A 72,089-nucleotide genomic window follows, 5' to 3' on the forward strand; every position below is an offset into this window, starting at 1 on the left:
TGTTACATATTTTATTTTTGGTTGCCCGGATACTTAATTTTGCAGGCGGCACGGTGTCGCGTACGTTACGCTTCTGCCTTAAAGTTGATTCTTTCTGGGCTCATGTCGACGTAACACATTTTCTTCTGGCGTGCATCAAGAATTTAACCGAAAAGTTTGCCGTTCCTTTTCCACACATCGTGTACAGTACGAACATATCGGGTGTTTCTTAATAAAGGACGTAGACTGAGCAATTCACCAAATTCCGCATACCAAATGCCCGGATGATTCCTTTGAGAAAGATATGAGCAGCTATTTCTTCTCCGTGTTTCACAATCCCAAGCTCGAGCACCATCTACGATGTCCTGGTAGTTGACGGGATGTTAAACGTCAATCTTCCTTCTTTCCGTCAGAGCCCAAAATGGCAGTGCTGCCGCCAGAAGATCCATAAAGCTTGCAATAAAGCTCCATATGGGTCATAATCTTCCACCGATCACGGTGCTGTATGATGTGTGAGGCACAACGTCGCTCCTTCTCTGAAATGAAAGTGTAAGCCATCATCCAAAGTGCTAGTAGGCGGTGATGAAAGAACTGCTCAACAGTACCAACAAAAGGGCCCTCCATCATTAGAATTGTTGCTAGTAACAGCATTCGGTTGGAAAATGAACGTCCTGGCCAACGTACTATCCGTGAATGGACGTACGATGAACGTGTCCGATTTTTCTCTCCTCGTAGCGGCCAGTGGACTAGATCGTGCCTGTGTATGCCACTGTATTTCCAAAGCATCGGAATTCATGGCGCAAATGTAAGGCAGTATAGTTACTAAATGGTCATATCATGGAGCCGAAATGAACGCAAACGTTAGTTATTGATAATAAAGGTGTGTTCGAGGTATACCGAGGGATAGAGGTGTTTACAGCAGTCAATACCACTACAGTAGCGTTTAGCAGTATATATAATTTTAAAAGTGCCAATGGGGAAACTTTCGCAGAGGAACAGAATAAAGACATAGCAAAACCTCGCCTCAAACCCAGAGAACTGCCAAGCATTTGTGCGAATGCTACTGTGAATCTCCAGACATCTTATGCCACGCGGCTGCCGACAGCAGTATACTCCATGTCTCACACATTACTTCATGCTTCTCCTAGCCAGGTACGAGGAATTATACGAAAAGGAACTATTTAATCAAGATACAATAGCATGTGGTACGGCTTTGATGGAAATGTTAAGTAAAGCTCGGCAAAATAGATGGATGGAGACGCTGGAGAGGATGGATATGACACATAGCAGAAAAATAGCCTTGAATCTTATTAAAAAACTTGACGGAGACCCAAATGGTCCCAAACAGTCTGCCGCGGTAACACCTAATGAAGTGGCTCAACTGCGCCTGAATAGATAGACTAGTACAAAACAACAGCAAGTACAAATTAACAGGAGTTTAGAATCAGAAAGTAATAGGTTTTAACACCCTTTACAACGAAGAAATTCAACAAGGGTCTCAGCAATATGAAAAGCGGCAAAGCAGTTGGGGTGGATGTACGGAGCAGATGAAACGCTTTGGACCGGGCACAATGAACTGGATCCTCCGACTTTTCAATCAATGTTACGAAACATGCAGATCCCCCACATCTGGAGGAAGGCAAGGACAGTGGCACTCTTGAAACCCAGGAAGGCACCTGATTCACCAAAGAACTATCGCCCAATATCTCTCCTATGTCATCTTTACAAACTGTGTGAGAGACTAACTTTATAACGTATGAAAGACACTATTGAGATGAAACTTATTCCTCAACTAGCTGTTTTTAGACCTGGAAAATCATGTGCTATCCATATTCTGTGCTTAACAGAATACATAGAGAAAGGATACGAAAGTTAAAGATATCTGGTCGAACTTAGCTCTGCATATGATACAATTAACCACAAGCTGCTGCTCCAGAAGCTCTATCATGAACCAAGAGACTATCAATTTGTTAAGATTATGTATTCCCTATTACGAAATAGACAGTTCTATGTTGTCCTCAATGGGAAAAAGAGCAAATGGTCTGGCCCAAACAAGCGTTTTGGGGCCCTCCAAATTAAATCTGGACACCAACGGCCAACCGATGCCTAAGCACACAAAACATTTTCTGTATGCGGATGACCAGGCAATTGCAGCACAGGGGAGGACCTTTGAGGATGTAGAACAGAAGCTGGCGAAAGCTCTTAGAGAAATGTCACAGTATTATAAAAACAACTTTCTTAAGCCAAACCCTTCCAAACCACAAGTCAGCGCCTTCCACCTTCGATCCTGACAAGCTAACCGTAAACTTATCGTCTCTTGGAATAATACCACACTGGAACATACCGATAAACCATCTTACCTAGGCGTGGTGCCCGATAGATCTCTGACATACAGGTACCATTACGAACAGACGCGCCAGACGCTGTGGCCGAGCGGATCTAGGTGCTTCAGTCTGGAACCGCGCAACCGCTACGGTCACCACTTAGAATCCTGCCTCGGGCATGGATGTGTGTGATGTCCTTAGGTTAGTTAGGTTTAAGTAGTTCTGAGTTATAGGGAAATGATGACCTCAGAAGTTAAGTCCCATAGTGTTCAGAGCCATTTGAACCATTTTGAACGAAAAGACGCGACAAAAGGTAACTTCCCGAAAAAATATTCTGCGGAAGCTAGCTAACAGCAAATGGAGTGCTAAGCCTTCCATATTAAGAACCACCGCTCAAGCCCTATGCTTCTCTACAGCCATGTCCCGGCTGGGGCAGTGGTTAACGCACCTGCCTAGTAAAAAGAACCGTTTTTTTCTCTACAGCCGAATATGCCCGTCCAATATGGTCCAGATCAACCCAACCAAAGAAGGTCGACATAAGTCTTAATGAAACACGTCGATTAACAACGGGGTGCATGAAACCTACTTCCCTACAAAAACTATATAGAGCTGCCAGGTTTGCGAATCTCAAATTTCGGAGAACATCACATGAATTCACAGAGAGGCGCAGACAGACTATTGACGATATTCATCCCCTTTTCGGCGGTGAGTGTAAACCCCGGGAGATTGAAAACGCATAAAAGGTTTTTAGCCACGATAGTAGAAGAACCACCAGCTGATTACCTACCTGCACAGGAAGTGCCTAGCGGATTCAGCACAAACTGGAAGACATTGAGGACACTGAACCGAATAAGGACAGGGGTGGCCCCAGTGAAGACAATATGAATAGGTGGGGTCCTGGAACCACGGACTGTGCAGGATATGAAGCATCTGCTCGCCTGCTGAAACTGCCCTTATAGGTGCAACCCCAACGATTTATGGCTGGACAAGAAAAAAGCCTTAGACGTGGCCCTACACTGGGGTGAAATATAGTGACCTGGCTTCCGGACACGAAAAACTAAGTAACTAATAATGGAATGCAATAATTATGAATGTGAATGTACATCTAGATAACTGCACGTTGTAGATGATAGAAATTTCACTAAGTCTTACTATGTTAGAAGTCTTACTTAGTTTTATTTTATCCACTTGCAACAGAGAGGTAAAAGCCTCAAACGACGTACAGTGCTTTTTAATTTATTTCAGGGTGTCACCAATGCTCGTCATTAGTATTCAGCCACCACTTAAATTTCCCTAGCTGATACCTTAAGTATCAGGGGTACAAGAGTTTTCAGTTTGAAAAAATATGTTAATAAATCAAAGGCAATCTACAATATGCGTTTTTATCGAAGAAATTTCAGTGACAGGATTACGATATTAAAAAAAAAAAATAACTGGCAGCATCATGAAATACACTGACAGAAAGAAAACCGTAAGAACAAAAAGTAATTAATGAAGAGTAATGAAATTTCAGGATTACATTTCTATAGGTAAAATATTTAAGGGATAACATTGTAAGAGGCCGTGCAGTTCTAGGCGCTACAGTCTGAAACCGGGCGACCGCTACGGTCGCAGGTTCGAATCCTGCCTCGGGCATGGATGTATGTGATGTCCTTAGGTTAGTTAGATTTAATTAGTTCTGAGTTATGGGCGACTGATGGCCTCAGAAGTTAAGTCGCATAGTGCTCAGAGCCATTTGAACCATTTGAACATAGTAAGATAACAGGTTAATGTTCAAAACTTAGAACTAATTAAACCTAACTAACCTAAGGACATCAAACACATCCATGCCCGAGGCAGGATTAGAACCCGCGACCGTAGCTGTCGCTCGGCTCCAGACCGTAGTGCCTAGAACTGCACGGCCACTGCGGCCGGCCAGGTTAATGTAAGCGAGAGATAAGCCATTGCAAAGTGAAATGCTAGTACATTAATACCCTGTATAACCGTCAGAACGTCGTATGCAAGCACGGAAACGTGCATGCATTGCGTTGTACAGGTGCCGGATGTCAGTATGTAGCGCGGAGTTCCACACAGTGTGCGATTTGCAGGGGGGGATGGGGGGGATTTCCCCCTCGTCTGCATCAGACCATCCCCTCCTCTGGCTTTACTTTATGCATCCCAACTTGGGATGTTTATTTCCCACGCACTGGAGTAAAACTTTACATATCATTTAAAATTGTGAAGCCGAACACTGAAAGTTTTTAATACAGTCTTACTGTTAATATGTTTGCTTATTAAATTTGAAAAAGTGTTATGTAATAGTTAAGCATTTCAAAACATCGTTCTCATGTTGTCATTCTTGCTTTCGTCTAAGGTGCGTCATCCGTTTACTTTCGAGCTTGCGAGGGAAGTAGTGTGGCAGTCATACCGCAGCAGTCGTACCGCAGAGTTGGGTGAACCGGGGGCTGAAATTCCCACCCCGGGCCCTGACACAGGGTGGTGACCGACCCGGTACCTGTGGGAACATTTATCGTTAGGTTACCTTTTGGCAACGGTATGGCGCGGACTAACACGCTTGGGAGTAAAGGACACATTACTAAATAACGCACCATCGTCTGCTTCTAGTTCCTTGGATACTATTTCGTGGACCTTCTTTAAATACTCTTCTCTTCAACCATCGTTTTCTTTTCCTTTGGTTTTCATTTCCGTTGTTAGCTGCATGTGCAAGTACCAAGTAGGCCGCCGCTGCGATACTCTATCTTCCTTTATACTGTAAGACCGACACACGTGTGGCACACGTGTGGTATAAATTAACCTGCCGTATGCAACATACGCCGCAAGGTGTTGCCTGTTGTAGCATGCTACAAGACGACGCACGCCACATTTCCGCAGCATGCCACAATGTTGCAAGACGTCGCCCCAGCGTAAACGAGGCTTTAGAGTCAGGTCTGTATTGTATGGTGGATGTGATGTGTTGCGTACGAAACTAAAACCTGCAATCAGATCCAAACGTCGTGGAAAACTGTGAAGAGGTGTCATCCTGCAGCAAGATAACGCTCGCCCATATTCTGCCAAACGGACCGCCGACGCAATAAAGGAGTTGAGATTCGAGGTGCTGCAACGTCCACCATACAGTCCAGACCTGGCTCCAAGCGATTTTTACATATTTGGACCCTTAACGGAAGCACTACAGGGAAGAAGATTTGAAAGTGATGAAGACGTCATTGTTGCGGTAGCAAAATTGGTTACAGGTGCGACCGAAAAACGTATTTTCTGATGAAATTAAAAAAACTCGTAAAATGTCGGGAAAACTGCATTGAAGTCCAGGGAGATTACGTAGAAAATTAACGCGTGTTTCAGTTTTCTATCATCAGAATAAGTGCAGCTTTTCACAAATATGCCTTTTACTATTTGAATTCCCGTCGTATTCCTGTATGTACATGATTTTGTAAATAAGTTTTACCTATAATGTACTTTTAAAGATATAACAAGGGATGGCTTTTTTGATAGTGCATACGCGTGAATAGTGAGTTTCGGCATTAGCATCTATTTATAAATAAATGTTTAACCATGGGTAACGCCACGGTCCAAGCTAGTAATTATTATACTAACCCCCTAAGACATCCCCCCCCCCCCCCCTACTGTTAAAAGCACAATTCGCGCACTGGTTCCACATGTGTTGCACTTGGGCGGTCAATAAAGGTGCGTTTAATGCTGTTCGTGGATGGTGCTCGAGTTGTCTTCTTATGGTGTCCCATATTGGCTAGATTGGAGACAGATCTGGTTATCGAGCAGGCCAAGGCAGCATGTTGACACTCTAGAACATGTTGGGTTACAGCGGCGGTATGTGGGCAAGCGTTACCCTATTGGAAAACGTCTCAGTAATGCTGTTAATGAATGGCACGATAACAAATCGAATCACCATATCGACATACAGATTTGCAGCCAGGGTGCGTGGACTAACCACGAGAGTGATCTCCATACCGTAACTCCGAGAGTTCGCTGTATTTATTTTGTTTATTTATTTATTTATTGTTCCGGGGGACCAAATTAAGGAGAAGTCTCCATGGTCATGGAACGAGTCAATACATGAAATTATAACACGCTATTAGAAACAGATAAAATGAAATATAAAAAAACATATTCAGGTGACAAGTCGTATGTTTAAATGAAGAAAATCAACAATGTAACACTGGAATTTGCTTAATTTTTTAGCTCTTCCAGGAGCTCCTCGATAGAATAGAAGGAGTGAGCCATGAGGAAACTCTTCAGTTTAGACTTAAAAGAGTTTGGGCTACTGCTATTGAAAATGGATGCAGCAGAATACTGCACTCCTTTCTGCACAAGAGTCAAGGAAGTGCATTCTACATGCAGATTTGATTTCTGCCTAGTATTAACTGAGTGAAAGCTGCTAACTCTTGGGATTAGGCTAATATTGCTAACAACAAACGACATTAAAGAAAATATATACTGTGAGGGCAATGTCAGAATTCCCAGATTTTTGAATAGGGGTCGACAAGAGGTTCTCGAACTTACACCACATATAGCTCGAACAGCCCGTTTTTGAGCCAAGAATACCCTTTTTGAATCCGAAGAACTACCCCAAAAAATAATACCATACGACATAAGCGTATGAAAATATGCGAAGTAGACTACTTTTCGTGTTGAAGTGTCACTTATTTCAGATACTGTTCTAATGGTAAATAAAGCAGCATTTAGCTTCTGAACAAGATCCTGGACATGGGCTTTCCACAACAGCTTACTATCTATCCGAATGCCTAGGAACTTGAACTGTTCCGTCTCGCTTATAATATGCCTATTCAGTCTGATCAAAATATCGGTTCTTGTTGAATTGTGAGTTAGAAACTGTAAAAACTGAGTCTTACTGTGATTTAGCATCAAAATTTTCCACAAGCCACGAACTTATTTCATGAACTACATTATTAGTTACTGTTTCACTATCAAGCTGGTGTCATCAGCAAACAGAAATATTTTTGAATCACCTGTAATACTAGAAGGCATAACATTCATATAAATAAGAAACAGCAGTGGCCCCAGCACCGACCCTTGGGGAACGCCCACTTAACAGTGCCCCATTGGGACTGAACATCACTACCACTCTCAATATTGCGCAGAATTACCCTTCGCTTTCTGTTCTTAAAGTAAGAGGCGAACCAATTGTAAGCTACTCCCCTGACTCCATAATGGTCCAACTTCTGCAGTAATATTTTGTGGTCAACACAGTCAAAAGCCTTCGTTAAATCGAAGAAAACACCTAGCGTTCGGAACCTTCTATTTAATCCGTCCAAAACCTCACAGAGAAAAGAGAATATAGCATTTTCAGTTATTAAACCATTTCTAAAACCAAACTGAACATTTGACAGCAAATTATATGAATTTAAATGCTCCAGTAACCTTGTATATACAACCTTCTCGATAACTTTAGCAAACACCGATGACATAGAAATAGGTATAAAATTGTCAACATTATCAATGTCTCCCTTTTTATAAAGTGGCTTCACTACCGAGTACTTTAATCGGTCAGGAAACCGACCACTCCTAAAGGAAAAGTTACAGATATGGCTGAGAACTGGGCTAACATACATAGAACAATACTTCAGTATTCTGCTAGATACCCCGTCATATCCATGAGAGTTCTTGGTCTTTAGTGATCTAATTATTAACTCAATCTCCCTCTTGTCAGTATCATGGAGGAGAATTTCAGGTAACAGTCTCGGAAAACTTTTTTCTAAGAGCGCTATATGATTCCCTGTTGGGACTAGGTTTCTATTTAGTTCACCTGCTATATTCAGAAAGTGATTATTAAATACTGTACATATATGCGACTTATCAGTAACACGGACATTCCCACTACGCACTGATTCTATATCCTCGACCTGTCTCTGCAGACCAGCAACTTCCTTTACGACTGACCATATGGTTTTAATTTTATCCTGCATACCACATACTTTTTGCCTTCCTAATAACATTTTTAAGCACCTTACAATACTGCTTGTTATGGGCTGCTGCATTTATATTTTGACTGTTTCTAACGTTTTCATATAATTGCCACTTGGTTGTACAAGATATTCTTATCCCTCTTGTCAGCCACCCAGGCTGCCTGTTTGTGCTAGTACCCTGTTTTAAACGTTCTAATGGGAAGCAACTTTCAAAGAGCATGAGAAATGTCTTGAGAAAAGCATTATATTTGTGGTCTACTGTATCAGCGCTATAAACATCTTGCCACTCTTGTTCCTTTATAAGGTTTACAAAGGTCTGTACAGCAACTGGATCAGCTTTCCTGAACAGCTGATGACTATATTTAACATGTGTTGCAGCACAAAAATCTTTTAAAGTTAAAATTTGTGCATCATGATCTGAAAGGCCATTCACCTTTTTGCTAAGAGAATGCCCTTCTAGTAATGAGGAATGAACAAAAATGTTGTCTATGGTTGTTCTACTGTTCCCTTGCACTCTCGTTGGAAAGAATACGGTTTGCATAAGATTATATGAATTGAAGAGGTCTACCAGCATCCGCTTCCTTGCACAATCACTTATACAATTAATATTGAAGTCACCACATATAACTAACTTTTTGTATTTCCTATAAAGTGAACCATGAACCTCCTCTAGCTTTAGCAAAAATGTTGTGAAATCGGAGTCTGGGGATCTATAAATAACAACAGTTAGAGGTTTAGCTCCGTTAAATTTAACCACACCTGCACAACATTCAAACACCTTTTCAGTGCAGTACTTTGAACCATCAATTGACTCAAATGGGATGCCGTTTTTCACATACATGGCTACTCCCCCACACCGCAAAGAGCTCCTCGAAAAGCTGGCAGCCAACCTGTATCCTCGTAAAGGAAGCCTCTGAATTATCTCCTTATTTAAGAAGTTTCAGATATACCAATAATTTCAGAGTCAACATCTATAAGCAGTTCACTAACTTTATCTCTAATACCTTGTATATTTTGGTGAAATATACTAATTCCCTCATTACTCGGATACCTAAGTTTTGTCAAAAGTGATTCCCTTGTTAGAGAGACTTCCCTTAAGCAGGAATACCTATGAGCTGACTTCAATCTAAAAAAGGTGCAGCTACTGCAGGAATTTTCCCATGAGTGATCCCACCAACCCCACCTATGCTGTCACCTATTAGCTTTGCCAACCTCCCCTTCCCGAACCTGTTGAGGTGCAGGCCATGTCTAGTGAAACCCGTCCTGCTGATAGACTCCACCGACACCACTGAAATGTGACCCATGCCTTCTGTCATCAGCGCACCCCCAACTCTCATGTTATTACGCCTGACGGCTGTATTAAAATGAGGCCGATCGTGACGCTGAAACAATTCCACGAATTGCACATTCGTGTTGCCAGTCTGAGTGGCTATCTGATTCCCAGTTGTATCTAGTATGCAGAAAAGTCGTTGCATTCCCTCAACTGGCTTCGTTCTAATAAGGCCATCACTGGCACCGAGACCGGCCACATTTCATCAGAAGCCACAACAGTACTTCTACCCCGCCCTGCAGCGAGCTCTCGCTTGACCCCATGTAAGTCGCAGATGGCTAGTAGCTGTTCTTGAAGCCATCTATTTGTAACAGTTCGTTGAGCCAATGTGGCGCCAATAGCCGCTAAAAATTCTGCTGCAGATGCATTACGATGCTCCAGAGCCATTCTCGAATACAATGGTCTTCCATCTCGGTAGTGCCACATGGCCATCTGGAGCCCGGTTTTCTTGCGACCGAACATTCTCTTGACCATCACTGCAGGTAGTCATGTACTCCTGCCAAATCCTTCTGCAATACCACACAAGGAACATTCAGTTTCTCGTAGTCCTATTACACGAGCTCTATCAAACACAGTGAGATGCTGATAATGGCGTATTTGTCGCCTTAAAGGAATTATTGACTAACATCAACTCACCACATCCAATCTCGAAGGTAACTAACGCTCGGCACCATAACAGCGTATATTTAAAACAAACCTGATTTTCATCGTCATAGTGACGCTGCTAGCTCCACTCTTACGCGACTGGCGTGGACTTTCAATAGACATCATTTTCAGATGTAGAAACACGCCTATCAGCTTTCGTATACCTCGCACAACGCCTTCTTGATGTTGGGATTACTTTTGCCGTCAGTGGATATACAGCTATGTACAACAGGTCTTACTATTCCACACACACAGACAATAAATGTGTTCATTTATTCAGTGAACGGGTTGAATATGGTAGGGCTTCAAAACCACAAACTATCGGTTTATCGTCATAACGCGACAGTCTGATTCCCAGCTGCGATAATTATGCATCACATGCTCTCGAGATTCGAAATTCACTTGGCGTAACTTATGCGGAAGAGCATCATCATCACCATTGTCATAATACACTTCATATAATCGACGACCGTGATTTTTTTTTTGTGACTGCGCGACCTACATCCTTATCCTGTCTGAACGTTGAACCTGTGTCCGTATGGTATTTTTACGTTGTTGAATTGAGAGCAACAAACTCTTCCATATGTGTGTCATTCGTTTCGTCTTTCATGAGACCGATTACCTTATTCTTTATCGATACTTACGTCATTATCAGTGTCGTGCCAAGATGTGCCTAATTCGTTGAGACTGCACGTTGTCACTTCATATGGATCACAAACTTTGATCCAATAAATGAAACGCGGTATGCACATAAAGTAACTTAGAGTGTTTAAAATAAGGTTTGCAAAATTGTAATGAATCTGTACAAGTGAAGCTCAGACAGGACTAATATACACATACCGACGTGCATGAGTTTCTCGAACTCTACCAAAACCTTCCCCAGAGCATCATGGTCTTTATTGAAAATATCCCGTTTAAAATTTGATCTTAGCAACCTACTGTCTTCCCCCACGACGTCCATCCCATTTACTAACCAGATAAGTATCACGATGTTTTCGAAGATTTTCTATCGTTTACCTGAACACTGAATTATTCATAAATGTGTAACGATATTTTTCAAATGAACTGTTTTCAGAAGCTCTCTTTTTAGTACTTAAATCGACATATTTCTTCAACCAAGCATACTGATCAAATTTAACAACGCGATGGATTTTATCCAGTTTCATTTCTAGCTCTATGCACTACTGATGATTTGTATAGTAAATAACGTATATTGTTTTTCCATCTAAATTTGCCATCAGCTTGAGTTGAGAAACTTTCCATGGAACTCTATGCTCTGGACGCAATCCAGTGGTGAATCACTGTACGCAACATGTAAGCTAGTAGGACATTAGATGCTATCTGCAAGACAAATCCTACCTTAGGATTAGCTGCCACAGATGAGATATTTGGCTTTAATTCGTGAACAACCAGCCAAACCCACCTTCCATCCTTCTCCCTTTCCCCTCCCCCCCCTCCCCACCCCCCAAGTAGGCAGAAACTGTTGCATGGCGTATCTGTATAAACTGTTAAGACATACATATAAGTTATAATGTGAAGCAAGGGATGTTTTACTACTAACTGACGGGTTATTTGTCATTGCATGCCTATGTATTCACTGACGTAATCCACCACGAATCCCACAGTCGTAAAATAATAGCATATCAACATCTGTTAATAATGTGATTTCAATCTTTTTTAACATCGTCTCCCCTACTGGAGTATAGTAAGACGCAGGACCCGACTTGCACATTTCCATGCATGCATTCCGGAATAGTTGAAAGATATCTGCAAGTAGACGTACATCTGTATCCATGTGAAGATTTGCATTCGACTCTAAAATATTCATTTCAACGCGAAGCACGTGCTCGAATTCCACATTCGTTATATAACTCCCACTAAGTTTACTGTAGAATGCGTCTTTGTCTAGCAGCACAGCTTCACGGAGTCTTTCCTCTGAACCCAAATATTCATAGGGGAAGGTTCATATTTATCACCTCAGATGTAACATTTAATTGCATTCTTGTACAATGTTTGAAATGTGTAGTCCCTTTATTCAAGGTCAACACTTAATTTGTGACAATACACAGTCAAGTCACCAACAAGTGACACATCTTCACAACAACCATGTCCTTCACACCGAAAACATACAGCCTCATCATCGTCTACCTTCCTGCGGCCACAAGTACGTATAAACAAAGCTTGCGTAGGAACTAAATAAGAACTGGTGCCAGCCACTACTTCACTAAAATGAAATGTACGATAATAAATTACATTTCTACGGGCAAAACTCTCAAGGCCACAGTACTCACTTATGCCCCGACTTCTAGCAAACGCAACAGTTAACCAACCATTACGGTTACCAGGCGGAGTAACACCAGCCTACAGCAAGTCAGTATTCTGTTATTGATGCATGGTGTGTGTTTTTAGGTTGTAGATTTGATGTGTTTGCTCAAGTGACGCTACCGCTTAAAGAAGCTATGAAGGTAGTTGGCTGACAGGTTCTGGTCAGCGGTCTCTAGTATTACTTAGACCGCTCACGGAGAAAAATTCGTTTCTGGTTGCTCCACGGCAGGAAGTGGCGGTTAGATAAGGCTGTTGCTGGGCTATAAATAGCACTTTAGTTCTCGAAACAATGGAGTTATACAGCCCGTCAACTCCCTCAGCAAGATTTTCAAGCTCAGAGAGATATCATCTCGCCGGATTCTTAACAGTAAGTGATCCGAAATGATTAAGACATGTATCATACGAACACTCGACTTGATATGCGACTGCAAATGGTACATGTTGTCCTGTAATAATGCTGTGTGAACTAGAAGGATTACCCTCATAATGCGCTAGAGGTTTGATCAGAACACGAAGTCGATGTACTGCAAATGGTGCTCGTTACCCGCAGAAGAAATTTTGGAAATTCTTAAGAATTTATTATCATCTGTGGATATTTGTATACGTCCTGGTGCTTTTGTAAAACAGCTGAGTTGAAGTTCTGTTATTTGGCCGTTTGAATAGTATGTGTTCAAGCATCTACGACAAATATGTTGTGCATGACAATGTTTAGTTCCCTGGGACGAAATAAGGGGAGACATATTATTTACCTAACATTAACGCTGCTTATCGTCTTCAATGAAGAGCAATAAATCTACATGCTTCAGTCTCAGACCAGAAAATCTGAAGAAGACTTGCAATTATACGTGATGTCTTACTATCACAAGTCTTGTACGGAGCCAGGCTGTATATATGAGTATACACAATATGTGGATTCTGCTTCTGAAAACTACCGCCTGAACTTTGATGCGATAATCTATTACTTCACATATATAATGTGTGACAACATCATACAACTCATAGCTACCATGACGTTCCGGATTGTACTTGAAATTATTCTCGTTCTGTAGAACAAACTGGCGACGCCAGACTGTTTTCTGAACGTTAGTAGCAGTATGTTTCAATGGTATATCTGTCGGCAGTTTTATGTGTGAAAGCCTGCCATTATACAAGTCACAGAGACATGTGAAGATGTTTAAGTGTAACGCTTCACTTAACGCTTTACCGGACTTTCCCTCCTCGAACTCTGATAACTTGCAGAATGAGATTTTCGTTGTGCAGCAGAGTGTGAAACTTCCTGGCAGATTAAAACTGTGTGCCGGACAGAGTCGCGAACTCGGGACCTTTGCCTTTCACGTCTGAGCTACCCAAGCACGACTCACTCACCGTCCTCACAGCTTTACTTCTGCCAGTACCTCGGCTCCTGCCTTCCGAACTTCACAGATGAACTGGCAGCTTGGTTTGTAATCGGTTATACATGTATGTTAGTACTAATCGCTGAGCGAAGTGCTTTGAGATGTTATGCTGTTTCTTCTTAGTAAACACGTGATAGATATTTCAATAGTGTCATGTGGTTTTAGAAATCCAAACTCACAGCCAAAATATAACGAACAGAGCAATACTTACTTTGAAATTTTCACTGTACTAGAGTGGACATGGAGTGAGATACAACGCACACAGACACTGCAGTAGTCTGGAATAGCGTTAAACATATCAAAGAAACAGGCTGTGGAGATATTATGTCTGGCCATCGCGAGCAACCCTACTGCGGGAGCTGCGACCACCCGAACACAGCTAAGAACACAATTATACATTTCTTAAAAAAAGATGGTTAATTTATTTAAAGTTATTCTCTTGTTTCCGATAGTCGGTTACATGCAAGCAGCATGTATAGCGAATACTCTGAATATGACAGGTTTTCAATTGATAATTAACTGATAACAGTTATTACAACACACAATAGAAACATCGAGTAGAATTAAAGCGACACCATTCTTGTTCTAAATTGACGTGCTCATTATAGTAAAACCGCTCGAGAAATGGGAAAACGTACATTTATTGCAAACAGCAATCGCCTCTTCATTATCTAGAAAAATTACATTACATTGAATTTCAGTTTACTTACGGATAGAGGTACAGAAGAATATTAGTTAGGTCTGCGCTTCCGATGTAAATGAAATGTTTTATTTATACAGTGTCGTCAATGGAAAAAACGATACAGTTAATACATCTGTACTCATTATAGGCAGTTTTACTGTAATTATCACCTAATTTTAGAACAAGAATCGAGCTCCGTTAAAAAAAAAGCAAAATCCGCTGGAACTTGCAGCCTATCTCTTACCATCCCTGTCTTTCTTCCTCTGTGATAATGAACACTATTCGTTGATTTTCTTGTTCCCTTCCTACCTCCCGATGACAAGGCACCCCCCTTCCCCAGTGAGCTAAGGAGGCCTTGGCCTTGCCTCTGCACCAGCCACGTTCTCTACTCCTACATTGAGTCTAGTCTTTTGTGTAGTTTCGTTTCCACTTTTATTGTATATTTCCTCCCTCTTGTTGTCCTCGTTGTGTCATGATCATGGTGGGATGTCGGAGTGGGTGCTGGTCGGTGGCAGTGCTGGTGTCTGGAGTATCTGTACTCTTCCTGTTTCCCTCAAACCCCTCCTGTTCTTTCCTCTTTCGGCATCCCTGACGTTTATTTTACCTCTTTGCTTACGAGTTTTCCCTTCTCCTTGACTGGACTGTGCCGTATGTGTTGTTCGTCCCTTGATTTCTGACACCTTTGTTCATGGACTCGATAACCTCACTTTTTGATTCATTCCCCGACGCTCTCAACCTCCCCCCCCCCCCCCCCCACCCTACAACCACCCAATCAACCAACCGACAACTGATATTTTCAAAAGATTATTCAGAAATTTAGCGGCAGTGTCTTCAGTGTTTACACGGAACGGGTCAGTTAATCTGGAAAATTCTGCAGTATATGCAGCAATGTCTTTCCTCGCTGTATAAAACTGTGTAATGATAAATTATTCACATGCAGAAAGATACTTCTTAAAATCTGCTGTAGTCATGCCATTAATAAAGCTACATACTTTAAAGCTAAATGCCGGCCAAATTCAAATAACACATACGATAAGTTATCGTCAAATATAACAAAACCTGTACGTCGTGAGTTTCAACCTAGTGAAAATTCTATGTCTAAACATTATGATTCATATATGACGTCCTGCAAGAGCCGTACATACGAGGCACAGGAAATGTATTAAATCTCCCTAATTAATTGTAGTGGACTAGGTCCAGGACTTAATTGATTAAAATTTACTGCTTTCAAGAATGTATGAAAGACCTTGAAGAAAACAAAAATAATAGTTAACCATCTATTTTGCAAACAGTCGATGTGATTTTGCATGAAACGCAATATCAAGTGGAAATAAGCAGCGGAAATGCTAACAGCTGTCTGTTTGAGCTTTCAACGTCCTGTGGAAATCTGTCCACGGTGAAAATGAAAGTATATGTCCTCACACCCTGTTTACGACTGTGAAACTTTCGGCTCTCTCAGGTAACGGCGGTAAATGCAAAATTACCAGATGTCTGGTGTAGAGGCAAGTGTTTCAATAACATAATTGCGATGTGGTATACTTGCTGATAACCAGTTTCATAGCCGAAGATGACATAGTAAAATGTTTTTACGTCAATCAAGCCTGTAGTCTATGAATCTAACAAAATATATTACTTGCATTAGCCACAATAATATCAAGGCCTGCTGCCACCAGAACTTATTTTTTCTTCGCCTATGAGGAAAGGACATACAGTTTCCTATTCCGTTCAGCTATTTGTATCCCTCCTCCATTAGAACTTAAATCTCTGGGTACCAGGGTGGTCCTGTCATATGACGTACATTTCTTTTTCTTCTCTTCCGTGCGTTGAGGAGTGCAGGGCATGGAGGGAGTGCAGGCTTTTCCAAGATCTGGAATGAAAAGACAGCTGGTGACCTTTAGGCACACAGAATGTGTCTCGTGTGGCCGAACGATGGTAGTAGGCCTCTGGCCTGAGATGTGCTGGGTGGGAAGGATCCCAGGAGAGAGACCCATCACTGGCGGGGGAGACGGAGCTAGACCAGGAGGGGAGGGCATGGGAACTGCAGGGGAGGTGGAGAAGAAAGAGGGATGGGGCGTGTAAGGAGGAAGGAGGAGGGGGAATGACGTGACAGAGGCAAAGGTAGAAGTCATCGACAAAGGGTTAGTCAACTGTATTTTTTATGAGCCTCAGTGTATTGTAAACAACCAAGGGACTTCCATATTTCCTTTTCTATCTTGTAAGCTGGGCGATCTTGTGAGTATGGAGAGTGATGGTCGTGGGATTTAACACACGCAGTGGCAGAACACAGGGGTTTCCCTCATGGAGCTATTGTCCACACTCACTGCCTAAGGGATTCATTGTACAGCAGGAAGACATGTGCCTGAAACACAAACACCGACAGAACCTCATGGTTGGCGGAACATATGGCTCCATGTCGCACTCACAACACATAACCTTGAACTTCTCCAGGAGAGTAGCTCCCTCAGATGCCAGAATAAAGGTCCTGGTGTTAGTGCGATTGTTCCTACGACCTTTCTGAACACATCACACAACATGAATGCCGTGTCGTTAAAGATTGGCTCTATCTGTTCGGAGGATGAGGTACCAATGAAAAATGACTCCCTGAATCATATTCAAAGACTGGTGGGGTGTAACGGACACCAGGACGTCACCAAGATGGTCACAAGCATGAGGGGCTGCAGCAGAAGGAGTTTTGATCAACTTTAAATCCGACCACATCTTGCAGAGAGATTCTACCTCGCCTAAGTAGTCTTCGATATTTTCCACAAAGAATAACGGCTTGGTGCCAGTGAATGTGTCCCCTTCCATCCTAGCGCAGAGGAAGTAGTGGTGCAAAGCCAGCTAGGCTGGCCCTCCTCCTAGGCTGTTGCCAGGGAAGGGAAGGCCACAGGATCACAAAAAGCAGCATTCAATGATCCGTAACCAACCAAGGAGACGACCATAGAAGAATGGCCAATATTTTTTAGCTTGTTAGTTTCATGCACAAAAAATCCGCCCTGATAACACCAAATCCGATCAGGTGCTCTCTCCTGGTCGCTGCCCAGCCACATAAAGGTCCATCTGTCCATTGCTGGGAGTTCCGATGCTCCAGAATGGCAAGCAATCGCTCCTAGGTATACATGGAGACGCAACAGCTCGATGGCAGACGTGTGATCTCTGTAATGTCAAGGGCGTCAGTCAGATGGGTACGTAACAGCGCCACCATAAGGACTGGCTACATATGCTGGTGACCTGGAGGACCTCAGGGGGGGGGGGGGATGGACTACGACAGGGAAGGCAGAGATCAGGGAAAGGGGGTGAGAAATCTACGCCGTAGTCGCTAAGGAGGGAGTTCTTCCCCAAAAGGGAGAGAAATGGAGAGAAAATTTAGAAATGGAGGTGAAATCCCAAAGAGGGACCAAAAACGCCAAAAAGTAAGGTGAGAGAACGAAAACGCAAGTAATACAGGAAACCAGATGAATAGCCAAGTCAATTATTCTTGAAGGCGGTAAATTTTAATTATTAAAGTCATGGACCTAGTCCACTACAATTAATTAGGGAGATTTAATAAGGAACAACAACAAGATTTGCTGCTGCTAAAAGAAAGCATCAGGCTGTCAAGTTGAGAACCCTAGACCGTTGAAAATAGCAAACAGGAAAGTGACAATTCTAGACACAGTAAGCTCAGGTCTACAGAACAGCGAACGAAGCCCTTAGCAACTCATTAGGCCAGTATGGCTGGTAACACTAGTCTGATTTAGTATACAGAAAATATTGAAATTGCTACTCCAGCTAATGCCTAGAGCCCACTTAGATTAACAATTGAAAAGAACTACTTTTTAAAGAAGCAATCATAGATCCATAGGAAGAGCACGTAAGTTAACCAATACAAAAAGCCTGTTTTAAAGGGTAACATCTAACCAAGATAATATTGAACGAAAGCCTTAACCTCGAAGGTAACCTCTACACCGTTTTTTGGTAGCAAAAAAAATGTTTTGAACAGTTGCTTGGACTAAGAGCACTAACCCACTAAAAATTACAAATTTAAATAACAAAATTTTTGAACAGTGATAGTAAAGTAGTTAGTGACGGACTTATTGCTGATCAGCTAGTCAGACAATCTTGAAGACAAAAATTTCTCGTGCTGAACAAATAGTTTCTAGCAAATAAACATTGCAACAACGATTTTCCGCACATACCGAGGATTCTTAAAGAGCTTAAAGAGGACCCTTCGTCTTATTACAACAAGTATACACAACTTACAGTGCACTGCGCCATCAATTACGTCATGTGGTGGAAATGATGAACGGCAGTCAGATAAACATTCTGCCATCGGCAGAGCCATGGGCGGCGGGAGTGCTTGTTCAAAAAGAATATGATAATGATACGCCAGCTGGAACGCCGCCACACACGTCCAAAACTAATCTCACACAGCACCTTCATCCATAGGTTTCTGTAACAAAATGAAGTAAGTTCATTAATACAGAAAAGTACAACAACGTCCAAACGTTCGGAAAACACGCTCCGAACAAAGTAATTGACAGACAACCAAATCAACCGGCGAGCACTAGTTCGCACACAAGGAGATGAAGTGGTACTACTCGGATCACGAAGCTGTTGCTAAACACTTCTCCTCATGGTAATAATAATGTCGTGTGACTTGTGCCTCCCGTCGGGTAGGCCGTTCACCTGGTGCAAGTCTTTCGATTTGACGCCAGTGAGGCGAGCTGTGTGTCGATGGGGATGAAATGATGAAGAGGACAACACAACATCCAGTCCCTGAGCGGATATGATGTCCGACCCAGCCGGGAATCGAACCCAGGCCCGTAGGATTGACATTCTGTCGCGCTTTCTCCATGTACTCCGTCAACGCTATCTGGTAAGAAACCCATACAGGAGTATTCTAAAAGGGCACGAGATAAATTTTAGCTACAGTGCGACGAGAGGAAATTATGCCTGTAACAGTTATCTATTCGACATATGAAAAAATAAAGAAAACGATGATAAATATTAATTATTTATATAATATTCTATTCCTTTTATGATCTTTGTTTTTACCTTTTGTTGGTTGGCTTTTGTAGGTTGCGGACGCATATCAAACTGAGGTCTGTTAAGAAATTGTAATTATTTGTTAATTATTACTTGAAAATAGAGTTCATTATTATTATAAATATGACTGAATAATTATTTGTAACTTTAATTCCTCTCTCAGTAAGCATTATCTGTGTTAATTATTTCTTCTCGCTGCAACGAGCGCAGCCATTGATGATAGCGATTTGTATCGCGTTTTTGTCAGTGTTTTCCTTAGAAACAAATCAAATGTTTGCTTGATGAAGTCTAAATAGTGCACAATACGAAAGTAGAGTTTAATAAGCATTTCAAATACTTACTTATTTGCTCTAACAATAGAAAGTCTCTATCAATTGTCTGCCGCCATCTTAACAATTATCTCAGCGGCAAATTCAAATTACGCAACTCTGCAGACATAAATGCCGACCGTAATACAAATGTGTAAAAATAAATGTGCACCGGTGGTCCCGAACTCATTTTAATCAAAATGATTCGACTCAGATTGTTTCTTTGAAAACAGTGCTCATAGCACGATCCTTATAAGAAACTTTTCTAGCTGATGTATGGAGCCGAAATTAATTACGCACGAGTTGCGAAGAATATTGTTTCAGGTAACATACGTCAGTGTTGTGCGCGGCTGATATTCGGTGGTTTTAATGATCATTTTGCTGAAGGTAACTATTTCTATTATAATCAATAGTTGTATAGAATCTGTTGTATGAACTGTGATTTAGTGACACTTCACAACTTACAGACAACACTTTAACACGACGTTAACTTGGAGTTCTTTAGCAACTTGACCAAATCTTTAGCCGGGAGAAAAATGATTTAGTAATTACTCAATGTAATAAAATAAGATTATAATTTTCATTTACATATAAGTTAAATAGCAAACCACTGAATAACACAGCGAACGCCACAACGGACAAGCGTAGGTTAGCAGTCTCCATAGCAGATCTGTTACATTTTCTAAGTGTCCTGCCAATCAAAACGCAGACTTTGGTTAGCCTTCCACACAACATTTTCTATGTGTTCCTTCAACTTTATTTTGTTCGTAAGTGTAATTCCTAGATATTTAGTTGAATTTACTGCCTTTGGATTTGACTGACATATGGTGTAACCGAAGTTTAACCGATTCCTTTTAGCACTCACGTGGATGACCTCACACTATTCGTTAGTTATGGTCAATTGCCAGTTTTCGCATCATACAGATATCTCTTCTACATCGTTTCGCTATTTGTTTTGATCTTCCGATGACTTTACTAGTCGATAAACGACAGCGTCATCTGCAAACAACCCTAGACGGCTGCTCAGATTGTCTCCAAAATCGTTTGTATAGATAAGGAACAGCAAAGGGCCTATTAAACTACCTTGGGGAACGCCAGAAGTCACTCCTGTTTTAATTGGATGACTTTTCGTCAGTTACTATGAACTGTGACCTCTCTGACAGGTAATCACGAATCCAGTCACATAACGGAGACGAATTCAATAAGCACGCCATTTCACTACAAGCCGCTTGTGTGGTACAGTATCAAGAGCCTTCTAGAAATCAAGAAATACGGAATCCATTTCAAATCCCTTGTCGATAGCACTGAACACTTCATGTGAGTAAAGAGGACGTTGTGTTTCAGAAGAATCACGAGGCTTCAAAGCTTAGATGTTGGCCGGCCGCTGTGACCGAGCGGTTCTAGGCGCTTCAGTTGGGAACCGCGCTGCTGCTACGGTCGCAGGTTTGAATCCTGCCTCGGGTATGGATGTGTGTGATGTCCTTAGGTTAGTAGGTTTACTTAGTTCTAAGTCTAGAGGACTGATGACCTCAGACGTTAAGTCCCATAGTACTTGGAACCATTTTCTTTCTTTCTTTTTTTTTTTTTTTTTTGCATAGATGTTGTTGCGAAATAGCTTGTGCAGTCATATGCCCTTGAACACTTGCACTACTTGATTGCGCAGCACATGTTATGACAGTGGAGGCCAACTGCGGGAAGTGAAAGCAGGACGAGCGCCAGACGTGGGGGCCAGTTGCCTAAAAATGAAGGTAAGTCAAACGACTGTATGCCTAAACCGCTCTACACACACCGTCGTGTTAATCGACAACATCTATTTTGCGATACCCGTGTCCGACAGAATATTACATTTAACTGGCTGCGTTTTATTAATTGGCATTTTGATTATTTGGTTTGTGGACATACGTGGAGTGCTTAGTTGTGTCCGCACCTCGTGTTCTTCATTTCTTGTCTTGAGTGTTCCCACCGTGAATTTGATATTATTTGTCTGTTGATCAGCGTGTAGCTTCAGGACTGTTGTTTGTGGCTGGTTCTATGGAACAAGGTCGTTATTGCTTGTTGGTTGAAAATTTCATATACGTAGCCATGTTAATCATTTTGCGGTTACGTCCATATTTATTAAGCTGAGCGCTTCTGATGCGCAACCAACAGTGGAAGTTCGTTGTCACAGTGGTCTATTTTCCTCTGTGGCGGTATTGATCTTTCGTCTGAAAAGTCCTTCACCGGAAACTGCGCTAATTTCTTTATAGATGGAGTCACGAACGATGAAGGTCGAGTTTAGGGTTGTTCTGCTGATCTGCGTCATGCATTCTCCGACAGCTTATGAGCTTTCAGTAAAGCTCTCAGAGCTCTGGTGTGAGCTTCCTAGGCAATATCAGCTTTAAATATGATCACCGCGAGTTCTTTAGTGAATCTTCATACAATTTGTTGCCAGTTGTCACGAATCATGGTGGTGGTAAGCGAGAAATTATGTCTTTGTACAGTAGTATTCAAAGAACTGTGACTGACGCCCGAACAACTGGAAACTGGCATGCATCGAGACTAGAAAATAATGCTTTGCTAATGGCTAGGCAGTAGGCGAAATCTGGATTTTCGTAATAAAGCCTCCAAAAACAATTGGGGGGGGGGGACGACTGATTGTTGCGCTCTATAATTTATAAATTCTGTAGAAGCAATAGAGAGACATAATGTGCACCATACACGCTTTCATGAAGCGCAGAGCACATGCATGCGCGTATCGCAACTGTCGCTTGGAACCAGCAACAATGCAGTCCAAAATCACGTCTCGAACTGCCCGAAACAATAACGTTTGTGGATCAGACTATAGTCAAAAATTTGCCCAGATAATTGGTTACTATTAAGTCTACCGCTGTTTTCTGAGTTTTACTGATAGTGAATCTAGTGCTTGACTGACTATAAAGGCGTTAGCTCCCTGCTTTAAACTGAAAACTTACTTTAAGCTGCGACTAGTTCCTTCTAGTTCACTCATGAGCTTTATGTCACTTGTAACAACTTATGACAATAAGATCCTGCTGGCATAGTTACAAGTGACATAAAGCTCATTTAAGTTAACAAATTCTGAGCACTGTAGTTTAAGTAGCTTTGGGTGTAACTACTACTCTGTCTTCTAATGTGTAGTAACCTTTATTGTTAACTGCGCAGGTGTAGTTCGTGACTGACAGCGAATCCATGTCTATTAACAACTATGTATGGCCGCTGTCACGTTTAATATGTACTGAGACTAGAAGTTTTATTTAATGCATTTCTGATTAAGTTTCACGGCATTGCTCAACTGAATGTTTTGTTGTGATTTTAAATGTCGTTATCCAGTGTTGTTAGTAATAGTTCAGCTGGATCAGGTTCCCCGTCCGGCACCTGGCTCACTCCGAGGATGTCAGGCATTCCTAATTTTTGTCGCATCAGGAGACTCGTTGATGAAATTTGAGAGAAAAGAAAAAGAAAATAAGAGAAAAAATTGGAAGATAAAAGTGTGGTAGCTTAACTGGCCCTCAGTCGCAAACAACCCAGTGCTTCACTCCTCGCCCACGTTTACTGCCGTTTCAGATAAGTGGCAAGAACGATATGACAGCGCAGCGGAAACACGGCAGAGCCTCTGCGCCGCTAATTCTATAGCGTAGTTGCAATCATTAATCAGCACGGAAGATGGGCGTGACTCTGCAGCCAGTGACGCAGCGGCGAGACTATCGCTCGCAGATACAGCAGTGCCTTTATGGCGGCCACATCGATTTATATGCCCTCAGGCAGGCTTTCAGAATCGCTGGATCGGGATAAAAGTTTCCTCACCCCTAAAGCGGTAGCCTAGGTCTGGAAGCGGCCTGGGAGATCCTTTGGAAGTTTAACTGGTGACTCGGCTAGTAGTGTACCGAGACTTAAAACTGCCGGCTAAAGAGGGGAACTGTGAGCTTCGGGTACCGTGCTGGAGCCCAGTAGAATAGGCGACTTATTTATTTCAGCTCTCTCGGTTTCTGTTCTGCGTCATAGGTCCGCAGTACGTCTATGGGCAAACACGAGATTTCCCGCTGGTCAGAGCCATCATTTGGTCCTGCAGGTAGGCGAGACAGAGCCCGTGCGTTTTCATTTAGTGCTGTGGGAAGTACTTAGTGGTGTAATAGTAAGAGCCGATGAAAAGTGCCCAAAGCTGTAGCCAGTGTGCTGTCGATTTTGGAAGCGGGGAGGGCATCCTAAAGAGTTCTGTCATTGATTGACGGCCAATAATGAGTTTAAATCTGATCCCCAATTAGGTAAAAATGGATCTTCTTTCTTGCAAAACGAGTCCACAGAGCTTCTTTTCTTATCTACAAGAAGCATTTTTGAACAGGTGTCAGCGTTTTGACGCATAGGCAATTAATTATCTGGTACCGTCCTCATTCCTATGCACCAGCACTGAACCAGTGCCATATAACCATGACGCTTTGTGTCATGTCATCCACTGGGGTCTTCAAAGAAGCTTTGGCCAGGTCTTACAACGATGTAATCCGTGACTACCTTTGTGAGGCTACCCTCTGGAAACTTGTGGAATTCCAAGCCCAGAGGGTAGCCTCACAAAGGTAGTCACGGAATTCCACATGTTTCCATGCACTGATTGTCTTTCTAGTCTCCACAAAGCCGGAGGTTTTATTGACATCTACTTGTACTGATTTCAACAGCTGCAATTACCGCAACCGCGAGAACACGATCTAGTTCGTGCTTAGCGGCCCTCGATGGAGAAATGGGAATGGGTCGTGCCTGGCAGAAACGGTTACTTCATTTGGACGCACATAAATATGAGTGGTACGTTATTTCTGCTTTGAACTGCAATTTCCTTAACCTTTAATATAGAGGGAGCGGAAGGACTTGACCCATACGGTGACCATTTCATTTCAACATATTTATTTGCGTCATAGATAAATCATTAAGATAACTACAATCATAAATCAGATAATAATTTCTTTAAGAAACGCCATTCCGGCAAACTTTACAAACTGATTGTTACATAAAACCACAAATGAATTAATCTCTTTAAAAACATTTAAGAACCCGCCACTCAGTCCGATTTTACAAACTGCTTGTTATATGAAATCACAAGTGAATTAATCTCTTTGCAAACATTTAAAAAACCGCCACTCGGGCCAAGTATATCATTTTAAATAAACTTTACATCAAATAGCCAGGAAATCAATTATTATTTCCACATAGATTGAAAACCGCCCCTCCCGGGCGAGATATTACCAAACATCTTTACAATGTTATTGACATTTTGATCAATATTAACCCAGTTATTTCCCCACCAAAATTGACATACGCTACTAAGGCTGAATTGCACCGCAATGTTGGAAAACGGTTTCAGTTAAGACACATTGTTATAGAAACACCTCAAAATTCTTAAGACAAATATTTAAAATATTTAGCCCGGGCAACCTTGCAGAGCCATCACAAGTTTTAAATATCTGCAGCTTGTACAATAATTGAGGCCCGAGATTGTGAGGCCGCGACTTGGCCACGAACGGTGGAGGCGACTGAGTACTTATCTTCCAATTAAGGACTCCGTTTGTACTTTCACCCCGTTCAGAACACCGATATCGGAACCATACAGCACACGCGAGCTCATGCGAAGTCCACCGCCCTTACGCCCGCTAGTAATCTAAAAGGGGAGGCTTTGCACTTCGGTGGCCCACTGCTCCAGATCTCTGAAACATAAATCAGAAGCGACAACAGGGATCCAAACAACACTTCCTTCACCTTAATACTCATTCTTATACAGAAAACTAGTTCGATAAAATTGACAATAAGAAAATTGATTTAATTCCATTAAGTAGATCCACGTACACGAATGATGCAAACGTAACTGGCTCATTAAAACCCAAGCATCACATGGAGCACCTTAGGTGGGCCTGTAAGGTACCACACGGTAATCTTGAGACACGGAATATACGTCGTTCGGTAAGGCTGCGCACACGTATCAATGTTTTAGACACTTTCCAGCTGAAGTAAGAACAATACTACTAAGGAGCGAAGACCACACTTAATAAGAGGAATGAAACAGCACATCACGGTCCTTGCAACGCTTTGCTGCCTCAAGAGCTATCATCATTATACACTCCTGGAAATGGAAAAAAGAACACATTGACACCGGTGTGTCAGACCCACCATACTTGCTCCGGACACTGCGAGAGGGCTGTACAAGCAATGATCACACGCACGGCACAGCGGACACACCAGGAACCGCGGTGTTGGCCGTCGAATGGCGCTAGCTGCGCAGCATTTGTGCACCGCCGCCGTCAGTGTCAGCCAGTTTGCCGTGGCATACGGAGCTCCATCGCAGTCTTTAACACTGGTAGCATGCCGCGACAGCGTGGACGTGAACCGTATGTGCAGTTGACGGACTTTGAGCGAGGGCGTATAGTGGGCATGCGGGAGGCCGGGTGGACGTACCGCCGAATTGCTCAACACATGGGGCGTGAGGTCTCCACAGTACATCGATTTTGTCGCCAGTGGTCGGCGGAAGGTGCACGTGCCCGTCGACCTGGGACCGGACCGCAGCGACGCACGGATGCACGCCAAGACCGTAGGATCCTACGCAGTGCCGTAGTGGACCGCACCGCCACTTCCCAGCAAATTAGGGACACTGTTGCTCCTGGGGTATCGGCGAGGACCATTCGCAACCGTCTCCGCACACCGTTAGGCCGTCTTCCGCTCACGCCCCAACATCGTGCAGCCCGCCTCCAGTGGTGTGAATGGAGGGACGAATGGAGACGTGTCGTCTTCAGCGATGAGAGTCGCTTCTGCCTTGGTGCCAATGATGGTCGTATGCGTGTTTGGCGCCGTGCAGGTGAGCGCCACAATCAGGACTGCATACGACCGAGGCACACAGGGCCAACACCCGGCATCATGGTGTGGGGAGCGATCTCCTACACTGGCCGTTCACCACTGGTGATCGTCGAGGGGACACTGAATAGTGCACGGTACATCCAAACCGTTATCGAACCCATCGTTCTACCATTCCTAGACCGGCAAGGGAACTTGCTGTTCCAACAGGACAATGCACGTCCGCATGTATCCCGTGCCACTCAACGTGCTCTAGAAGGTGTAAGTCAACTACCCTGGCCAGCAAGATCTCCGGATCTGTCCCCCATTGAGCAAGTTTGGGACTGGATGAAGCGTCGTCTCACGCGGTCTGCACGTCCAGCACGATCGCTGGTCCAACTGAGGCGCCAGGTGGAAATGGAATGGCAAGCCGTTCCACAGGACTACATCCAGCATCTCTACGATCGTCACCATGGGAGAATAGCATCCTGCATTGCTGCGAAAGGTGGATATACACTGTACTAGTGCCGACATTGTGCATGCTCTGTTGCCTGTGTCTATGTGCCTGTGGTTCTGTCAGTGTGATCATGTGATGTATCTGACCCCAGGAATGTGTCAATAAAGTTTCCCCTTCCTGGGACAATGAATTCACGGTGTTCTTATTTCAATTTCCAGGAGTGTATATCACTAATCGTTGGCAGGACTTGAATTACTTAACTTGATGCCAGCTGCTGGATCGATGTGGCGAAGACATCAGACATTGCTTTGTCCGATAGTAACAGTGTGTTCGTTCACCGAAGCGAGTACGTTCACGAGGTTGCCAAGAAGCCACAGCGCCGGCCCGCTGTTGCTGACCCCAGTACGATCAGGCGCCAACTGCCGCCCGTACTCAGGCACGCCGTGCTCGCTATCCTCTCTTCAATGTCTCGCTTAAAAGAGCACTTCCGAGTGCCGTGCTCAACGTTGTTGTCCCCTTTTCACTACATCCTACCTGCTATATCCTGAGCCGGCCCAGGCACCAAAGACAAACATCTGCCAAAGGTAATGGATAGTGCCTAACCAAAGATAGCGCTGGCACCAGTCCCGTCACGGCTAAATGACCCTGGAAATCCTCAGGCTAGGTCCGAACATATGAGAAAATGTCGTCGAATTCCTGAAGGAGAGAGTGATGCAAGGTCCAACAACGAGAAGCGAGAAGTCGTCAGACTGAAAATTTTGGCAGTTGAGTGACTGTCGACAACAAACAGCGTCATTCACCTTGCGATCTTTTGTATGCAGCAGTGATCGTGAATTTTCCCGTGGGGAGGGGGGGGGTCATCACACACGACCAATATATGGGAGGATGGGCCAACTCAGGGGAATCCAAATGAGTACACTTTTGAAGGTTCACCAAGGAAATGATAGGTCCAGTATCCACCTGAAAACGGGCATCTTGATTTGTATGGTCAAATAATAACGTGGTAGCACAAGAAACGCCCTTGGGAAGAATTGCTTGATTTTCTTGTAACATCCCTTGACGCATGTCGGGAACGACTATTGTGGCAGACACTTGGAGGCGTCCATTTTTTCCACAGCAGGTGCAGTACGCCGAGCGATCTGGGTAGTCTTGTGGGTGTTTTGTGGAGCAGTCAGGACAAGATGGAAAAGCCCACTGCCCAAAATGGCAGCATGTGGCTGGTTGTTGAAATGCCACTGACACATTCAGAATCGATCAATCATGATGCCGCCATCGAAGGCTTATCAGTACTCCGCCATCCCCTCCCAACCTCCTCTCTCCCAGCCTCCTCCTACCAGGAAGCTGGAGGGCTGGACCGCAGCCACTTGTAGTCGAGTTATGAGCTGTACACTTTCTGCCTGAGCGATTTCGGAAGAGTGGCCAGGTTTGAAAATATCGTCCAAGTTAGGGTTGCCCAGCTTCAGGGCCACTGTGGGTACTTGCTAACTAGAAGCCAATTGGAACACTACCCCTTTAATCAAAGGATCCACATAGACAGTTTCCCAGGCTAAAATCACACATGTGAAATCTTAATGCCGACTCAGTCCTAGCTAATCAGTTAGTAGCGAACAATAACTCGAAAGCAACGACCACATCTCCTCGAAAGCGAGAGCTCCTGGATTTGGGAGAGGAGCCTCCTTCTTCAGCGAGAGTACGTCTCTTGCCAGACACCCGTAAGGCGGTGGAGTTCTGTTTTAACTGCTTTAAATATGTCTCCCAATCCTATTTGTTGTCATTAAAAGGTGCAAATGCGGGTAGGTGGCTATCCGCCTGGGACCTGACCACTGCCTTTGTTGGGTGGGTAATCTAATCCTACAGTTGACTTTTATGAAACAATATTTTTGACAGAGCAGTTTGCTGTAGTTTTCTGCTGCTGGTGCTCATGTAGTTGCTGAAAGCACTGTTGTAATTGATGTTTCAATTGCTGCTGGACGAGTAACTGCTGCGGTTGCTGTTCATAACGTTGTATGTGTCAGCCTTTAGTTATATTTATGAAGCCCTCAGGATGTGACGTGGAAATATGAATCACAACATATACTGATAGGCGTACGTTAATGCGATAATGAATGGGAATTTTCATTTCATTTTATGCGTGTAATACTTCCTGCCTTTAAAACCAAAGGATATGTTCAGAATGGGGCAATTAAAAGTGGCCCAGACGAGTGATTACGATTTTGAAACCATATGTGGCAACATTAACGGAGGAGAAAAAGACCTAGAGTTAGATCGAACACGATGGAGAATCTGCCCACGCAGCAGCCTGAACCTTGGACCACGTTTACACAGTCTTCATGCTTGACAGAGTTGTTAGCAGAGGTCAGTCTGGTCGCGGCCCTAGCTGGCTATCTAGGTCATCCAACCGGCCAATGTGCCATTACTTTGTGTGGGGAGCTTAAAAGTCTAAGGTGTATCGCAACAACCCTCGAATTCTTCAAGGACTGCATGGGAGAATTTCGAGTAAGTCTGCAGCAATTGCAGCAGTCCAGCTTCTATCTGCTTTCGCCAAGTGGCTGACCTGAGCCCTGAAGTGTCAAGAGATAATAGGTCATCGCTCTCAACATCTGCTGTATTCAAATTAGCACTGGATTTCCTTCCATTTACTGTGTTTCTTTGTTCCCAAGAACCTTGTTCTCCACTCGACTTTTATTTGCCCCAACCTGTACTTGACCAGAGACTTTACAGACGATCCAAGGTTTCTGAAACGACGAATGTGTGTGCAAAAGTTTGGACTCGTAAAAACACGCGAAAAGGATTACTTCACTTTGTCTAGCCATATTAAGGCGCCCTTTTGTTCTCTAGTTGTCTTGATGTAAGTGTACATGTTTCATGTACTCTCCTCGTTTATGTAGGGGGTGTTGTTATAACTGCATATGTATGAGTTTATAATATGAACCTGATAAACTCCCATGTTAATAACCACAGTTTTTAAGAGTCTTTGGAATTTTTTCCGAGATCGTTAGGAAAGTGTAGAGACAGGTTGTTCGAAGGTATTACTGACCGAACACAGCTCGTGTTCTTCCAGTATTCATGTTGTATGCAGAACCTTCCTGAGATCGATTTGGTAATCATTTCTTTCAGCTCTTACCGTATATTTTCACTGAAGAATTTTTCTCACTTTTATCGTATAATTACCGCCGAAGAATGGCGTTGGCTGTCGCCTCATTGATTTTATGGAAAGAGCTGCAAAACAGAAGATGTCGAAGTGAAGAATTACTTTAAATTTGTAGCCAACTGATGCTATCAGCTATTATTATTTATTTATCTAAACTTTTTGGTCAGTTTCATCGTTGTTGGAGGTTCCTCAAATGCGACGCGGTATTATATTAAAATTAGTTTTCTAATAATATTACAATACTGCTGTGACTTTCTGAGAAAAGTTTCATTTCAAATGTCACAGCTTAAATCTAAAATTACAGAGAGGAACGCTTTATTTTCCAAGAGCTGCGGAAGTTTCGTGCGTATGGTAAGCTGTTAACCGTCTACCTTGTTACCAGTTATAATGACTTTAATTTGAGAAGACCTGGAACGACTGAGAAATTCACAGAAACTTGTCAGCTACCTAACGACCCTCAATAGCAGGTTATTGAGTGTGAATAGGAGGACAAGAGGAAGACGGGAAATGGAGACCACGCTGCCCAATAACTGCAAACGAGTAATCCCTGAGTGAATAGTCAAAGCGTAGTCCGGTGGGCGAGCGGCTCTAGCCGCTTCAGTCCGGAACCACACGACTACTACGGTCGCAGGTTTGAATCCTGCCTCGGGCATGGAAGTGTGTGATGTCCTTAGGTTACTTAGGTTTAAGTAGTTCTAAGTTCTAGGGGACTGATGACCTCAAATGTTAAGTCCCATAGTACTCAGAGCCATTTGAACCATTTGAAAGCGCAGTGAATCCTGAGATCAAAATAACAATTGTGTACTGAGAATGACACAACAGTGCAACCGGAGACACAGAGAGCCGCTGTGATGCTACTGTTCTAGTGTGACCTCGAGCATTAGCTGCCGAGCGAGATGAGCTTCACTCCGTGCGTGGCGATGGCAGCGCTCGCAGATGTAACTATGCTCTCCAGCGGCCGTCATCGAGTTCCACGCACCCGTGCAGGCTTTCGCAATCGCTGTTCCTGGAAATTTCGCATTAGAAATCACAAAATTGCGTTAAACTGATCTTTAATGAAACAGGCGGAAATTAGCCGTGTATGTAAGTATTCGGTCGAGTCGTAAAGTCAAGTAATATTCACGAAACATATTGGTTCAGATTTATGTAATGACACGAGAACACGTGCACAGTCTGACAGCCTCGTGCTTACATGGGCGGACATTTGGAAGAAGGGAAAGCTCTGCAATTCAAACATGAATAATACTATGAATAAACTACATGTTAAGGAATCAAGCACACCGACCGCTGTGACCGAGAGGTTCTGGGCACTTCAGTCCAGAACGACGCTGCTGCTACTGTCGCAGGTTCGAATCCTGCCTTGGGCATGGATGTGTGTTATTTCTTTAGGTTAGTTAGGTTTAAGTAGTTATAAGTCGACAGGACTGATGATCTCAGATGTTAAGTCCCATAGTGCTGAAGGTGCAAACATTTAATATTGGCTGAAAGAGCTGTAGGGTAATTCACTACCGTCGACCAAGTGGTGTGACACTTAAATATGGGCGTACGCAAAAAAGGTGTCATAAACCGATAAAAAGGTAAAGTGAAATAATTCCACATGAACCGTGAGTATATATCACGAATGAACCTGAAACATCAACGATGAATGAACTTTTCTAACGATTCACAAAGGCATAGTCGCTTTGTGTTACCATTCCAGTAGCGGCAATTCGACTGTAAACAAAATACTCCCATCAGCATATCAACATCAGTCTTTAACAAACACGAAAATCACGCTAAAATAAACACAACAAATACCCCTCTCCTTAAAACATATATAAGCTGAAATAGAAATGTTAAACACGATTATAAATCAGAAAAGAAGCATTCAAATAACTGAATCTGTACCATTATAGAGCGTCTGAAGGAAACACCATACCCTAACAATCGGTGGTGGAAGACTATCTCTGTTTAAAATGACGTGATGGGACAAAGGACAGAGAGTGCGTTTCCACTGTTCGCCATACTGCAAAAACAAAGTTCTATGTCAATGTCGATTAACCTACCAAAGTAGCTTAAGCTCTCTCCTTTACTGTTCAAACCATCTCAAAAAGTGGAAAAAGTGCTACCCCATACTGCCTGTTCCTATCACCCCTAGAATTTCATAACCATTCAACCTCATAATCAAGAACACAGATTTCATTCATGAGAGATGAGGAGGTCACAGGATGAGGTATAGATATAAAAAACATAAACGCAGTAAACGTATGCAACAGCTCGTTCTCTTTCCAGAAAGCAGTTAGTACCACGTATACATGCAGCTATGGTAATGGTCTGCGAAATTACAGTTCATTGCGAGTTTAATTATATAAATCGACTTGACTGCTCCGTTTCATTGTATATTATTTAAGTGACTTGTAGATAAGAAAGTGCGTTAGTGTCTTTCGTTTTCAGTATTGTTATCAGGGCTGATAGGATGTATAAGTGACGTGAACGCCGTATGATGTTGACCGATGGCTGTGGAGGGCATATTCGTATGAGGCAGCGTCATCAGCTCCTGACGGAGTTTGAAAGGGACCTGATTGTTGGTCTCCATTTGGCTAACTGGTCGAATTGTGCGATACCCAGATTTGTAGGCCATTCATATGGGGTAGTAACAGGATATTGCCTCCAATCGAAATTTGAGGGTAGACGTACACGTCATAAAGATTTCAGTCGACAACGTCTGGCCAACACGAGATATAACATCTTCCAGCGCGTCGTAACTGCTTCACACCTCCACCTGTTATTGGAGAACAATAATGGATTAACTGCAGGATTCTGTGTTATCCCGCATCATTGGTCTAAAAATAGCAACAGACGGCTAGGAAATTATCGTGCCATGCGCTGGCTGCATCACTACAGCACAACGACGGGTTAGAAAGGTGCCATGACCGTAAATTATGGGACTGCTGATGTATGGCGTCGTATTGTGTTATATGGTGAATCACAGTACCATGGATGACAGTGGTGGTGGCGGTGACGTGGGCGTAAATCCTATACGTCAAATGTTTTGGAGAGGTAAGGCAGTGTCTCTGTGTGGGAACCATCTGGCATGACTTCAGGACACGCCTGGAAGTGACTGAGGGAATTCTAACGGAATTCTAACGGAATTCTAACGGAACCACGCCATATCACTGACATACTGCGTCCTCATCTGTTACCACTCAGCCCTTAGCATCGTGTTGCCATTTCTGAGCAGGGAATGTTCGTCCACAGGTGGCACGTGTCTCCATGAAGTGTCTGGGTAATGTTGAGGTACAATTGTGGACAGTAGCCATGAACAGCAGCATGTTGTTATGGAAGCGATAGACGCTCTACCTGGGCACTTTCTATTAAGGAGGCTGCAAAAATCGTTGACTGGCGTGTTGTAGCAAATGCTGCACAGATACAACTTCACGGTGTAATACGAGACATCCATTTGTATAGATTATTCGATAGGTAATAATAAGTTCTTGCAAATGAAAACTGAGAAACAAAGTAATCGAGAGGGCACAGTACTTGTGCATATTCTTAAAATACTGCCTATGACGCTCCTATATATATTGCTAATTATATGTGACAATATTAAACGGCATTGCTATGATTTATCTTACATGCCAGCCTTATAAACAAATATATGGCTGAAGTATAAAAAAATAGTACTAGAAGACTAAGCATAAAACAGTGACAGTGTAAGGTACAAAATTAACAGGTACCTGTGATATGCATTAGTGGTCAATAAAACATATGCACAAAATCATATATATAATATCAGTTCATATTAACTTTTGTTTCTTTGCAAAATGTAAAGAAAAGGAAAAATCTGAAGAGTGGCTAAAACTTATCAGACAGACAATGTTATCACAGAATAAGACCACTTGCACATACGTATATAAAAATGTTTATGAAACAAATATAGAAATATAAATCGTGTATATACAATTAGTCAGAATAAAAAAATTTGTGATCAAGACTGATTCTAATAGTAGCTATTAGTCATAACATTGATCACTGTCTGCTCCCACGATGTATTTAAAAGTAACCCTGCAGAATGTTGTGAACTATTCAGTAGCTTTTGTTTTGAACAGGCTTGTAGCAAAACTGTAACCCTAAACATTGAAATTCAAAGTAAAAGGATCCTTACAGACTACGCCTTCGATTTTGCACTAGAATTTCTCGTAGTGGCAGGAGAACTATTTCTGTAATTTAATGGAGCACTTTCATAACAATTTTTGCGTATTCTGTTGGTTCTTTCGTTTACAAATTTTCCATACAGCAACCTGTTAACATTTTGCTGAGTTGTTCCTTGACCAAGTAGTTAAGATTCCTATCATTCAACGGAACCTGATGGATAAATAAATGAATAAGCTTCGAAATGTAATAACAAATTTTACTTTTTCTTCTTTTTCACGAGATGTAGCCATAAATTGTTAGACGTTATGAATCTCGTACACAGATAAATCAAAAAAGGGTGTCAAATATTACTACAAGAGGGACTACTGGTGAAAATTCCAGGAAAATTTCCTATAGTGATAAGTCCGAAAACCAATACGTATTGAGATATGGACCAATGTGTCCTCTAATTCCCATTTGTCTATTATGTAGGCGCTAAACAGCCTTTAGCACTGCTACGCAGTGAATTCCGTGCTCTTACAAATACTCCTTGTTCCATTCGGACTTTGGAAAATGTATGTTTCACAAGCTTCTGTATGGTCTGCACGTTGTCGATGTGTTGGGCATATACCAATGCCTCTAAATGTCCCTATATCCTGAAATCAAGTAGCTTTAGGTCCGGTGAGCGGTGAGGTAATGCAAGAGGAACACCTTGACCATTCCATCGTCCATGAAATCTTCTGCCAAGGTGCAGTCGCATGATCCGTAGAAAATACGGTGGTAACCTTGTCGTGTATAGACCGTAATGGTCTTTCTGCAAAGGTGACGTCCTTCAGTAACGCTCGTGATTCGTCCAGCAGAAATCTATCATACAGTATTTGGTAAAGTGTGTGGACCTTTGAGTTTGTGACTTGACCATATTCTGATAGTGATGTGGTCTTGACACCTCACATACCTGACTACTCGAGGATTTTCATGTACCCATATGTGCGTATTGTGGTAATCTGCTACGCCGGTTCTTGTGACTCCCGTCACATTTGTAAATGAAATGCAGGCTGTGAACTTTGAATCTTCGACGTCTCTTAACTCCACATGCATCTTAATAGCTCATTTATCTCACCGTGTATCTTTAGAGTTCATTTATTTGAACACGTATCGTTATAGTTTATTTAATACAAGTTTTGACCTATAGCAACCTCTGTAGGATTATGTGATACGCTTTGCAAGTGCAGTATGCTACTTGATGCTGAAAATTTTGTCATGAACTGATGTGGTTGCTGTGGTTGTATGCCCTGACTGCGTTGCTTCTTTTTTACATTCTGTAATTTAACCTGGAGCTGGCTATTTCAATTGATTTACCGGGTGAGCTTTGTAATGAGATGTGCTCAGAACATAGGAAAGGGGAGTTACAAGAGTGACACACCGAAACTGACCTCCTGCCGGCCAAGGGAATGTTTTCTTCGCAGACTAGCTGGTAGGGAGATCGACAGGTGGAACCTGCTCTCGCCTTGTCTTGCGGAAACTCAGATCAGCTGGCGTCGTTGTGGCACCCAGCCTATTGTGCAGTTGCATTAACGTATCCTCTTCCGAAGGCCGAGCTGAAAAAAAATGTTAAAACAGCTCTGAAGTGTTACAGGTCCAGAAGATATCGCAGATAGAAAGCCTTGAGCACAGTTCTTTAGCTTTTCTCAGGACCTGTGACGCGAGGCTAGCTGCTGATCGAAAGCGCAAAACTTGGTGAAGCTGATGTGACCACTGGAAGACATAAGGCGTAGAGTGAGTTTATAGAAAAAGTGAGGTGGAATTCCAGATTACTGGTTTTTTAACGTTTCGTCACTGCTGGCGAAAGATTATGTTACAAGAAAACATTGGCCTTTGAACGACTGGTATAGCTTTAAGAGGACTGGTTACCGAGATTCTTGGTCAGAATAAGAGAGTAGCCATTTCTTTAGTGTCTATAAATTAAGGAGCTGGTCTCTGGACTTGTGGCTGAAAGCATCGGTATTCGGCAGGCTTCATTCTCAACAAGAATATCAGACTCCCAGCTGGTCTCTGGACTTGTGGCTGAAAGCATCGGTATTCTGCTGGCTTCATTCTCAACAAGAATATCAGACTCCTTTATCAGAGTGGGGTCCAGTGTTCGAGTTCTTGGCATAGTTGTTTTAGCGACATACTTGATGGCAGCCAGACAGAGTGTCACCTAAGTATCTGCTCATATTGGGCCGCCGATAAATGGTGATTCGAGTATATGTTACCTGCCTGATCATTATCTAATCCCCACCTTAAGATTCACCGCTCGGGCCACGATTTTTCGTAGCGTTAATCATTACATTGCGTACATTTTTTTCCAGCATTGGATCTTAAGGGTTCGTCTCCATCACGATTAATCCTGGTTCAGTTAACTCCATTCACACAAACTTGGTATTTTGCAACATAAAACGCTCAGAAATTCTTTCATCAGTGATTGTCTAACGTTTAACACCAGGTGAAGGTCGCGGAATTACGTAATATAAATTGATCAACGTACGTGAAGTCACCGAACTCTTGATGACGACTTTACTGTGTCGTGGGGAAGCAGATGTACCTGCTACGCAGAAATTCGATCTTAAACGATATGTATGGAACAATTAGATTAGGTTTATAGTGTACTGTTGACACTGTATGTGTGTGTGTGGGGGGGGGGGGGGGAGGCTGATAGGGACAACAAGCCAGACAGTTGCTATTGTGCAACGTTTAGCATTATCTCGGTTTGTGAAACACCAGCAACGAAGTTATCTCAACGGTATTCATATGGAATCACTTTGATTTACAGATATTCGTGACAAAGAGTGTTATCTCCAATTTTGCATTTAATTTTGCATATAGAATATTAACAAGAATATTGCAGTGCAGAATTAATTATTCGTCTCTTTCTTTAGTCCTATTTCAGCATGTAGAGTACACCAAATTTTTAAGTATTATTAATATAGATCGTTTTAGGTCACGGGTGTTAACGAGATTTGATATACGGTAACTGTTTGTCGCACCACCCCAGAGTCGTATTACGGTGATTAGTGCAGCTTGTAAACAGTAATTGTCTACTTAAATGGTTGAAATCCAATTTTATACCTTCATACTCTCTGCAAAATATTGTACAATCAGTGGAATAAAGTGAGTATAAATCACAAATTTTTAAATGATAGCAAAATTAAGAAGTGTTCCGCTAAAGTGAAGCGATAATTGCTTGGGGAGACTAAATGAACAAAAACCAGTTATCTATCAGCAGAAAGCTACTTCGAGACTAAAAGATTTCTACACCGCCTGATATATGTATCCACGATAAGTCGGTTTATTACTCTACTAACACTATTTGAAAATAGTTTTCGGCATAAGCTACTCAGAAGGTACACTAAACAGCCAGGTAAAAACCGTGGATCACAAGAGGTCCTAAAGTATGTTGTGAAATGAAAAGGACACCTATATTTGACAAGAACAAATAAGGAAGCAGCAAAAGTTGCACACTGTAAAAATCACTCAGTTATTAAGAAAAGTTATTAAAATTTCAAAAAACATGCACATAATGTCAGACATCAGTACTACTGACAACAGACTTAAGGTAATATAGAATGTAGCGAAACAAGAGACAAGACAACCAGCCACAGAACAACACAACGACACTGCTGAACTGAATGGCCGGTCCGGTGTGGCCGTACGGTTCTAGGCGCTTCAGTTTGGAACCGCGTGACCGCTACGGTCGCAGGATCGAATCCTGCCTCGGGCATGGATGTGTGTGATGTCCTTAGGTTAGTTAGGTTTAAGTAGTTGTAAGGTCTAGGAGACTGATGACCACAGATGTTAAGTCCCATAGTGCTCAGAGCCATTTGAACCATTTTTTGAACTGAATGGAACGGTTATAAATGATGTCACGAGCAGCATATGCATTTAATAATCATTTCTTAAATATAGCAGTACGCATACGGACAAACAGCTGAAGAGCAGAATCAAAGCAGTATGCTGAAAATGTAACTTTCATGAAATTCAATTACATGAATGTATCACTAAATTCGTCTTCTGAAATTACGAAAATCATAAGTTCTCTTAAAAATAAAAGTTCATCTGGTTTTGATGGTGTTTTCCATAGAGTACTATAAATTTGTTCCCATTTAATTAGCCCAGTCTCATGTGGAATATGTAATGCATCGCTAACTCAGGGCATTTTCTTCAGAGAGAGTGAAATATGGCGCTGTTAACCACTCTCTAAGAAAGGTGACGACAGAAAGGTCGATAGAACTACCGACGTATTTCACTGCTGACATCACTCTCCAAATTTTGAATAAGGTGACGTATTTTAGTAAGGTATCTGTCCTTAGCAATAGTAACATCGTAAGCAGATTACATTTGGGGTTTCACAAGGATTTCTCTACTGAGAGTGGCAGTTACACGTTTATACACCAGATTTTACAAGCATTAAATAATAAAACAGCACCGGTGGGTATTTTCTGAGGCATTTGACTCTGTGAATCACAGTATTCTTAGAGATAAATGAACATTTAATGCTATTGATGGGATAGCCAAACAATATGTAAGTTCATATCTAACCAAAAGAATGAAAAAAGTTGTTCGTAGTAATTCAAGCAATATTGTCCAGGGACATAATTCTCACTGGGAAGAAATCACAAATGAGGTTCCCAAGATTCTATCTTAGATCAAGTACTGTTCTCACATATGTAAACGATTTTCCTTCGAGTATACAGCAAGCATTATCAGGTTGCTTTTTTTTCAGATGGCACCAGTATTGTAATCAATCCAACCATACATACAGAAACCAAAGAAATGATAAAGAAAGTACTTAAAAGTAAAAGTGTTCTGCGGATGATCTCACTCTCAATTTTAAAAAGACCCAACTTATTCAGTTCTGCACATCTAGAGGCACTACACCAATGATAAGTGTAACACATGGTGAGGAAATGATAAATAGGGCGCAAGCTTAATAATTCTTGGGGGTCTATATTTATGGGAGTTTGGATTGGAAAAAAAACACATTTTGGAACTCCTAAAAAGACTTAGTTTCGCCACATTTGTGCTTACAATCATTGCAAACCTTTCGAAGAGACGAATCAGTAAGTTGACATATTTTATGTACTGTCATTCAATGTCGTATGGGATGATGTTCAGTGGTAAGTCATCTTTAAGAAAGAAAGTCTTCATTGTGCAAAAAGTTCTGTGAGAATAATATATGATGCTCACCCACGATCATCTTGTAGACAGTTGGGGATTCTGACTACAGCTTCGCAGTATATTTATTCCCTTAGGAAGTTTACTGTAAATAATCCACTGCAGTTCAAGAGGAAGAATGGGGTGGATAACTACAATACCAGAAGGGATAATGACGTTCAGTACTCCACACAAGGTTGTCTTTGGCACAAATGTGGTGCACAATGCAGCAACGAAGATTTTTGACCATTTACCAAGTGTTATAAAAGAGATGACAGGCACAAAAGTAAAACTTGATAACAAACTGAAAACATTTCTCCTTGAAAATTCCTTCTATTCTGTAGAAGAATTTTATCATCGTAATGTGTAAATGTTGGTATTTAGAAATTTTGAAATCTTCAGGATGTAATCGTACGTACAAATTAATTTGCGATGTGAATATATAACGACTTGTTTCACGGGGTAGCCGTGCGATCTGAGGCACCTTGCCATGGTTCGCGCGACTCTACCCCCGTCGGACGTTCGAGTCCCTCCTCGCGCATGGGTGTGGCTGTTGTCCTTAATGTAAGTTAGTTTAAGTTAGATTAAGTAGCATGTAGGCCTAGAGACCGATGACCCCAGCCGCTTGATCCCATAGCAACTCAGCAACTCACCACAAATTTAAAAAAAATTGTTATTTGGTACCCTTACGACGTATCGTGCTTAATGATCCATGGAATATGCTACGAACTAATAGCTATTTTCGTCATAGTGCCCTCACTTGTTCTCGAAATTCTCACAGGGGCAGGGAAGAAATTTTTACTGAATCACGCTCGAAGATTTAATGTTTGATTTCACATAGCACGGTGTTAATGTTCCTGTTATGTGTCTGGTTCCTGTTGATGTTAAATTGTTTTCATGCTCGTTCTGCCTCCTTGCTTGGACTTTACTATTTTTCTCTCTGTCTCTCTCATTATTGTGTGCTCCCTTTCTAAATTTTTTTACCTGTTTCTGTTGTCGTATTGGTACAGTTCGTTTAGTGTGTCAGATAATGTGCCACTGCATTGTATAGTGTAGTCGTCTACAATGTATTTTCGATACGCTCTTTCCTTCTGTTGGTGGAAATGTTTCTCTGTGGAACGTTTTTGCTATTGTGGGCGGCTAAATTTTAGTACTTTTAAATGCGCTCATATCTCATTTGGGACAGGGTTGTAGGCAATTAATTTTTTTTTGCGAGTGCGTTGTTACTTTTCAGTGCTCTTGCGTGTTCAGAACATTGATTTTAAATTATCGGTTTGCCCGTTCCATGCATACTGACTGACAGGAGTTACATGTAATTTCGTACACACATAGAGAAAACTATATTTGCTGAAGGTTAACAACATTACCAAGGTAACTAGTGACCAAAGTGCAAGGTACTTGACAAACCTTCAACAAACACTGGAAAACATTAAAGATACTTTCACTCTAACACTGACAAAATAACACAAAAGCACCTATTCTAAATTCGTTGCCGAAAGTGTACCAAAAGAAATAAAAGTCCTTTACCATCAGCAACTAAATGCTTAGGCACTCGATAATATCGCTATCATATAGGAAGTACTTTTTTCACGTTGTTCAAAATAATATCTATTTGATCCCAAGTCAGCCTTTTGATTCTTATGCCACAGTCAGTTTACAGAACTATGTTTGGAGATAAAATGAAGTACCACAATAGAATCAGATGGGGAGAGCTACAGTAATGTAAACAATGTCGTACTGAATCTAAAATGGTAGAGAATAAGACAAAGTACAGCGAACATAAATTGTTTCATATGTAATTTTCTATGCAATAATTACTATTTAAGAAATGAAGCCATTTTAAGCACCTGAATAAAGTACTCACTGCTGAAGGCATATAATGGCGAAACTTATGTGCGTAGACTTGGACTCCAATACTAAAGCAATAATATACTCTCTTCAGTTACTTCCATACGAAGAGCATTATCCGAAGTCAGCACAACGTTCTGCATCCTGTGTGGTTAACCGACTATTTCCCTCTTTCGTCAAATGATTGTATTTAATAAGGATCCTAACACTAATAACTTCACTAGTTTAGGAAATCACCGTTTCTGTAGTGCACCCCTCTGCAATAAATATAATCTGACAAGCTCAAGTCGTAGTTTTAGTTATTTGTTCAGACTCTGTCTCACGATTCCTCACTGATTTCGGAAAAATTCTGAATTATTTGTTGTACTGTTTATATTTTTGTGTTCTTCCAAAGTACTTGTAGGTTAACCAGATCAAACAGTGCGTTTACCTGGGCGTTGGAGGAACAGTTTTTCCTTTGAGATATGCTGGTATACACGTAAAAGGAATTTACGCTTCACTCTTGTTCATAGATCAATGCATGAGCGTTTTGGTATATACATTTTTACTCCTACAACCTCCAAAGCCCGAAAAGTAACTGAAAAAATAAGGATATTGAAAACCTTGAGTTCGTCTTATTACAATTATAAATGCCATTAACAAGAACCTGCAAAATGGTTCAAATGACTCTGAGCACTATGGTACTTAATATCTGAGGTCATCAGTCCCCTAGAACTTAGAACTACTTAAACCTAACTAACCTAAAGACATGACACACATCCACGCCCTAGGCAGAATTCGAACCTACGGCCGTAGCAGTCGCGCTGTTGCGGACTGAAGCGCCTAGAATCGCTCGGCCACAGTGGCCTGCAACGAAACTGAATATAATGTGTTAACGCCGAGGAGATGCTGGAAAGTAACGCACCCATTTTTTTTTGTTTCAATGCTTTTTAGGCTTTTCAAATGAAACAAACGTTATTAACATTTTAAATCTTTATTATTCATGTCTAAACTCTGTCCCTAGAGGGCTCCGAACTGTAGTGTGTAACATGACGGTGTATAACATACCAGTGTCGGTATGTGAGCAACAGGCTGCTGTAGCAATGTTTCGAATTCTAGGAGTTTCTCCACACATTGAACACCCTATCCTTCACTGTGACAATACCAGACTACACACGCGCTGCGACATCTGCAACAATTCCACGCCTTGGGTTCACTGTCATTGATTATCCTCCATACAGTCCCGACTTAGCCCATCGGATCTTCATGTTTCCAAACCTTAGAACTGCTCAGGCGTAACATGAAACATGAAAATGATGAATGCAAGAAGGCTATGAGACGAAGTCAGTTTATATTTCGCTGACTAGGACCGCACCACGACAGGATCGGCCTCTAGCCGAAGAGAATATAAGCGCCGCTCCTGGCATCATCGGCTGGACAGTAGAAGACGGACCCTAATACAGCTGTTACTTGTGATCCATATCCATTATTTGCATGGACGTTCTATATAGCCCAAGACTTTGATTATTTGCATGCCGCCCATCCCTTGCGACAACTCGTTGTAAATCCAAAGTTAAGTATTATCAATGTACTTAATTATAATAAAGACCATTAACGTGATTTGCCTGAATTTATCTATAGCTATCCAAGAAAGCACCATCATCTAGGCACCCTATAAGAGACGAATGCGCAGGATCCCAAATTGGCAACGAGGAGTTACAAACAAACCCCTCGCCTGACGGCCATGTAATTTTGTTTCGTGATTTCTGGAGTTTTATTTCATTTGTGTCTTTACTGTGCAGGGGCGTTTACTTGCTTTAACAGACTCTTTTTTGTTTTTTCTACTCAGTGTTTTCAGGTGAACGTCGCAGAACTTTTCTTTGCTTTTGTACTTATTTTGCTTGTTTGCCTTGCCTGTTTTTTGCATTTGTCTCTTCCAAAATGCCTACCCTGCGTACCCAGCGCCGCAAGCGTTAGATGTCACACAGCTAATGCAGGTATTTCAGTTACAGACCCAGCAGATATCTGCGCTGCTCTACACGGTGCAGCCGCTACTGGCCAACGCTGCGCGCCTTACGGAACAAGCACCACCTACAGCAACACCTACTGCTATACCACCTTTTCGACAGTTTCGTGAACTAGAACGGAAATGGCTCAATTGGTTGTCCCCAATATGAAACTCACAGCCTCTCTCACAACGTACCATCTACTGTGAAACTTCCATATCGCCTATCAACAGTAGGAAGTGCAGTGTTCCGCCTTATTAACAAACTTTTTCCTAATGCCACTTGGAGTCAGCATGCTTCTACCAGGTGGTACAGTCTCTAACTATAATGACCAACAAGTGAATGTGGTAGCAGCTAGATATCAATTCTTTAACTGCAAAAAACGGTCAGAACAAACTTATCGCCATTGCGTAAGAGATGTGCAGGGTGTGACATGGAAATGCAAATTGAAATGTGTTTGTGATGATTTATATTAAGATGTTACGTTGCGCGATGTGATCGTGTACAATGTACCTGAGGTCAAACGCAGAGAACAAATTTTTAAACAGTCCAATCCACTATTTCAGCAGGTAGTGCAAGTATTAAATCAGTACGATTACGGTGCGCTGTCGGTCGATAAATTTGAGCAGACAGCTATTTGTCGGGTAGAGTCCCTTGTATGTGATCAGCGCATTCAGCGGCAGGCTGCACTGGCCACACCGAGTAAACACCATTCCACACCGAGTAAGCAGTTCGCTAAACATTTGGCTACAGAGGCGATAAGAATTAAGTCTTGCCCTCGGTGTTATTCATGGCACAAACGCCAAGACTGACCCTCCAGTATTACGCTTGTGGTAGGGAAGGACTTGTCCAATCTGTATGTTTGCAACGGAGCATACATAAGAATTCGGATCACTCAAGGAAACCTAATCACAGCACTCATGTCGTTAACGCCGTGTAATCAAAGTCTGCAACAGGCATTCGCAGAACTGGAACGCTAGCAGTTTCCTCAGTGATACGCCAGTCAAACAAACTTTTTGTCCAATTACTTCTTTGTGGGAAGCATGTGAAATTTCAGTCGGACACGTGTGCTTCTGTCACATTGCTCAATCGTCACACATACGAACTGTCAGGCTCCCCACGCCTGTCTGAAACTAACACGCAACTGACGGCTTATAATGGGCAAAACTTTCCCGTTCTCGGAACATGTACTGTGCCTGCCATGTATCGCTCATATAGGCTAACAGTGGCTTTTATGGTGCTACCATCAAGCGATTGTGGTCTTGATTCAATTGACTTGTTTAGCTTCATCCCTCAGGACAATGTATTGTCAGTGTCTGGTTTCAATGCAAAAGAGAGTGTAGCTTGCTCAAAGAATTCCCGGAACTCTTTTCTGAAAGTTTAGGAAAGGCTAACAGTTTAGTAGCACGTATTAATCCGAAAGTCAATGCTCAGCAGAAATTTTTTCCGGCCCAAAACTGTTCCCATTGCATTAAGGGACAAAGTCACTGCTGAACTTAAAGGGTTGCAAAAAACGTTCTTCTGATCTTTTATGTATTTACTTATATCATAATTCCTGTAACACTGATGTATATGTTATTTCGATTCTTTTGCAAAGCCCATATTACTACAAATGTTATCTGTTTTGTTATGTTTTTAATTATGTATTTTGTACCTTTGTCATTGTATTCTTATGTTATAAAATTGTAATTGACAGCAGTTCATCAAATTAAGTAAATTGTAAGTTCCATTTCACTGCACACATTTCTGTTGGTCATAGTATATGGACAATATGTGAGAAGTAGGGACTGTTAGTGTTTGCACGTGTGTTAATAATTCAGCAAGGGACTGGATAACAGCATTGCTGGTTCTAAGGACAATTCCAAAAATACTTTGTGAGTGCACAAGTGGTGGTTTATGGACTTGCTATATTAACTGCAAGACTCTTCAATGGTGATTGTGCGCCCGCACAGTCACAACAGATGGCTGCTGGCCATCTCTACAAGGGCTACAGTGGGTCTACACCTTTGCTGACTCACCAATACCGTAATCTCTACAAGGACTGCAGTGGGTCTACACCTCTGGTGACTCAACAATACTGTAATCTCTACCAGGACTACAGTGGGTCTACACTGTGATGACCTATCTACCAATCTTCTTCAAAACGTCGAATGACTCTGCTGTGGGTTTGTTCTGTTGTGGCCCATTACCTGTCAGCATGTCAAGAGTCAGCACTGTCTTTCCGTTGGAAGGACAACACTACTTCTTCAAGACTGCATGGAAATCCACTACTTCTGTGTGCAATTTCTTTTACTAATGAGAAACTGTAATTACTATTATGATGAATGATCAGGACTATCTTTATGGACTGTAGGAAAATTTTAGCTTTTGACCAACATTGTATCAACAAGTGTGTGCATTTTATATCTTTGTTACTGTAACTGTGAAAAATTTTTTTTCAAATCTGTATTGGGCAGTGCCCAACACCATTTGTAAAAAAATTTTTTGTGGGGAGCATGGGGGCTATATAAGTAGGCTGTTTATGTTTTCTTTATGTAAGTAGGCTGTTTAGGTTCTTATATTGGTAACGCCGCCGCCACGTAGCGCTCTGTATGAAAATCACTGGCTGTGCTGTGTGCAGTATGTGGCTAGTTTGCATTGTTGTCTGCCATTGTAGTGTTGGGCAGCGGCAGCTGGAGGTGAACAGCGCGTAGCGTTACGCAGTTAGAGGTGAGCCGCCAGCAGTGGTGGATGTGAGGAGAGAGATGGCGGAGTTTTGAAATTACATATATTATGACTTTTGATGATATTAAGGTAAATACAGTGTTTGTTCTCTATTAAAATCTTTCATTTGCTAACTATCCCTATCAGTAGTTAGTGCCTTCAGTAGTTTGAATCTTTTATTTAGCTGGCAGTAGTGGCGCTCGCCGTATTGCAGTAGTTCGAGTAACGGAGATTTTTGTGAGGTAAGTGATTTGTGAAAGGTATAGTTTAATGTTACTCAGGGCCATTCTTTTGCAGGGATCTTTGATAGTCAGATTGCGTTGCGCTAAATAATATTGTGTGTCAGGTTAAGGACAGACATGTATAAATTGTTATAAGGGGACGTTTCAAGTGGGCAAGTCCGGGGTTTTGCTTCCCAAACTTTCAGGTCGCGTTTGCCTCTGTGTTAACTTTAAGCCTACAGTCATCTCACAAACTGTGATTGATACTTCTCCGTTGCCACGACCAGAGGATCTCATCGACAAATTATGCGCTGGACGCTAATTTTCAAGAAGTGATTTGCGCGTCGCGTATCATCGCAAACTGCTCGATGAAGAATCTGAAAAAGTGTGTGTAGTGAATACTCATTTGGGTTTGTTTAAATATCTGCATTTGCCTTTTGCCAGTGCTTCCGCACCCGACTTTTTCCAACTGTATTTAGAACAGCCGACTGCGCAAGTTCCTAACTGTTCAAATTATTTGGACATTGTCGTAGCAGGTTGTATACCTGAAGACCATATTGCAAATTTGCGTGCTTTGTTTCGTATTTTATCTGATGTAGGACTAAAGCGTAGACTGGTCAAGTGTGACCTTTTTAAACCTGAGTTGAAATATCTATGTCATGTCATAAACAATCAAGGTGTACATCCTCTGCAGTCGAATTTGTTAGCCACACGCGATTTGCCAGTTCCTCACAATGTCACAGTACTGCAGTCAGTTTTAGGGAAAATGAACTATTGTATTCGGTTCATACCGAATTCTGCACAAATCACGGCTCCATTGCATCGTTTGTGCCGAGAGAATGTCCCCTTTGTTTGGACAGATGACTGCCAAGTGGGTTATCAAAAACTTAAAAATGCATTGCTCAGTGATCGATGCTTAGTTCACTTTCATCCAGAGAAGCCAGTTGTTCTTCAAGTTGACGCTTCCTTTTACAGAATCGGTGCAGTGCTTTCGCACAGATTTGGTGGTAATGACAGGCCTATTGCTTTCGCATCAAAAGTGTTGACCAAAGGTCAGTGTATGAATTAAAAACTGAGAAACAGGCTTTGGCTGATGTGTATGGTGTCACCCAATTCCACTACTATTTGTATGCCACGAAATTCTACTTAGTAACGGATCACAAGCCTTTGCAGTCTTTGTTTCATCCGACGAAACCGGTTCCTGTACGAACTGCCCAAAAATTGAAAAGATAGACTTTGTTGTTGTCTCAATATCAGTGCGAGATTGTGTAGCGTCGGACAGCTCAACATGATAATACGGACGCACTTTCACGTCTACCGATTGGCCCGATACAGACTTTGACGCTTCTGCTGAATCTCGTTGTTACATCGATGCTCATTATATTGAATTGTTGCCACCTTTTCCGCTGAACTACAGGAAAATTACACAGGCCACGGAATGTGATTCAGATTTGAACATTTTGCTAAGATACAGTCGCACATCTTGGCCTACTCCTTGCATAGCTTAAAGAACTCTGTAGGGCGCTGATACTTTGCCCGTCGGCATAGCCTCTCTATACAGAAAGGTGTGATTCTTGTACAAAATAAGAATGGAAAGTCACATGTGTTGATCGCTACAGCCTTGCAAACAACGGGTTGCAGTTACTCCCCCAAGGTCACTGGGGGATTGTTCGCACGAAACAGTTAGCGCTGGGTATGGGCACCCAAATAGAACAAATTACGTCACAGTATCACGCATGTGCGGAAAATCAGTCTGCCCGCCCAAAAATTATCTGATTGTCCTAAGTCGCTATCGCCAGGGCAACGCGTATTCAAAGACTTAGCAGGACCTTTTTGGAACACTCGCTGCTTGATTGTGTTTTACTCGTATAGCAAGTTTTCTTTTGCTGTACTAATGAACTCGACGACGTCTCGGAGCACAATTCAGGTGTTGTCCTCTATTTTTTTTTCTCGAAGGTTTACCTGGAGTCATTGTGTGAGACAACGAAACACAGTTCACGTCACATGAATTTGAAACATTCAGTGAAGGCAACTACATACGGCATCTAACTAGTGCACCGTTCAATGTACTGTCGAACGGCGAAGCAGAACGTTTTGTCCGAACCTTCAAGCAGAAGATGGCGAAGCTTCGCTCTGCACACACTGCAACTGTTTCTAGCCTCTTATCGTTCGCACCCACGAGATGGACCATCGCCGGCGGAAATCCTTTGCCATCGGACACTGCTCCATCCGCCTCGGCATCCGGTGCCGGAGGAAGGCCACAAGTATCTCGTCGCGCTACATGATATTGTCTTTTACAGGGTTTTTAGCAGCAGCAGACAGTGGACGCGAGGAGAGATCGTCCAACGACTTGGCGCTTGCATGTATCTTATTTCAGGTCCACATGGCTTGTAGCGCCACCATTAAAATCAACTTCGTCTCTGTCATGTGCACGATGATCTTTCAGTGTCTCTTCCCCCATATTCACGGATCCAGAGGACAGCGCAGCCACAGCAGCCGCCAGAGGGTGTCATCACGACACCTTAGGATGACCCCACGGAGACGGAGCCTTCGCCTCCTCCGCCTCCACTCGTCCTACCGATGGAGCTGGAGCCGCCCACACCACAGCAGTCACCGCCTTTCCGGATAACGTTTCCGCCAGAGCGAAGGCCGAATGTTGAGGTATGACCGGAGGTTTGACGTTCCCTGCAGTCACAGTTTCCGGTCCAGTGATGCGACCCCACTCCTGCCTCCCCCACCGAGGTCACGCTCTCTACGCGAGGACGGTCCGTCGCTTTGGGGGGAGGAATGTTCCCACGTAACACGAAGAACGCAAGAACAGAGAAGGCTGTGAGGTGACGTCAGCCAGTAGTTCGCTGACTAGGACCGCACCATGACAGGAGAGGCCTCCAGCCGAAGAGAATATAAGCTCTGCTCCTGCCAGAATCGGACGGACAGTAGAAGACGGACCCTAGTAGAGGTGTTGCTTGTCATCCATAACCATTACTTCCATGGACATTCTATATAGCCAAAGACATTGATTACTTGCAGCGCTTGCGAAAACTTGTTGTAAATCCCAATTTAAGTATTGTCAATCTCCTTTATTGTAATAAAGGCCATTTATGGGATTTATTTGAATTGTTCTATAATTATCCGAGAAAGCAGCTCGGGTTAGGTACCCTATGAGAAACGAGTGTTCAGGACCGAAGGAGAACAATCTCGAGGACTTCACTTTGATAAAGCGGTGTAAGGTTGTGGCTCAGTCAACGAATTCAAACTGTTGACAGTGATGGTATCAAAGTCGTCTCTCATTGGGAGAAATGTTTTGGTCGCCAGGATGAATAGGTTTTAAAAAATATGTAGACGTGAAGAATAAAGAGGCAGAATGTAAATAACCCTTATTTTATTTAAAAGCCTTAAGAGATTCCACATAAAAAATACGAAGGCATTACTTTTTATCATGCACTCGTTGAGCGGACGATTTGGATGGGATTCGGTTAATGAAACGGGGACATAAAATTCAGGGTTTATTTCCCCAAAACAATTAATTAATTGTAATAAATTACACTGAGGCTTACAAATTACAGACACAAACAAATCAAGCTGCTTACAATATGAGGAAATAAAAATGTTATATGACACAGGTGAACAAAGAAACTTATTTGTGTCGTTTGAATTAGTGCCAAACACAACTGTTTACAATGTGATACATCAACAAATAATCATTGTGCATTAAACCAGATACTTTCATCTAATAATGTGAAGCACAAATGCATAATTTACAATTAAATTTTCAGTCGGAGTTCCTCCTTCCTATACCTTCTTTAAAAGAGTGATAAAATTTCCAAAAGGTATCTCAATTAAAAATGCCCTTAAACCCTTAACACAACAACACGTACATGACTAGCTCAAATAATAAATATATGTACGTCAAAGCCCAACATTTGCTTCCTTACAGAAAGTTTTCTGATTTCAACAGCGCAGACCACAATCAAACTCTAGCCAAACATGTAACGACTGCGGCAGCGGGTAAACTTACACAGGTAATAAAAGAACACAGGCCACCTAGCAATCTTACCAAAATCAGTTTACACGAAGGAGGAAGAAAGGTGGGGGGGGGGTGGAGGGGGGAACATAATAAATACCATCCGTAAGTGCACTTGCCAAACCTACTACTAAAATTACAGTATAAAAGGATCTCAATTAATGACAAAATCCGTCATAGGCCCGGCAATATTGCACCTGAGCGCTAGTAGCCAAAATAAGGTTCACAGATACCAAGGTCTGGCATCATCTTACAGCTAACTGGCACAACAAATAAATAAGAGTAAAAGAACAAGCAAATGGCAATGCCCAAGAATCTAAATGGGATTAAGTACACACGAGGCTAAAATCAATTGCTAGCACCTTGGACATCATCTTAGGCTTAATTGACACTACAAATAAATAAAGGTAAAAGAACAGGCAAATGACAATGCCCAGAAATTTGAATAAAAATAAGTAAGCACAAGGCTAAAAGCAATTGCTAGCAACTTAACAAGCACACATAGAAATATAAGACTGCTGCCACGTCACAAAACGGAACAGGCGCGCGAGCAGTCCCCAGCAAGCCAGAAATCCAATATCACACACTCCAGCAACCGAGCCAGCCTGACCACAGTAATTCCAACTCAGAATCAGGGCGCGTGAACACACCGAGTCCACGCAAAACACACACTGGCAAATAATTCCCACCAACAGATACGGCTGCCCCCCGGGCGGGTTAAACGGGGGCGACGACCGGGTACACACCAGCAGAAAACTCGACACCTAGACTCCGGCCAAAACGGAATCATGCAGAAAATATAAACAACAGCTGAAGCAAGGTGAAATGAACCCCGCCACGCAGACCGGACAGAGCAAACACACAGAAAGCCTGTCCTGCAGTCCTTATAACTCCTGGGTGCGGAAACCCAAGCGATATCGTGGCACCCTTTTCAGAGGCGGAAAACCTCGAAGGATCGCGTGCGGGGATCCATCAGTTGTCCACTACAGCACATCACCAACACGCCACACCACCCAACGGCCAAATCAACGAGGCCCGCCAACAACGAGACCACACCTCCGTGGCGGGGAGGAAGGCAAAAATCCACCAGCTCGGTGCGAATCCAACTGCCGAGCCGAGCGCGCGCGGCCCCCCGCGATAAACGCTCCAGAGGGCAGCAGCCGCCTCAGCGCCTGAGCAGGCCGAAACAGACGGCAACAGAAATACAAGTCGCTATAGATAGTGCCGGATACGCAACGCGCCAAAGAAATGGCACACTCGAAAGTTGGCCGATGGCAGGGGTGGGTTGCTGGTAGCGGGGCAAGGAAGTGCAGACCCATATAGACTACAAGCGGATAAAGATCGCTAACATGTTGGTCTTAATCAACACAGAAATCGTCTTAGCAGTGACGTGTTTAATAAAGTTCCTAACTGCATGTACACTTAACACAAGCAAGGGAAGCGGAAATGTATTCATGTACAACACGGTAACAGAGCAGTAGTGATAACAGCTAGGTAACGTTGACTGCAACAAGACAACAAGAAATAAATAACTGTAGACCGAAGCTTACAGACTTCTTCCAAATGAGAGGTAGGGAGCTCGGAACAAAGTGATTACGCAATAACCGTCTCTCAAGATATTCCACAGTCGCTACCGTGGAACCCTGCGCAGAGTCTCTAAACATATTTATACTGTCACCTGGACTGCTGTTACAGACGCGAGGGATAGTGCGGATTCTTAGAACCACCATACAACCCAGTTTCCACGGATCGGTCCTAATTTTGAAGCCAATCGGTGGCATCCTGGGAAATTTTTCTACAAGTGTCCGTAGTAAACCAGGACCTTGTTTTGTGTGTGGCCAAATTCGATAGATTGGAACTAAATAGATTTTAATAAATACTAGTTCCAATTCGCCAAATGAGAACTGATATGTTCGTAGTTTCTTTCGTTTAATATTAAAATACGTGCGTCAAGCACGCTCACGCTCTCCTATACACACAGATCCCATATTTATTTATGAGCAATAATGAAGGGTCGTGGCCAGTCGACTATCACCTGAATCGCGCTGGTGCTCTGGCCGCCAGACAGTTGTAAGCAGGCAAGCCAATTGCAGAAGTGTACGACTCGCTCCACACTTCTGTGGAGGAAACATAAATCTCGGTACTGCAGGGCACTGACTTACGTAAATTTGTATCGTTTATGTTCGTTACGACTGGCCACATGCCAACTTATTTTCAGACTATATGTGTCTGGGAAAATAATGCCCGGAGTATTCGAAGTACGGGTTTGGCAGGTAACGTCATAACAGTTCGAGATATTTAAAAGATGGATGCAGTGGTGGACTCCTTGCAGGCTGCGCATGGCGTTCACCCTCGCCCAGAAGGGCTCTTGGGGGCTCCTGACTATTGCAACAGGCGTGGGCCGACCACTCAGACACCTGTCAACCACCTAGTAAGGACAGACTCGCGCTAACGACAAATTCAAAATTCGCACCCCCCCCCCACCCCTTACATCATACTCCACAAGTCTCTTAAAGGTGTATGGTGGAGGGTACTGGTACGTCTAAGTGATCCTCCTAGCCACTTCCACTCACGAATGGCGCTTGCGAAGAATGGTTGTCGGTAAGCCGCTGTTTTGGTTATAATGTCTCGACTTTCTCTGCAGGTCATTCTGCAAATCAATTACTGTCTTCCGGCGTTGCTGCTTAGTTCAAAATGGCTCTGAGCGCTGTGGGACTTAACATCTGAGGTCATCAGTCCCCTAGAACTTAGAACTACTTAAACCTAACTAACCTAAGGACATAACACACATACATTCGAACCTGCGACCGTAGCGGTCGCGCGGTTCCAGACTAAACGCGCGGTTCCAGACTAAAGCGCCTAGAACCGCTGGGCCACACCGGCCGGCTGCTGCTTAAATCTATGTATATAACCATATCGTCTGCTCCGGCTGGGGTGACCGAGTGGTTCTAGGCGTTAGAGTCTGGAACCGCACGACCGCTACGGTCGCAGGTTCGAATCCTGCCTCGGGCGTGTATGTGTGTGATGTCCTTAGGTTAGTTAGGTTAGTTGTAAGTTCTAGGGGACTGATAACCTCAGAAGTTAAGTCCCATAGTTCTCAGAGCCATATCGTCTGCGAATAGTGTTAAACATCATCCGACGCTTTCTATTAGAACACATATACACTATAAACAGTAACGGTCCTATCATACTTTCTTGGAGTACTCTGGAAATAGGCAAACCTGGGGCCCACCGTGACCCCCTCTCTACAACCATTCAGCTCTGCTTCGTTATCATCGAGACAATGTACTTACAACCTTATTATACTTTATGTCGTTTATTTGCAGCAAAGAAATGCGTATGCTTAAAACGTCTGTTTCATTATGCGGTTTATTGTGGTGGTTCAAATGGCTCTGAGCACTATGGGACTTAACATCTATGGTCATCAGTCCCCTAGAACTTAGAACTTCTTAAACCTAACTAACCTACGGACATCACACACATCCATGCCCGAGGCAGGATTCGAACCTGCGACCGTAGCAGTCGCCCGGTTCCGGACTGAGCGCTTAGAACCGCGAGACCACCGCGGCCGGCGGTTTATTGTGTTTTACGGAATGGGGTACAGCACACTATCACGTTGGAAACGATCAGCTCAAACGGCACTCACAGTCTGTCGTTCTCATTTAAACAGCACCGCATATCGACTTGCATCCTGATAACGATGTCGTGCGACTTTTTCTCCAACGTGCTGCTCGGATTAAACTCACCGTTGACTTTTAGGCGAGAGATAATCGTTGACTCAGTACGAGGTAATTAGCCACATGGTGTCAACATATCCCCGCCCACACCTGTGTGGCCACTGTACCCGACCGTATGTGGAGCGACATTTTGAAGTCGGCCACGGAGCTCGCTACAAATAAAGCGCTGCATGCACCGGCCCACATTGTGTGCGGGCGAGACCGTACGCTGGCGCGCCACACAGGAAGGCCAGAGCTCGCACTCTAGTCCAACGGGCAACCAGACCAAAAACTACATCCTGTGTACACACACCCACACAAAAGCTCCACTATATATCTATATGCACAGATATTGCAAACAGCCATAATGTCGGAGTTCAAAGTTTATCGGTCTAATAAACTAGGACGTCATTCGAGGAGTAGTCAAGGTTTTAATTACCCCGTCAAAAAGAAAGTAACGATATTAACGATTTGTTTGTTTGCAGATGCCCGTCTGCAGCCTGGATACACACAGGAATCCTCGCGCTTCAGTACCGTATGACGCCAACTCGAAGAGACAAAACGACAGAATACGGCCCACCTACACTTTACCAATGAGATGTGTCAATTTGTTTCGACCTCTTCAGCGGTGTGACACGATACGGTGATATGGGAATTCAATGTAAACCAAAACTGTACACGCGTACATCTAAATAAATATAAAAGTATTTCGTGCTATATTTTTCCAAATTTATGTTTACAACGTTATGACTAACCTATCGTAGCTTATCGATGCACTGTGGTACTTTTGTTTGACTCCTCCAGTGGCGTGCCATTCAGTACCTTAGGATGAGAGCACATAACGAATTGCAACAAACTTTACACATAATATCAAACCTCCATGAACTTTTTCTCCTTGATAACCCCCACAAGACGACGAACAGAAAAATGTTTAGCGTAATAAATTTTTTATGTTCATGCAGGAAAACTGCGGCATGAAGCATCAATTCTTTACTTCTAAGTGTGTTAGCGATACATTTTTCTGGCAATATTCACGTATACCACTGAAGACACCGGCAAAATCGTATCGTTGTACGAGACATAGATAGCGAGATAGATGTCGTAAACATTCAGTTCCGAGAAAACGAAACTGCAGGGCGAATTTCGCTGGAGATACAGGTGAAGATGTGTACAAATATGTGTGATATGCAGGGTGTCCCAAAAAAATGTATACACTCTTTGAAACTGATCATCTCTTCAGTGAAAGCGGTTAGAAATACAATTTTAGTGGTGTTAGGTGCCTCATGCTCCGACTTAAGGTGGTAAATATTCAAACTGGTGTCCGTCTATCGCAATACACCGTCGACAACGACTTAAAAACTGAGCGACATCCAAACTTTATTATTTCCCACGGAATAGCATCTCAGGCTTGCTCAATTTGCTCTCTAAGATCATCCAGTGTGTGTGGTGGTGGGGTGGGGGTCGGTGGGTGGATTTGGGGAAGGGACCAAACAGCGAGGTCATCGGTCTCATCTGCTTAGGGAAGGATGGGGAAGGAAGTCGGCCGTGCCCTGTCAAAGGAACCATCCGGGCAATTGCCTGAAGCGATTTAGGGAAATCACGGAAAACCTAAATCAGGACGGCCGGACGCGAGTGTGTGTGGTCTCGAAGCGTAAACTGAATTCTTGAGACTACCTCACAGAAAGAAGTCCAGAGGAGTTAAATCTGGAAATCGAGCGGGATACTCCACACTCCGTCTTCGTCCTATCAATCAGGCAGCCAGTGTACGATTGAGAAATGCCCTCACATCCAGGTGAAAGTGACGTGGCGCTCCATCAAGTTGAAAGTAATAATCTTCACTTCCAAACACAACGTTAAGACCAAGTGTTATCATTTCCAACATTTCTAACTACGAGTCACCCGTAACAGTGTTGTCAAAGAAGTACGGCCCGATTAACCCTCTAGAAGACACACCACACCAGACTGTTGCTCCTGGTAGATTAACATGCCTTTGCTCGGTTACGTATGGATTCTCCCTGGCCCAGTACATACAATAATGGCGGTAAATTGTTCCATCAAGTTAAAACGTCGCTTCCTCTGACGAAAGAATTCGATGTTGGAAACGTTGCTTTTCTTCACATGTGTTAATGAACTACTCACAAAATTCGCTTCGACTAACAGGATCATCCTCGTTAAGAGCATGGCGTAGTCTTGGAATGTAAGGCTTAAGGTTCTGAGACCTCAAAATTCTATGAACACTCCTTTTGCAGATCCCAGTCTTACGAGAGTATTGCCTCACAGATTTCTTCGTGGACCGTGTGTATGCCTGGATAACTGCATCAAAACTCTCATTGTCTGTTGATCTTCTCTTTCGTCCGGTATGTCCCTGCTTCATATCGCGCAGCGTTCGTTCGACTTCAAACTTATCTCTGATTCTTGTAATTGTTACTCTCGTCGGTAGTGACGTTCCATATTCAACTCTCGAACGTCGGCGCACCGCACTCAAATTTTCTGTTTTCCAGTAGCACTTTAAGATCAATTTTCGTTGTTCAAACGACAACGCCATGTTTTCTGACAATCCTGCAACACAAGGAAGCATTCTTATGTTTTTCACCGGCTTCTAAATTATTACCCATAAAATTATGTTTCTATCTCCTTTAATTAAAGAGATAATCTGTTTCAAAGAGTGTATAAAAATTTTTGGCCACCCGGTATATTAAATACATGTAAAATATATTTGTAATGTGCGGACGCCGGCACAGTCATGGTTTAAAAGCTCATCCTGAATCCTTGGAAACTTTTCAGACAAATTTGCAACACATACCAGTTAAGATCTGAAAAGAAATAGTGAGGGGTAAGAACCACCACACTCCTACTGGGGCAGGGGTGATAACTTGGAGAGAGAAGTTTGAGGAGGGAGAGAGGGAGGAGAAAGGTGATGGACACAGAAAGGGAGGTGGGTCGTGATCGGCAGGGGATGAGGAGATGGAGAGGTGACAGGAAGATATGGACACATGGAGGAGAGGAGGAAGAGATCGGTAGAAAGGAGATTGGTGTAGGTAGAAAGAGAGAGTGGGTGGAGGAGACGAACGGAGAAGGGTATGGAAGGAGGAAATAGGCAGACAGGGGGAGGGGGGTGGGGGGTGGAAGGAGGAATGGACAGATAGACATGGAAGGGGGAGATGGAAATAATGATGATTTTAATAAGTACATACCGATTCATATTTTTATAAACAACTCTTTAACCGTAGGTAAAATCACTGGGCGCAGCTAGTAGTAATAATGGCAATGATAAAGTAAAAGCATTGTCTGAACATGTTTCGTCCCACGCCCCTACCCCTTGCCAGGTAGGCTTACCATCCACTGCTGTGGTAAGGCACACCGAGCAGAAGACTGGCGTGAATTTCAGTGGTGGTTCACAGAGTCTGCCTGCACCTGGTGGACTACTCTGCTGCGTCTACCAAGTGTGACAGCCAGATGGGACGATGACATCATCCCGCTTGTAGAGGCAACGGGCGAGGAACGCATGATTTCCAGCAGCGGCAGCCAATGGCGTGGATTAGATGTAGGGATACGAGGCGGTATAATCCGTTATCCATCAGTCTGCAACTCAATCTTCGAAGAGCAGTCTTTCGTGAGTTGTCTTCAATCTACAGCCAACAGTTAGTTGGCTTCGACGCAGTCCTTCTACAGAGTTCTTCTGGAGTCAGCAACCACCATATTGGAATACTCCTGTTACTGTGCGCAGCCCACACCCTTGCGGTCTGTGAGCAGTTACGCTTCTCCGCCTGTGCAGTTTAAATGTGTAAGTGGTATTTGATGTTAATTTATATGTGAATTATCAAAAATAAATGTCGTGGTGCTTGGACTGATTTATTTTGTGTAGCGGTTACAGTCCTCCGACATTGGCGCGTTCTCTGGAACCCAACCACATCGGTGGTACGATCCATAGCGTGACCACGACAACAGTGATGCCGTCATAGTGTGTTTCTAGTAACTCCGGCTGCTCCTTTCAGGAGGGCAGTCGTATAGATTACCAAACACATGCGTCATTGTATCATTCACACGCATCCAGTTATCTGGCAAGTGCGAGGCCACTCACAAGCAGCCACTGAAGCAGATATGCTTCAGAAGACATCAAATGGATCACGCCGACAAGGTGACGCAACATACTGATCTCATGTTACCACTATTTCCATTGTAATTACAGTGCATGTATGCATGCAGGTCCAAAGGAACTTGGCATTGTGCACAGGCACTGTAATATGGTATTTGTTACAGTGGTTGGACGACCAGAGACAGCAGCGAGCGGACAGCCGACGAACTCGAGCAGCGTTCCACCCACTATATCCGGAAGAGGTGCGATGGGTCAGCTACATAGACAGACGAGAAAGGCTTTACTGCACACGGGATGCTCAGGGGGTTGGAGAAAATAATGTTCACTCCCTATAGTATATTACATATTGCTGCAAGTTGCCACCACGGCATACGTGTAAATACTGGGACGCGGCTGCAGGGCGCAGTTGACGTTCCATGTCTTGGTGGTTACATTTGACTGAGTCATACGCTTTGATCTGCGACGGTCGTCACAAGAGATCGGTGAAATGTGTGTTACAAAAAGAGTAGCTAGTTGGTCCATCGTTAGTGGGAGCATCTGTGAGAAAAACGACTGAACTCTTCAACGTTTCACGAGGGACAGTGTTCCCGATAGTGACGGCGTACACAAAACGTGGAAAAACGTCATCGGCGAAGATCAATAGATAGTGAAAGCGAGACAGACGAGCGTTAAAAAAGATTGTGACTAGAAACTTAAAACAACCGTGGCAAAAGAGACTGCAGAACTGAACACTCACTTGAGTAATACTGTGTCGACAAAAATAGTACGGCGGGAGTTGTACGAAGGGCTGGAATTGCGAAAACCCTTTACAACCAAACCTTAATCAGCGCAAACCTGTGGTAGATGTGACGCCACGATCATAAAACCTACACAGGTCATGACTGGAACAATGTGGTACTGTCCAATGATACATCGTTGACATTGTTTTCCACAAATGGCTGGGTTGTGTATGGAGAACCTCAAAAGAAGCTTACAATCCGGCCCACGTGCTTCCTACAGTGAAGCCTTAGAGAGGTTCCTTTATGATTTCGTCGGATACATCGTGTTATTCAGCTGATCCTCTCGTTACCCTCACTGCTCGAATATCTGCGAATGAATTTCTCAACATCCACGACAATTATATGCTTAGCTGATTAGCAAATTGCTGCAAATAACATCGTATTCACAGATCATAATGAGCCCACACACAGCCAAAAACTTTCAGTCGTCGGTTGTGGAGAATCATAATACAGGGTGATTCAAAAAAAATACCACAACTTTAAAAATGTGTATTTAATGAAAGAAACATAATATAACCTTCTGTTATACATCATTACAAAGACTATTTAAAAAGGTTTTTTTTCACTCAAAAACAAGTTCAGAGATGTTCAATATGGCCCCCTCCAGACACTCGAGCAATATCAACCCGATACTCCAACTCGTTCCACACTCTCTGTAGCATATCAGGCGTAACAGTTTGGATAGCTGCTGTTATTTCTCGTTTCAAATCATCAATGGTGGCTGGGAGAGGTGGCCGAAACACCATATCCTTAACATACCCCCATAAGAAAAAATCGCAGGGGGGTAAGATCAGGGCTTCTTGGAGGCCAGTGATGAAGTGCTCTGTCACGGGCTGCCTGGCGGCCGATCCATCGACTCGGGTAGTTGACGTTCAGGTAGTTATGCCAATGTGGTGGCGCTCCATCCTGCTGAAATATGAATTGTTGTGCTTCTTGTTCGAGCTGAGGGAACAGCCAATTCTCTAACATCTCCAGATACTGTAGTCCAGTTACAGTAGCACCTTCGAAGAAAAAGGGACCAAAAACTTTATTGGCTGAAATGGCACAGAAAACGTTCACCTTATGCGAGTCACGTTCATACTGAGTTGTTTCCCGCGGATTCTCAGTGCCCCATATACAGACATTTTGACGGTTGACTTTCCCGTTAGTGTGGAAAGTTGCTTCATCACTAAACACAATCTTTGAAACGAAAGATTCATCTGTTTCCATTTGAGCAAGGATAAAATCACAGAAATCGAGTCTTTTAATCTTATCAGCTGCAGACAGTGCTTGAACCAATTTCAGACGATAAGGTTTCATAACTAACCTATTTCGTAGGACTCTCCATACAGTTGATTGTGGAATTTGCAGCTCTCTGCTAGCTCTGCGAGTCGATTTTCCTGGGCTGCGAACAAATGCTTGCTGGATGCGTGCTACATTTTCATCACTCGTTCTTGGCCGTCCAGAACTTTTCCCTTTGCACAAACACCCATTCTCTGTAAACTGTTTATACCAACGTTTAATGCATCACCTATCAGGAGGTTTAACACCATACTTCGTTCGAAATGCACGCTGAACAACTGTCGTCGATTCACTTCTGCCGTACTCAATAACACAAAAAGCTTTCTGTTGAGCGGTCGCCATCTTAGCATCAACTGACGCTGACGCCTAGTCAACAGCGCCTCAAGCGAACAAATGTACAACTAAATGAAACTTTATAGCTCCCTTAATTCGCCGACAGATAGTGCTTAGCTCTGCCTTTTGTCGTTGCAGAGTTTTAAATTCCTAAAGTTGTGGTATTCTTTTTGAATCACCCTGTATTTTCTCTGGTCAGTACAACCGCCAAGCTGCAATACTACTGAACCTTTATGATGAGTTTAAGGGCAGGGAGTCAATAGCAGATTTCCGGCTCCAATGTCGTTGAACCAATTGGCGGATGTTTTGGGACAAGAAAGCGAGAACATTGCATTAGAGACTCTTCAGACTCTCTATTCCGCGAGGAACTTCTGCTTTTTTCAAAGGCAATTGTGGCCTAACTCCACGTTGATAAGCAAATACTGTGTGTGTGTCAGGCGTTTACATTATTTTCACCACCCCTGTAACTAAAGGTGATTTCTTATTGTCAAATGCTTGTGCATGTTTGTATGGGATCGTTCTCAATATTTTTTCGGATGAGGGCCGATGTCAATTAGGATATTCGGACTTTGAGGACAAGTTAGCTGAAAATTTACAGAGTAAAATTCTAGCTGCGGCGACACGCCATGAATTTTATAGGTCATATAAGAATCCTGAACAATGTTTTAAAGAGCGGGTTGACGTATTGCAAATTCTGACTCGCGACAATCGTTTCAAGTGCGAAAATCAGAACTGTGCTCTTTGTTGCTATCAGTCAGTGGTCACGAATGTGCCTATCGCTCATAATCCAGACGCTGTGCATTGAATAATGCCATGTTGGACGAATGTCTATCGGTTATTCAAGCATTATAACACGCAAATCAAACAGAGTAAGCGCTTGAACACAGAGGAACATAGGCTTTCAAGACAGATTTTCGGACTGGCGATGTTCGCAAGGATACACAGAACAATAAAACTCGCAAGATGTCTAGGAACAGTGCCGCATCTTGTAATAGGTTCAAAATCAGATTCCGCTGGACAATCATCTAATGTCAAATCTTGTACCCAGTGCTTCTGCAATCACATGAAGTTCCTATATTGTCGGGAAAAAGGTTAAATGGTAGACATTTGTTTACAGAAACAAACCCAATTCTTGGTATCATTATATAAAGGAAGAGTGTCTGGCCCTCATAATCTAGGTAACAGGTTCATGAGACTATCTGTGCAGTCATTTTATGTTGTTTCCAGGTGATGCTGACGTTTACCGTCTAGTAAAATCGTGAGATAATCAAAACAAGCGCCAGGGTGGTGGTTGGGGAGTGGTAAGATGTAGGATAATAAAATCACTTTTTCATAAATAAAAATTGATGTGTTTTTTTAAACAAAACTATTCCTTGATAGCGAACGATAACAATTGAGGTGGAAGATACAATGACTTTGAAGCATTTGGCTCGGAAACAATTACGTACAATTTTCAAAAGTTCACAGAACATTTGTACATGTATGGCAGCGCCTAAAATTAAATACAGAAACGACTCAAGACAACATTAGCAATTAGTGTCCAAGAGCTTCAGGTGAAGCGATAACAATAATGATCTTGAACAACAAAATTAGCGGAATAGACCAAATCACGTTGTTACAGAATAGTTCATGAGAATACGAGAAAGCATACCAAAAATACATCTATTGTAGTCTGCCGGCGGTCAGACTACAACATTTCTTCTAATACTCTTAAGTTTCGTAATAAATGAGACCACTTAAAATGTTAAGCATACACCGAATACTGAACTTACAGTAGATACAGGTGAAGTCCACTGCCACTGCGAAATGGATTTTAAATTTTAAAACACTCTGGCGTCAGCAGAGATAGTAATATAACAACAACCAAATCTCGACAGCGTTACCACAGATTTTCACAAACAGCTCTAGCAAAAGGACTTGACATCATTGGCCAATACTAATTAAGCATAGTACCAGTCATTCAGATTGTTAAGAAGTAATCAATACTAGATTCTGTCGCAGAACATCACTTTGCAACACTGCAGTGAAGTTAGTATGTAGAACCCTCCTCAGGGAACTAAATTAAGGTAAATGCTCCCGTACGAATTAACAGTTAGAACAGTTAATGAGAATGTACAAACAGCAATATAGACACTCATTTCATTAGTTTAAGACCACTGGGGCAGCAGAGGGAGACAAACAAAAGCGCACCGCAGTAGAAGCAAAAGAAGCGAGCACACTCAAATGAAGTAGAATAGTAAAGAACTTACAGTGAAGTACACATATGATATTAGCTGGCCAGTTGTTTCACAAAGATACAAGATATCTCTTTATAAAGGACTGAACAGACTCCTAGATGTATCTTGGTACCTAATTTTGTATTTTATATTATATTTTTTCCTTTAGCTGTGAGCTTTGTTTCACTTGGAGGTACTCAGCACAATACACCTAGGCCCGCTTCCGGGCTCCCTCTTGAATTCAGTACCATAATAAGTCTGAAATGACCATTAGCTGACCTGAAAAATACAAACAGCATTAATCCTAGTGCCAGCAGAACAAAAAAAAAAAAAAGAAGCACCAGCGATAGGAGCAAGGTTAGAGATCAAGATAAACAATCACCAAGTAAGTTTCAGAGCAATTAGTCGAGCTTGCAGCTCCCTAGATAACAAGGCACTAACAAGCCGTACAACACAATAGGATGATAATGGAATCTAAAAATGCCAATAGTTGGTTTAACGACTAACCCATATGCACTAAAAGTCACGAAACGTGTTCAGAACTGCTGGAGATAGCACAGTACAGAAACAAACGTGCCTCAGTGTACCAGGCCAGCCACAAAAAAAACTAGCAAACTATAAGAGTAACCAAGACGCTCAAGGCAATAACAATTGTTCATCAAAATCAAAAATTTCTGTCTGTAGCTGGAAATGGACGCTCACCATAAAATCCGCAGTCCTGTGATGAGACGGATTCCCAAGCCAAGATTCCCTCCTATAAATTATTGAGTGGCTGAAGGTCTGAATTACAGCATTTGTTTCAGTGCCATAGCACATACCCCAAGTCAGATTACCAACCTCGCACGATGTTCAACTTACAGGCATGTCAACGCCATCGCAGAAACCGCGAACCCCGAGCTATACACAATTACATCGACAAGACAAGAGTATGCCGCAAACGTCCATATATTGCCGCTAGACTCTGCCTCCCTGCTCCTTGGCGGAAAGACGTCTTTCCGTTATCCAGCGACTGGTCAGAGACATTCACCGTGAATGGCTGCTGTCGACATAAGCGACCAGCCCTGATACAGCATGGGCGTGGCTCAAAAACCAATTCCAAAGTGAGATGGGTAAAATATTTGGTGTAAATAGTGAAAACTGACTTTAAATAACGAAAAATGTGTGGTCATCCTCACAAGAACTAAAATTAACCTGTAAAATTTCGTTTACACGATAAAATACACTGTCAGTTCCACTAAATACCTCGAGAAAACAATTAGAAACAACTTAAACTGGAAAATGATATCAGGTTGTGGGGAAGGCGAACACAAGACTTCGTTTTATGCGCGAAGTACATAGAAACTGCCTACACTATGTTTGTCCGTTGTCTTATGGAATATTGCTGCGTGGTGTTGGGTCCATACTGCATGGGAGTAATAGGAGTAATGGTAGATGAAGACGTTCAAAGAAGAGGCTCGTTTTGTATACCTGGGAAATCAGGGAGAGACTGTCAGGGTATGATATGAATCACGCTAGCAATGATTAAAACACAGTTGTTCTTGATGAAGGAAGATTTCAATCTCCGTCTCTCTCCTTTGCTTACGAAAATATTTTGTTAAGACCAACCTACATAGGGAGATACGATCATCGTAATAAAATAGAGCAAATCAGAGCATATATGGAACTATTTAAGTAGTCGTTTTTGTCGCATGTTGTTTGAGAGTTGAACGGTGAGAAATAATGTTAAAGTGGTTCAATGAACCCTCTGCCAGCCACCTAATTCTCAGTTGCACAGCAACAATGTACATGGAGAACCAACATCGGCCATAAAGTATTCTACTTACAAAGGTGACACAGAAAATATGGTGAATGTATTCGATTATAATGTTGATGATTTTTCAGTGTTCCTGGCTGTTAAGCTCAGTGGAAGCATATTTCAATTTCAGCTTGTCATAAGTTCCTCTAAACCTATATTACAAATAACGCTAAACATGATTTCAATGGAACCCCACAGTTGTTCAAATGTTACGAAACATTGACGAGTTACAGTTACCCGACAACTGCTGTAGGTGTGAAGTGCTTGTAAATACTAATATAAGCTAAAATAAGTTCCGTTTCTGCTGACACAATCAGGTACAGTTTCCAACATCATGGAGCTGGATCTGTTCCACTGCTTGGTTTCATATTGTAGGATTCGGCAAATCACATCCAGGGACCAGATGAAGGGAATGTGTGCAAACAATTTTCAGGTTCGCACGGTACCATCAAGAAGAGTGCAACACCACAATTCTTGATAGTATCCCGAAATTTTGTAAGCTTCCTGAAGCTTCGAGAGACAGTGCTAATCAGGAGCAGCACGGGCTGGACGCAGATGACGTCATAGACTCTGTCTCCAACAATCTATGGACTACCCTGTTGACTATCGTTGAGAAACCTCACCAGAATCTTCGTCTGTGCCGGGATTCCTAGACGACAGTTAATACTCAGTACGAAGTACATACATATCTCGTTCTGATGCCTGAGAGATATCTTAGTTGGACTACAGACGATTCTTCTCCTAGATCTAACCCTCAAAGAGAATGAAGAGTTCGTAATATGCAAACTGTCCTCCTTTGCCATCAATTCAGCCCCAGCATTGTTTCCCGTACCTAGAGGATTGTTTCATAAGGTTGAATGAACCACAACGACATTATTGTCAGAGGAAACACCATTATGAACAAATCCACAACTTGGACAAGTTCACGCACTACTTACATCACGTATTTCTTGCAGTGAACATGGACAAGTGTCCTTTTATCCAGCACGAGGTTGAGTACCTGGGTCGTATTCTACCCTAGAACTAAACACCTCCAGATCATAGCTCAGTTTCTGGCTCCCAGCAAAATGAAACAACAGCATCCAAGGACATATCGGATATTACAGTAAGTTCATTGCTGCAGCATATATAAATGCGGAGCCTCTTCAAAAATTACTCAGGAAGGTCGAAATTTGGGAATAGTCATTGAAACGTCAATGGGCGTTTGAGCAACTGAAAGGGGGCTCTTCTAGACTCCATATGATACATTGCAACCCATAGTTGACCTTGAACGTGGCCATGAATGTTTCAGACATTGGGTTGCAGGCAATGTTTCCCCACATGATGGGTGCAGTGAAGAAGCCCACTGCGCTTGTATCTAAAATACTGAACATAGCAGTGTGGCTACTCACAAACGGAACAGGAAGCCTCACCTCTGCTTTCTCGATTACAAAATTCCAACACTACGTTGGCGGGTGAAAATTTCTACTACAACAGACCACGAGACCCTGGTTACAGTTTTTCATCTGGAGGCACTGATTCCTGGTAAGGCGCAGCAAGTTTGCATCGTTGGTCACTTTTTCTTTCGAACCGCGAAACCGAGTTCTGGACATCCTCGGGCCATATTAGTGCTGACTTTATGTCACTACTGCCGTTGGACAGCGATGCGTATTTTGATGGGTGTTCAGAAGTGCTTTTCAGGGTCACGCTTCTCTAGCCTAGCTATTGCCGGCACTCACTCGACGTCGGGGTCTTAGCATATGCTAGTACAACCCATGAACTTCTCTTATTCGTAAAACTCTTTCGGAAAACGCACTTATCTTCATCAAAGAAGTATTTGACTTACCCCGAGCTCAAGTATTTTGGCAATCTTCAGATAGAACTGCCACTCTGAGGACGTTATCATCATCCACACTATGGAGGGAAAGGCAGGATTGTCACCCCTCAGGCACCGCGAGTGGGCTTCCTGAAGATGTATATAGATAACATTGGGGCATTGTTACGCCAAAACGAATGGCTCACCAACATGTGTACAAGAAAGGAATGAGGGTTCCATGCTATGAGCCCGTGTGCTCTGCAGCAAATACCCTTAGTAGGCGTGTTACCTTTGTGCAAAGTCGACGTAGACCTGGAGTTATCTCCACATATATTAAGCTGAACCCTTGCTGGGAAGAGCAACAACATGACAAATATTGGGACATTCTAGTCAGTGCATTGAAGGAGATGGTCGCTGTGAAGTATCTTCCTCTTGTCACTAAGATGGATAATGGCATCCAGTTCGCAAGTCAAGAGTTCGTCATTGTGCACGGCCCATGGGATACTGCACCTCTTGTATGGCCTCCCAAAACCAGTATAACACTGTCACCAGCGGATTCGGCACTAGAAGACCACACTTCACAGTCAGTGTCGGGGTCTCATATGCAGAGGTTCACTGTGGGCAAACGGAATGGTTTCCGGGGCCAATGGTCTGTCATCTGGGCAACGCACAGTACGTCGTAATAACAGCAGACAAAGTTACAAGGTTATCTACATTTAGATATAGCCCGCTACATGGCGGTCGGCAAGTCGGACTTCAACGAGCAGTGTTTGGCGAGCAGACTTGTCTTCAGCGTCAGACAGATGTCTTCGGCGCAATTCTTTGGCAAAACCCGTCTGGAATTAGCAAGTGCTATATTGCAGTATTCCGTTATTACACACACCCCGCAAGGACTGGAATCGCCACAGCCAACAGACCACTACCATGGCTGCAGACTAAGTTTCTGGAGGTGTTTTCTTACAGGAAGTTATTATCTGTGATGAGAGTTTAAATATGTAAAAAGAGTTGGACGTTAATGTCTTCGTGACTTACAAAAAATAGGTGTTGTACCTGTACTAATTTACTTTGTATAGCAGTTACAGAACTCTTACATTGTAGCAGTCATTGGAAACCAACAACGTCTCTGGTATGGTACATATAATGACTGTCAGAACTGAACTATATATGCACCTATCTAATCTTGTGGTGTAATTCTCAGCACAGTGATTAAGGTCATTTTGGGTAACAATATAAGCTGGTAGTAATAGGAAGACTAGTAAAAATGCTATTATTATAGTAATAATAATATAAAAATAATGATACAAGTAGTAGTAGTAGCAAACATAACATTTAAGATAATCCTCATTTGTTGTTCCATCTCAGCTGCACATTTTTAATTGGCTTACATGTTTCTGTCACTCAGTATCATCTTCAGATCTAAAACAAAGTAAAATTATGTATGTAACATTTAATATTTTAAAGTAAGTAGAGAGGAGGGAAAAATAAATATAAGTATAGAACTGTAAACTATTAAATGTCAGATATTTAGTTTTACTTTGTACTAGGTCGGAAGGTGATAATGAGTGGTCGAAACACGTAATCTAATTGAAAACAAAACAATAAATAAGAGTTATCTCACCATCACAGTTCTTAAAAATCTTGAGATATGTTCTCTCACAATATGTCAGCTAGAATCATACACATAATAGTTTAAATAATTTAATTATTTGGTCAATGAATAAAGATAAAATGACAGCTACATGCTGCGTTAAATATTTTATAGAAGTCATCACAACTGCAGAGCCTGTCCCAATGATAGTTATTAACTTAGTTGTGACTAGAGAGAAGGTACACAAGTGATTTATTATAGTATAATGACTCCTCCGGAGGCCCCAACGAACTGCAGACTGATACAACCCGGAAGAACAACGACGTCGCCCCAAAGATAGGGCCACAGTTACTACATATCGATAACCGCCACTGCAGCCACCAGCGGACAGGCAATGCTTGCGTAACAAAGTGGCGCCAGTCAACACGGGAGAAAGACCAACAAATGCCACCATATCAACTAAACGATACAGTCTGGCCGGCAATAGAGGAGGGAAACCTACAAACAGCACCAACGCGAGCCGCAGCACGGCTCAACCTCTTCCTCTCAAGAAGAAACCGAGGGTTGGGGGGAGGGGAGGGGTTAGGAGACCGAAGGAGACCCACTTAGCGAGCTGACCAAACTTAGTTTGATGAAGGTGGACCCAGTATTGCTTACCGGTACTGCTGTCCTTAACCTGAGGGTTAACTGGGCCTAAAATCCGTTTAAGCGTATACGGGCCCAGAAAATGTGGAGTAAACATACCGAGGTTGCCAACACGCACCTCCCACCCGGGAAAATTACGGACATACACCTCGTCTCAGGACTTACCCCTGAAGACTCGTTGATTACGGTTATAACGACCAGCTTGTTTGTTGTGGGCCCTGAGAATATTGCGCCTCGCACGATTACAGTTTTCTTGACGACCTGAGGGGTGATCTCCGTAGGTATCCCCCATAAAACCGAAAGGTGGGAATTAACACGATCAGCAAACATCAAGGAAACCGGAGTAGACTTCAAAGCCACATGGATGGCGGTATTGGAAGCAAACATAAGCCAAGGGAGACTAGAATCCTACTTACTGGGAGATTTATGATAGAAGATAATCAGTTCGGATTTAAGGCTACGATTGACCCTCTCTGCAAAGGACCACTGCAGTTAATACGGAGTGGTAGTTGCATGCTTAAATCGGCTTTGAGAACAGAAGGCCCTGAAGGGAGCCGAAAGAAAGGCAGGCGCATTATCACTAACGATTTGCTTAGGAGATATAAAAACACTAAATACTTTAGTTAAATGGGCAGTGGTGGTGGAAGAAGCCAGGTAAACCTCGAAAACGCGTCAATAATAAGTAACAAATACCGATGGCCTCTTTTGGTGCGAGTTAAGGGCCCCACATAATCAATATAGAGTTTGTCCATGGGGCAAGATTCACGCTCAGAACTAAGGAACCCCTGTTATTCCGTTTGGCCACACGACACAATTGACACCGAGAAACCATTTCTCTAACGTCTCGGTCAATAGACGGCCAAGTCAGATGCTCCTTAATCTTCTTCCTAAATCTCTGCCAATCAACGAGTTGTGAAAACAATGCAAATCGGGCCGTACTAGGGTTCCTAGTATACAGATCTTAATCTCCTTGTTACTTCCCACCCTTTTACACTAAATGTCTTCTCTGGTAATTTATTCATCCAAACGCTCCTACGATGAAAGCTGTTTCTTATCGGGTCCCCAAGTGGGGTCCTGATCCTGATGGTTGGCAGTGTCACTACACAAATGAGGAATACCGCCTAACGCGACACAACTAAGATTGCCTTCCCATGCTTCTTGGGCGTCCTCACTAGATGTTTTTTCAGTAAACATACGGCAGACGACGTCCACGAGCGAATTCTCAGTGCCTCTAATGTGCTTTTTTACACGGTCGGGCTAGCACCCAGCTTCAAGCTGTAATACTCTATGTTCGAGACAAAACTGGTCCTTATCCAGCACGAACAAGACGGCGAATGAATCTCATTCGTAAACAGAATAATTAAGCTCGGTGCTGGTTAACCGACGAGACGCGTATGCTAATGGCTGCCTTTGACCTTCGAACTCCTGAGGAGGACTAACGAAATTCCCGCATTATATGAGACGGTTTGGACAATAAATTTCTTATTAAAATCAGGCACTCCGAGAACGGTAGCATTGGCTACAGCCGACTAAATGTGCTCAAACGCCGCCTGTTGAGCAGGTCCCCACTCAAAGTGCACCCCTTTTCGCCAAGTTCATTTAGAGGAGCCGCCAACTGAACAAAATTAGGGACAAAACGCCTAAAATAATCCCTATTAACTTGGCAATCCCTTGCTTATCAGTGGGTGGCGGAAGCACTCTCAAGGCCTTAGTTCTCTCCTGATCGATGCGAATACTCTCGCCTGATACTAGGTAATATAAGAAGGATACCTGCTGAGTGGCTAATGTCACCTTATTAGGTTTAACTGTCAAGTTGACCCTCTCCAACCTAGCAAAAACTTGCTGGATATGTTGCAAATGCTCTTGAAACCAAAGACTATACATTACCAAATCGTGCAGGTAAATGTAAACACAGACTAATTTCAAGTCTCCAAGAATATTATCCAGCAAACGAGTAAGGACGGCTACGCCAGTAGCCAAACCAAAGGGGACCCTGTTAAACTGACACAAATTCCAATTAGCACAAAACACTGTAACGTGTTTACATTCTTCAGCTAAGGGGGTCTTATAATAGGCTGGATTCAAGTCGAGCACAGTAAACCATTTAGTCCCATTAAACCAAGTAAAAGAGTTATGAACACCAATTCGAAGACTATCTTCTTATTTAGGCGACGGTAGTCAACAACAGGCCGAAAGTCCCACCCCTCATTCTTGGGAACGAGGAATATAGGGGAGGCCTAAGCGGATGTAGAAAGCCTGATAATTCCCTGCTCAAGCGTTTTGGAGATCTGTTCTATTAGTATCTTCATCTTAGGCGGTGAGAGACAATATGGAGACTGCATAACGGGAATTTGGTCAGACGAATATGGTAGTGAAGAACACTAGTAACCCCCAGTCTGACATAGAGAGGCTCTGGGAATCTCTCCAATAAGTCCCTTAGTTCAGAGGCCTGCTGGGAAGAAATATGGGTGAGATCAAACTCACTAACCTTAGCATCAAACGCCAGCATTCCCGCATGTCGATGCACCTTTTGTTTAGTACACTCACCGAACCCAAATTTCTGACCAGGAGCGAACTTAAAGAAAAAGGTGTATCCTGAATAATCCAAGACAATACCAGTTTTACCAATAAAATCAAATCCCGAAATCAAATCGACCTGCAGGTCCTTAGCCAAGGCCAAAGACAAGGGCCACGAGAAAGCACCAACCGAGATACTCCCTCGGACCCAACCATGCAGAGGCAACACCTGATCGTTGGCAACTCGACAACTCTGCATCAAAGAAGGGACTGGCCTAAGTCTCGCAAGATGACCAAATTCAAGAAACCATTCCAAGCTGAAATATGAAAAACAGCTACCAGAATCTAAAAGCACACAAATAGGTTCACCACCTACTCGAGAACAAATATAAGGCAGTGGGGTGATGATCGAGCAGCGACACGGGCACACTAGAGTTTAAAGTCTCGAGCCCGTGGTCGCTGTCCAGCCAGGCGTCTTTTATTGACTATGGGTGTACGCGGCTGAGCACAGGTACGAGCTAAATGCCCTGTTCGACCGCACCTGAAACAACACCGCGATTCCCCTTTAGCAGACTCAGCTGATGTTGGTAATCCGGAGTTCCCCTCGGTGACTCCCACGGGCTGAACCTTAACCTCACGGTGTCTATTGTCCGAGAGCGGCAACGTGGATATCGCAACAACGGCTTCAAAAGTTCTTCTCAAGTGAAGGGACGACCACGAAAAACAAAATGTGACTTATCCAATGCTCACATTCTCCTCAGGACAACTGAAACTAACTCCCGTTCTGGCAAGTCGACTAACAAGGCCAAACAGTCCGTCTTAACCGTTTCCACATGAGGCATCTCCTCCCTACCTTGCTGCATCTGCCACATATAGCG

This window comes from Schistocerca cancellata, chromosome 2 (assembly GCF_023864275.1).
Source record: "Schistocerca cancellata isolate TAMUIC-IGC-003103 chromosome 2, iqSchCanc2.1, whole genome shotgun sequence".
NCBI classification, from domain to species: Eukaryota; Metazoa; Arthropoda; class Insecta; order Orthoptera; family Acrididae; genus Schistocerca; species Schistocerca cancellata.